This window comes from Lactuca virosa, chromosome 2 (genome assembly GCF_052849685.1).
Source record: "Lactuca virosa cultivar CGN04683 chromosome 2, Lactuca_virosa_CGN04683_v6, whole genome shotgun sequence".
NCBI lineage: Eukaryota > Viridiplantae > Streptophyta > Magnoliopsida > Asterales > Asteraceae > Lactuca > Lactuca virosa.
The window spans coordinates 201,506,986-201,579,074 of record NC_136427.1 but is presented as its reverse complement, the minus strand read 5'-3'; the positions used below and the strand labels follow the sequence as shown (position 1 = coordinate 201,579,074).

Sequence of the window (72,089 nt, the reverse complement as noted above, 5' to 3'; positions counted from 1 at the left end):
TAAGTGAACTTAGCAATCAAGTCAGATTAGTTTTCTTCTTCCTTGATGAACATGTACGCTCAGAACAGCCAATCTATGACTTCAACATACCATTGTAATTGACTTACAAACTTTGCCTTGACCTGTTCAGGAGCTTCGGATCTGGATGCTCGACTGATGAACTTCTTGAGGGCTTTTGTTGGATCTAGGTGTTTATCAAGGACTCGGAAAAAGTCCTTTTTGTTTGTCTTCTTTGTCTTGTATACAAACCCTAGAACCGGATCATCAATAGGACCTTCAGCTAGAAGTTCAGCTTCCGGAAGCACATACTCGATCTTGGCAACAAAGTCTTCAGTTCCGTACAAGTGAGCCAACTCATAGTCGCATCGACAAAATTCCATGACATAATCCTTGAGAAAGCCTAAGGATGCGAGGTAAGCACCCATGCTTATTTCATCTCTTTGAATACTCCAGAGATGAGCAGCAATGGTAAGGACATCGTTCGGATTCATAGTAGGAAAGCTGCATCGATGATGGTGCGGTATGCAGGTTTGTTCCGGATGATGTGATATAGGAACATTGGGCAGTTGAGTTCATACTTCACCAAGATCTTTCTTCCGAACCCAGAGATATTTGTTATTATCTTCCTTGTCCACACTTCCTTTTGAGGTTGTGCATTCTTGGAGTAGAAAGTTTTCAATCTTTCACGCTCTATCCGGATGATTATCTTCGGATCATCATTTGGGTGGAGAGGAGGAAATTTGGTGTAGAATTTGTTGTATGGTGAGAGAGGCAGATCAAGTTGTTCCGAATCAGTTGTTGGGATATCGTAGTACATGAAGGGCACAATGTCCGAATCACGGCATTCCTTCACGGCATAGAGGAGAGATATTGCGCATCGGATCAAGATTGTCTTTGAGAGCTTGGATTCGGATGCTTTCCTCTAAGGCTTTGTTGATTTCCTCCTGAGACCATCCAAATTTTTGCTTTGGTGGAGGTCCGAATTCCGTGATGGGCTTCTTGCCTTTGTCTTTGTTTTTGTTGAGAACCGAGATTACATGCATCATGTTCTCATCAACAGTGAACTTTGGAGAAGAGGATGGAAGAGGTTCTTCCGGAATGTCGTCTGGAGTCCGGAGGGGAGAACCTTCATTGATCGGAGCAATTTTGGGAGCCGGAATTGGTGGCAGCATGGATGAAGTGGCCCGGAAAGCATCAACCGTTAGCTTGGTCTTAGCTTTGGCCATTTGAACACTTCTTTGAAGTACATCCGGCAGAGAGGATGGCCATGATACTACCGACCAAATCCTCTGCTCTTCCTCCGTGAGCACTTTAGCAGGAAATATTTTAGGAGCAGGGATTCCAATGACAGCATTGGTGACAAAATCCTCTTTCTCTTCATCACTTTCATCATTGTTTCCTAGAAGTCCGAAAAGAACTTGGACTTCATCATCAGAATTGTCATCTTCATCTCGGAGTTGGAATTTCGAGGTAGTCTTCCAAGGTTGACTTGGACCTTCTCCCGCTCTTGCACGGGTAGGCCTGACAACCGGAGTAAGTCTAAGTGACTCCTTCACTTCAGAAATTTTTTCAAACCCCTTCTGAAATATGGTGTTGATTTGAAAGGTAAGAGCATCGTAGGCTTCAGCAGCGGGAGCTTGGGATTTTAGATGATCGAATAAGCCACCAAGTACCGAAAGCATCTCATCGAATTTGTGGTTCGGAACATCGAAAATGTTCCAACAGGCTCTTAGCAGCTTGAGAAGAACTTGCTACATGATGAGGTTCATCTCATCCTTCTTCCGGATCTCCTTTTCCAGGTGCTGGATCTGCTTCTCATGACGAATATGTGTTTGCTTAATGAGTTCATTGGAAGAATTCAACATATCGTCATGAACCTTCCACATCTTTGTTATCGTGTCAAGGTAGTGATCGACACTTTCATCATACTTCTTCACAATTTCCTCTATGGTATGTTTGAGCATTAAGGAGATGAGTTGATTCAGCTGGGCTTCACGTTCAGCCAAAGTAGGTCCGGAATTGTTGACTTCGGACAAAGATTTAAGAATGACATCAAGCTTCGAATCCAGTCCGGAGACTTTCTCATAAAGCTTGGAGTTAAGCCCTACTACAAAAGTTTCAAGAGAGTTGACCTTCTTCATGGTGTCTGACACATTGGTTTGAATATCAAGAGAGATAAAACAGATCAATGTGGTCTCCTGCTGAGGATCCATTGTCTGAACTAGAATGTTGAGGCTTGTGCTTCTGAGACTCAGGATTGGTTGGAGTAACCGAAGGACCAGGGTTGTTGGTAGCTGCATCATCATGAAGTTTTTGAGTCGATTCTGATTCATTGTCTTTAGTGGAGGAGGAGGATCCGAAATCAAAAGCAGGCTTGGATGAAGATGGATTGAAGTGAAGTTGAACAGAAGAAAACACATTTGTATCAGCAACATGTGCATCATCTTTGGTTAGCAGCACTTCTTCAGAAATTTCATCATCCGAAGCTGAATGATTGGAAGCATGGGGTGGAGTCTTGGGAGTTTCTCCGGAGGTAAACTCTAGATCAACTATTTCGTCTGAAGGAGAGACATAAGGCAAATTGCTTTGGATGGCTCGCTTCTTCATTGCAATTAATGTGGACTCCACCTGTGATCTAGTGAGCTCCGGATGCTGAGAATGTGCCCTGTTCACAAAGTCTTACCATAAAGGATCATTAACACCTGGTCGTCCTGTACCCTTACCGGATATCATACTAGTTGAGGCACCTGTGGTTGGAGGGACAACTCCAGCCTCAGAATGCTTGGGGTCCGGAACAGGGGTTCCGGAGTGTGTGCGTGTAGATGAAGTAGGGATAGCAAATGTGACACGTGGGTTTGTTCCAGGGGGGACAAGGAACTTTGTTCAACATCGGCATCACCTTTTTGAGAAGGTGAGGGTGGATTATGTGCAGACTCCCCATGAGTGTGTGCATGTATTTTTGAAACATCGAGGGGTACCTCGTATGAGTGGGTTGGAAGGGTGTTCGGAAGTCCAGATTCAGCCTAAATGCCATGAGTTCCTTCCTGTGGAGAGGAGGAACTAACTTTGGTTCTCTTTTTAGGCTTGGACTTTGAAGGAGAAGTCTTCCTTTTGGCAGACTTTTTAATTTTTCCTCCGGATGTAGTGGGATTGGCCTCTTCCAGAGTTGGCTCAACAGAGACAGGGGCAGGTTGTGTTGGGTCGAACACAACCAAAGTCTCTATATGATGTTTCAAGTAAATTGAATCGGAAGGTAATAAGGCCAACATATGGTCCGGAAGACGTCTAACGGGACCAAAGGAAGATTGGTCCGGAACTCTATAGTGCTTAACAGTTTTGAAGGACAGATATAACTCTTTCGGAATTGTAGCAATTGGGATTGGTCCGAACCGTTCCTTGTAGAGTTCTTGAATCGTCAGGGCCCAAAACATAGGGCTTGAGATTTCATTGCTCTTCCTTTTGACAGCGAATTTTTGAAAATCCTTCCATAACACTTCCGGAAGATCGACTGCATTGTTGCGTCCGGAGTAGATTTTGTATACCACATACAACCAGTCCTTGCTCAGGGTGTCCGTACCACCATGCTTTCCGGACAACCCTCGAATGATAAAGTGCATCAACACGGTCCAAAGACCTGAAACTGCCGACTTCTTGAAGTCCTTGGCCCTGTAATCTTGATTTTACCCAATATGATTCAGGAATTTTGAAATTCTTCAATGGTTGGTTCCTGAACCTTGAACCCTTCAGGGTTCTCATCGACACCAATAGCCTTGAGGAATATGGATTTGTGGATGGGCACGATTCTATTACCTGTGATCTTTGTTTCGAGAACAACATTGTCGATCTCGATTCGTGTAAAAGCGGTGTGTAAGAGACTGAGTGGTAGAGGAGGATCTGGGATTTTGGTGAGTGGAATGGATATGGGATGATTTGCAATGAACTCTATCATCACTCTAACGGGTTCATCAAAATCTAGAGGGTTCATTGAGAAGAGCTGTGTGGTGTCTCTAAGAAAAGGCTCAGATGAATGTGAGGATGATGATTCTTTGGAAGATTTCTTCTTGGTGACAGATTTCTTGGGTGTTGAGGCAGTTGTAGTAGGCTTTTGGGAAGAAGATTGGGACGCCATTGTTGGAAGATTATGATAGCTTGAAGAACACAAAGAACACATAGAATTTGGGAGTTTTGAAGAGTTTGAGCACATAAAGAGGCAAATGGGGGTTTAAGAAGGTTTATATAGGTGATGGAAACGGGTCGGGTCAGAAAAGGTAATGATGAGGATCCAAAATGGAAATAGGTCGCATTTAATGTGTTGCCGTTTTGGGGGTGAGTTGACTAATGATGATGAAAGATTTCTATGGAATGAAGTGAGGAATAGAAACCGTCAAACGGCGATGGGATGTTTGCTTTAAAGGGCGTGCAAACGTTGCACGGATTTCAAGGAACACGATAAGCATCTTTTAAAAGTAACCGTTTGAAAAAGTATCACCTTAAAAACCTTTGGACTTCCGAAAGATTGATTCCAGATAGTTTGAGATCCGGAGGGTAAAGAGGTGAATTCCGGATCATGGTGTTTTGAGAGAAGGGTCCGGAATTTAAACAATCCGGAGTAAAACTTTGAAGTTCCGGAGTCAAACACATTTGAATTCCGGGGTAGAATTGTTTAAAGAAATTCCGGAGTAAGTAATTTTTAATGATTTCCGAAAAGGTTTTGCGAAATGAGTCCGGAGCAAAATGAGAAATTCAGAAAGAATTATTTTGATATTCCGGAGTGAAATAAAAAAAATTCGGAACAAGATTTGAAAAAGTTCCGGAACAAGATTTTGAAAAATATCAGGAGCGGGATTTAGACAAATTCTGAAGTATGAAATACCTTTCCGGATTTGAATTCCAGGATGTCCTTATGAAGTAAATTCCAAGGTGAAAATTTAACCATTGACTATGTGAACTGTGGTCATCATATGATAGGATGAACTGAACAACTTAAAACTCAAGTGGTGGTTAGAGATAAAGACAAGTAAAATGATCCTATGTATTCCGAGAGAAAATAGTTCCGAGATAAAAAGAGTTTTGAGTTCAGAACCAGTTTTCTAACTGATGTTACCATCAGAGAGCAAGTCTCTTGAAAGAACCGAGGATCAGGCATCATCATACTCATTTTGTTCAGAAAACCATTGAACTTGGTTTCGTCTAATGCCTTAGTAAAGACATCAACAATTTCATTGTCAAATGGAACAAAGATGAGTACAATATTGCCATTTAAAACATGATCTTTTATGAAATGGTATCGTATGTCAATGTGCTTCGTCATGGAGTGCTGAATTGGATTGTGCGAAATCGCAATGGCACTTTGAGAATCACAATAGATAGGAATGCATTGAAAGCGATAACCATAATCCAAGAGTTGAGATTTCATCCATAGTACTTGAGAGGTACAACTGGAAGCAGCAATGTATTCTGCTTCGGCTGTAGAGAGTATGGTGCAGTTCTGTTTCTTGGATGACCAACTAACCAATCGACCACCTAAAAATTGACAGCCACCTGATGTGCTTTTCCTATCCAATTGTAGAACACCATAGTTATTACCTTTAAGGTATCGGAAAATTTGCTTCACAGCCAAAAGATGAGACATCTTTGGGTTTACTTGAAATCTAGCACACAAACATGTAGAAAACATGATGTCCGGACGACTTGCTGTGAGATAGAGCAGGGATCCAATCATTCCTCTACACTTCTTTTCATCAACTGCTACACCTGAAGGGTCGGCAAAGATCTTGTTTCTGAAACCCATTGGTACCTTGGCTGAGGCACAGGTGTCCATTGAGTACTTTTTGAGGATTTCTGAAATGTACTTCTCTTGGTGAATGAAAATTCCTCTATTAGTCTGTTTGACTTGAAGACCAAGGAAGAAGCTTAATTCCCGATTCATGCTCATTTGAAATCTACTGACCATTAACTTAGCAAAGTCAGCAACCATTGAAGAGTCGGTGGATCTGAAAATGATGTCGTCAACATAAATTTGGACCAACATGAGATGCTTTCCATTTGACCTTCGGAATAGAGCGAGATATAGAATTCCTCGTTGAAAACCTGAACGCTTGAGAAAATCGGTGAGGGTGGCGTACCATGCGCGATGGGCTTCCTTAAGTCCGTAGACAACTTTCCGGAGTTTGTAGCAGTGGTTTGGATATGAAAGATTAACAAAACCGGGAGGCTGTTGAAGATATACTTTAGCGTCAAGTTCACCATTTAGAAAAACACTTTTGACATCCATCTGGTAAACCTTGAAGCCTTTGTGAGCAGCATAAGCAAGAAATATTATGATAGCTTCAAGACGTGCAACAGGAGCAAAGGTCTCATCATAATCAAGGCCTTCAATCCGTGTAAATCCTTTAGCCACCAATCTTGTTTCGTTTCGAATGAAAACTCTTGCATCATCTAAATTGTTGCAAAACACCCATCTAGTACCGACAATGGGATGGTTCTGAGGGGGAGGAACGAGAGTCCAGACTTCATTTCTATCAAATTCTGCCAATTCTTCTTGCATGGCTGTAATCCAATCAGCATGTTCGAGTGCTTCTTTGATGGATTTGGGTTCAACCGTTGATATAAATGCCGAGAAATGACATTCATTTTGAATATTTGTGGCAGAGCGTGTTTGTACACCAGCGTTCGGATTTCCGATTACTTGGTTCGGAGGATGATCCTTGGTCCAAACATGTAGCCTTGGAAGTTCTTGCGCAACAGACGATCCAATATCAACAATGGGGTTGAGTTGCTCCCCCTGAATATTTTGAACATGTGGATGATGCTCCCCCTGAACTTCTGAACCGGATAGGTTGACATCATCTTCAGGTGGGAATTCAAAGAATTTTGCATCATCATCGATGTTGATAGGATTGGAATCATCAAAATCAGCAGCCGCATCTTGAAATCCATCCACATTTGATTTAAGGGAAGAGTGACCATTCTCCCCCTCAACCTTAGAAGGTTGAAATGGTTCGGAATCAAATGGATGAAGACTTGGTGTTGGACCGGACATATTTTGAGAAACCGGGGCTTCAGAATAGTTGATCTTGTTCGAGATTCTGAATCAAAAGCCGTTTCTGAAGGTCCGAACAAGGTCTCAAAGTCAACTTCAAGGATTGTTTGTTGGTTCGGACATCCTGGCACTGGAGCATCGGAATCCATGATGTGAGTTGTAACATGGGTTGGGCCAGAATTCCGAACGAAGTTGTCATCAAAGGTAACATCAAAGCTTTCTTCCAGAACACGAGTTCTTCGATTAAGAACTCTGTAAGCCTTTGATTTAGAAGAGTATCCAAGGAAGATGGCCTCATCAGCTTTAGGCTGGAACTTGGTAAGCTAATCACGGTTGTTCTTGATGAAGCATCGACATCCAAAGACATGAAGAAAAGAGATGTCGGGCTTCCGACCATTCATGGCTTCATATGGTGTCATGTTGAGTCGACGATTGATGATGATTCTATTCTGAGTAAAGCAAGTCGTAGAGACAGCTTCAGCCCAAAGATAGAGTGGAAGATTTGCAAAATTGAGCATTGATCGAGCAGCTTCAACAAGCATTTTGTTGCGTCTTTCAACAACACCGTTCTGTTGTGGGGTGTAAGGAGCATAGAAGTTGTGATCAATTCCTTTTTCAGTGAGGAATTTCTCAATGGTTCCATTAGTGAAGTCCGAACTATTATCACTTCTGATTCTTCTAACCGGAAGTTTGATGAGGACTTCTATTCCTTTGATGAAATTGATGAGTTCAGTGGCTGTTTCGGATTTTAGCCTAAGGAAGAAGACCCAAGTGAACCTTGTAAAGTCATCAACAATCACAAGGATGTATTTCTTGTGATGAAGACTCTCTACGGTTGAGGGTCCACATAAGTCAGTGTGAAGAAGTTCCAATGGTTCAGAGATTGATTGTTCAATGATGACAGGATGACCCTTCTTCGACTGCTTACCACACTCACAGGCTGCACACAAATGATCATTTTCACTTGAGGAACAGTAGTCCTCTCACCATTTCACCAGACACAAGATCATTCATGTAGCGAAAGTTTAGATGAGTAAGTCTTCGGTGCCATAACAGCTGACGTCAGGAACAACTTTTGAAAGAAGACACGGTTGAGGTTTGCCAATGATCATGTTGATGTCGAGTGGGTACATGTTCTTGTTGCGATTGGACTTAATCAAGCATTCTTTTCTGTCTTCGGATATTACGTAGCTATGTTTCTTGCAAAATTCAACATGCCGATTAGAGTCAGTGAGTTGAGCAACACTTATCAGATTGTGCTTCAGGTCAGCTATGTAAGCTACATTTGAAATAGAGAAGTTTCCATTGGTGAGGATTCCATAACCATGAATTTGAGAGTTGGAGTTGTTGCCATATGTCACGTAACCAGCATTTGGAGAAAGTTTGAGATCTCGCAGAAAGTTTTTCTGCCCCGTCATGTGCATGGAGTAAGCATTATCAATATACCATATTGTCTCTTGCTTGAAGCACAAAGTTCCTGCAAAAATTAGTGAGATGTGGAGTTTTTAGTCTCCAAGTTAGGTTTTGGGACAAAGGCACAGGTCTTAGGTTTTGGTAGTGAATTTTAAGCAACACATGGTTTGGAAGATTTGTTCCGAGATTCCTTAGGAAACAAACAAAATGGCGTGGTTTCTTCATCTATCTAGTAGTCATATTCAATGACAGGAGAGTTCGGAACAACTTTCTTCGGACTTTTAACTTCCAGAGTAGTGGAAACTGCATTGTTTACCGGAGTGATTGTTTCATCAATACTAGTTTTAACTTTCCATATAAGGTTTTGTTTTGAGGATTTTGAAAGATTTATTTTCTTAACACCTTTTAGTTGGATTGATGGCACATTTGATTTTGAAAGACAAGGTTTGAAAATTGTGCCATCGGATTTTGCAATGAAAACAGATGAAACAGTCTGAGGAGAGATGTTTCGAACAGATGTGGTGCTTACACTAGACTTTTCTCGAGTGGGACTGACCATTTTCTTTTGTTCTACAGGATTTGAAAGATTTGAAGGCCTCTTAAGGATCTTAGTAGGAGTGAAAGAGTTTTGACAATAGGTTGAGGAAAGTGAATTCAGAGATACACTCTTTTTGGAGTTCTCTAGGAATCTGGAATTTTGTCTTAACTGAACTTCCTTTTTAAAAGCATTTTTGGCTTCTTGTTTAGGACTAATAACATCTTTTCGGTTCAAAAAAGGTTTCTTTCTTTGGTCAGATGCTGACTTGGAAGTTTGACCATTTGAAGGATTGCCAAACTTTGGCTTGATGGGTACCAAGGATGTTTTGGAGATAACCAAGGAGTTTGATTCACAAGAATCAGAGGAGACATGACTTGTAGTTTCACAGTTATCATCTAAGGGTGCCCATGCAAACTCAGAAGTAACATGTTCAGTTTCCACTGGAGGAATTTCCTCAACAACACAGTTGTTAGGAGGATTGTGTTTTGGAACATGATCTATACAATTTGAAACACTATGATGAAATTTCGTGGTCCGATTCAGGTCCAGGTTTGTCAGAGGAGAAAGTAGTGTGGAATCAGGACACTTGACAACTATGGGTTTAAAGTCAGGAATCAAAGAAGCAAACTGTTCGGAATTCTCAGGAAAGGGTGATAAAGGAGAAACAGGAGTATCCGAATGTTTATGATTTGGAACATCTCCCATAAAAGTCAGGTTTTGTAACTCCTTCAATGGACTAACTATTGGTTTTGGAAACTCACTTCTGAGACCAGGAGCTTTAGACCAATGATGATGAAAGTTATGTGACATCCTTTGATTTGCTTCGAGCAAGTCAATAGAATTATGCAAAGCATCAATTTTGGCATTAAGACGTTTGTTATCTGAAATCAAAACATTTCTTTCTGAATAAGTGATTTCACATTTGTCTTTGAGAATGATACATTCATCTTGAGACATTACATGTTCACGCTCTAAAGACTCTATTTTTAATTTCTTATCCTCGAAACGTAACTTAAGACGACTCAATTCACAGTCCTTCTTCTCACTGGCTTCTATGGCGGATTCATAGGCTCTAAAGATGGTGTTCATATCTATTTGGATCTGGGTCAGATAAGATTCACAAAGAGTCATATAAATATTATTATCAGTAATCATAGATGTTACCTGCTGAACGATGCTTCGACCTGGTGGATCGTTGGTGGCCATGTAGCAGTAGTTTGGTTCAACAACATTTTCTTCATCTTCATCTTCTGACCCTGAGGACCAATAGTCGTCATCACACTCAATGGTTTGTCTTGCCATCAAACACATGTTTATTCCAGCAATCATATCATCATCATCTCTGGATGACCAATATCCTTCCACATCTTTAGACACAGTTGTGACAAATGCCTTCTCACTTTCAGCAAATTCTTGTGCTTTTCGGGCGTAGTAAGCCGAATCTTTGATTTTTGGTTTTTGCGGAATATCAGCCAAACAAGCTTTTGAAAAATGATTTGCATGTCCACACTTATGACACATAATTTTGGATTTGTCTTTTTTTCGGAATCTGCTAAGGTTCAGGAGTGGAATTGGGTTTAGAGATGTTAGGTTTGTAGGCTGGTGGGTTTTCAGAGGTGATTTGCTGTTGCGGAGCAGAGTATGATTGAGGATTGTTTTGATGAGGAGCGTGAAAGCAATTGTGATAAGGTTTATAAGAAGGATTAAATTGACGTTTGTATTTCGTAGAGAGTAATGCGAGCTCCTGCTGAAAACGTAGTTAAGAGTCTATGGCTTCGGAATCAAGAGCACCATCATAGTTTTGAGTGGATAGAATAGGTCTGGAGGATTGAATAGGTGGAACAACGGGTTTAAGAGGGTCTGAGATATATGGGTTCAGAACAGATGGTTCAAAAGAACTGACCAGAGCAAAAGGGCCTCCGGAGAGTTCTCTTAATGTATGAGCAACGTTTGATTCATGACCTTGTAGTTCATCAAATAGTTGGTAGATCTTCAACTTCTTTAGAGATCCATTGCTTTGAAGACAGGATTTCACATTTCCCCATCCTTTACCATGGCTATTTATGAACTTGATATTGTACTCCAAAGGAGTTCGGACAATCCCATGAGCAGTCATATTGTTGACTACAATTCGGTATCGGTTGGAGGCTGAGGCAACTGATTCACCAGGAGTTGTTGTAAAGGTGTCAAGCTCGTTTACAACAGATGTCAGACGCTTGTCTTTCATATTTTCAAAACATTCGATCAAGTCTTGAAGAGTGTCCCAAATCTCTTTGGCAGATTTACACAGCTTGATGTGTTCAAAGAGAGATGGTGGAACACCAAATACCATTTTAGAGAATGCCACTTGATCCGCATGTAGCTTCTCAATGTCGTCAGCAGTGAGAGGAGCTGGGCGTTGTTCATCTTGACCCATGAGTTGAGCATCAACATCTCTAACTGTTGTTCTAACTGGAACATGAGGACCTTCTTTGACGGATTTCCAGATAGCTTCACCTTTCTCTTTAGCCAGTAAAAATCTTTCCATTCTAACTTTCCAATGATCATATTCTTCAACAACTAGCAGTGGGGCACGAGTAGGGCAACCCACACTATTTTCTATTTGCATTGAATACATTTGTTGAGGATTAGAAGCAGCCATTGAAGTTAAGATATCTTAAAGCAAAAGTGGTATATAGAAGAACTTTTATCCTGAACACAGAAATGGCTGAAATACCAAGGTAGTTTTAAACCAACTATAATCTGATCTTATGGATTCAAAGGACAACCACTCAAGCTCTGATACCAATTGTGATAAAAAGGATGATCTAATGCGCAGGGACAAGGTTTGAAAACTCAAACCTTGAATAAATGCTTAAGATCAATGTCTGCTTACTAAAAGGTATTCCAGTCAATTCTGGTAAAACCAGTCAAGTCTGAGTTAATGCTTTCAACAAAGTGTTCAAGACATAAATGAAGAGAGAAGATAATGATCAAGGTAAAGGTAATAAATGAAGAACAAGAAGAATGTTTGAGAGAATAACTTGAAAGATGAAGTATCTAGAATATTGCTATATTTGAGTGAATGATCCGTCGTTTGATTTAACATTGAAAGCTCCTATAAATAGGAGAACAAGGTACATGGTACCAACTGATTACATACATAGGACTGGATAAAAGAGTTACATCTGACACTCTGAATATCAGTGTTTGACAAAAGAGACTAAGTCCTATGACAAGTTAAATCAAGATAAACGACAAATATGATAAATGCACAAAGACAAAACGTTGATTCGGATAAACAAACATTCCGGACACATAGTCCATTCCAGAATGCCTTCACTGATCCTCTCATCCGGAGCATATCTTCAAGCCCGGATACAAAAGTAGTTCCGGAGCACAGCTTCAATTCCGGACACCAACTAATTCATTTCGAAACTCTGACTAACTTCAGATTGGGATTGCTAGAGGTTCACTTTCAGGTTCCAACATCGACTTCACTCAGAATCTAGAAAATGTGAAACCGTCATCCAACTCGTCGAGTTGACTATGAAACTCGTCGAGTTCCTTCAGCTCTTTTCTCATTCAGACGCTCTTAAGCTAAACCAAGGCTCCAAACTGTAGATCTAGCCTCCTAGGGTGTAGTTACCACGTAAAGTTGCCAAATCTACCTGCATGCATGGCTTCAAGAAGCTAAAACACTCAAAATTAGCCTTAGGAAGAGGTTTAGGGCATGGAGAAGGGCCAAAGCTTCATAAAGCTTGAGGCTTTATATCCATGAGGGCCTAGAGGAGTCTAGATCTGAAGTTACAACTTCAAATTGTGCTTAAAACCAGAAATGCTTCAAGAAAAAGCTAGAAATGACCCTAAACTCTTGGATGAAGAGATCCAACAAGAAAATGATCAAGGTAATGACTTTTTACCTTCAAATGAATGCCAAAACGATGTAGATGTTGGATCTATAAGCCCCTTCTCTTTCTAAGCTTCTAAATCTTCAAATCTCTTCAAGAAATGCACCAAACACACACTTTTAGCCTCACACACACACACACACACTTAAAATAGGGGTTAGATCGATTAGGGTTTGCTTCTGGACATGAAAAGGTGGTAAGGAGGCTAGAAGGAGGATGTACAGTCTCTACTCGTCGAGTTTGGGTCCTCCAAATCGTCGAGTAGGTGCCATAAACCACACGTCCTGATCAGTCTCTACACGACGAGTTGGGGCAGCCAAATCGTCGAGTAGGTCTATAATTATGAATATAAAAGCTTTAAAATTTATACCTGGGAGTCGGGATGTTACAGACGTGGCTGTCGCCTGACGGCAAAAACCTTAATTTTCTGGGTTGCTCCTTATTTAATGGAATGAAGAGGCTAGGGTTAGCTCATCCTCAACCTTCATCAACCTCCTCAAGCCTTGAAGAAACGCTAATATTTTCCCTCAATTGTTGATGCTCTTTTTGGTGCTCTTGGAAGCCTTTCAACATGGTGATGACATGTGGCAGAGCAGGAGGTTCAGGATCTGGATCTGGTTCGGGCTCGGGCACTGAACCAATTGACGAAGGATTGCACGATTTAATCACGTCTGAGGTTACGAGAGGCATCCTTGATGCGACCCCGATGATGTTCGGGCCGATCAAGGAGGGTATCATTGAGTTGATGGAGGATCGTCTCCGGATCTTTATAGACGATCTAGCTGATGGTCAGTACGGAGCCCACACTCTCTCATTCATAGATTTTAGGGGATGTAGTGCGCCAGAGTTCTTTGGGGTGAAGGATCCCAATGCCACCAGATGATGGATAGCGAACATGAAGTGTGCTCAGATGACTAACTTCTGCCCCGAGGGGTCAAAGGTGAGGTTCGCGATAAGCTATCTGAGGGAGTGAGCCTGGGATTGGTGGGAGGAGGTTGGTTATGCTCTGGGTGCCCCAATCATTGAGGTCATTACCTGGTCAGTTTTCGTGACCCGGTTCCAAGCGGAGTTTGCATCGAATGTTGAGATGCAACAACTGGCGAGGGAGTTCCTGGATATGCGACAGAAGACTAACACTGTGGCGGAGATCACCACCAAGTTCTGATAGAGAGCTTTATTGGTACCCCAGTATGTTGCAGACGAGGAGATGAGGAAGACTCGGTATCATGACATGCTACGATCAGATATCGGGGAGTCTGTTAGCTTTTCAGCCTGTCCAACATTAGATGACATGATATCTACGTCACGGGAACGGGAAATTGATTTAGACACATCGGGAAGAGGAAGGCAAAGTAGGTGTAGACGACTGGGGTGTCAGCAAAGAAACCCAAGGGTTTTGATTCTAGATCGAGGGGCTAGCAGGGTCGGGGCCGCTGTGGCAAGTGCGACAAGATGCATGACGAAACTTGCACGATGGGTGGTTCGGGTTACTATAAGTGCGGCAAGATGGGGCACTTGACCAGGGATTGCATTGCCGCCACCACCACCACCCACGTCTCAGGTCTTATTTGGTTTCATTGCAATCAGAGGGGCCACAAGAAGGCCAATTGCCCGAGTTTGACTGGAGAAGCGGTAGCGGAACCCACTCTGGTGATGTTGAGGATCACTAATGGTCGGGAGGGCTAGCAGGTTGCCCCTGTAGTGAAGAAAAGGCTTTTCAGCTGACGGCCGAAGAGGCACTTGCGGCTCCTGACGTTATTACGAGCATGTTTTTCAATTTATTTATGTGCTTTCATTATTGTTTATGCTTATGTTTCATATTGTAATGTTTAGGGGCGTTCTTAGTGAACAGATTTCCTGCTCTGTTTATTTTTGATTCGGGTGCTACCCGATCGTTTGTATCTCTTGCACTCAACAAGAGATTTGGTGATGCTCTTGGGGAGTTGGATTATCTGTTGGAAGTAGAGATCGCCGATGATCATTCAGTGAAAGTATCAAGGGTTCATCGGGGTAGTACTTGTGATCTATTCCAAGAGCGATACTTGATTGATTTGGTTCCTATCCCTTTGTGCGAGACAAGGTCATTATGGGGATGGATTGTTTGATCCCTAATGGAACAATGATTGATTGTGGGAACCCGTAAGTGCGGGTTCGAACCCCAAGTGAATGATAACTAGTTATTCATGGCGAGGGTGCTCAGACAGGATCGACCATTTGTTCAGCTGCGAGAGCTAGAAGAGAAAATTGATTGTTGGAGTACTAATATATTAATTATTTCAATAAAAAATAAAAATTAAATAAAAACCAACATTAAACCTGAAAAATAAATGATAAAAATAAAAATGACAATTAGGGACCAAACTTACATCTTTTTACAATATAAGAAACTGTATAAAACAATTTTTGAAAATAAAATTGAATATACCTTTTGCCGTAACTAACAAAAAAATATTGATTATTTTCTAATTTTTTATTATCAACTGAAATAGCAATGTTTACTTTGACTTGATTATACTATGTTTTTGATATATTTACGAGCTAGATGACACGTGTAATCAACAAAGATTTATCGACAAAAACAGGAGGACAAGGGAGGCAAGAGCAAATAGATGAAATCCTTTATATTACGTAACTGCTTACGTCACTCCTTCCGGAAATGTGTTTTTGCCATTTTGGCAAGAAATGAAGTCATATATATATATATATATATATATATATATATATATATATATATATATATATATATATATATCCTTTCTAATAAATAAATGTTTTTTTTCATTTGTCACACTCTTATTCAATTTGCCAAATGTCATTTTGAATTAATTCTTTTTCTACATATCATTTTATGAGTTTTTTTATTTTATTAAATTACATATAATATTTTAATGTAATAATTGCAATAAATTTAGTATTAAATGGATATTAATTTCATTAATAAACTTACATTTTAAGTTTAAAATTCCTAAAATTAAAGTTTATTAGTTCTTTTTCTTTATTTAAATTATTTGTGTAAATTTAAAAGATAAAAAAAATCAGTTTTAATAATTCATTATTTTTCTTATTTTCTTATAAATTTAAAGTTCTCAAATATTTAAATTTTTTATAATTATTTATTTTTTAAAATTAACCTATGTAATACATGGGTCTCAAATATATATATATATATATATATATATATATATATATATATATATATATATATATATATATATACCCACACCTCTGTAATAGCTGGAGTCTTCCTTCCTTTATCATATTTTTGGAAAGTGAACAAACATGGATGCAGTAACAAACACAGTGGCAATCTCATGTGTTATTGCAGTTGTACTATGCGCATGGCAGTTGGTAAATATTTTGTGGGTGAGACCAAAAAAGCTTGAGATGCACCTGAGGAATCAAGGTTTCAAAGGAAACAAATACAGATTGTTGTATGGGGACATGAAAGAGCTTTCTATGATGTTCCAAGAATCAAGATCTAAGCCTATAAGTCTCGATGACGATGATGGTGTTCTCGCACGTGTTACGGCTTTCTCCCTTCATTCTCTGCAAAAACATGGTTAGTTTCTTCAATTCATTAAATACAGTATGAAAGAAAAAGATGAAACTTTTGCAAATTGTTCATGTTATCATTGAAATTTGGATTGATGTTCATGATCTTTTGAGTATAGTGGGAGTGTCAATTATCTTATATAAACCAAACTAGTGATAGTTTTGGGTTTTCTTTCTCTGTTCATACGTTGGTACTTTGAAGCTTTAAGGGAATTAATGTCTAAGATATTTTATTTTGTTTTGGTTATCCTACCTATATGGGGCTGATAATTAAACATAATATTAAGATTTGATAGATAATTAAAGTGTTTTATTTTTAATTAAGATCATAATTTTTTTTCGTGAAATATATCTCTAGTTCTTGTTATGGGTCGTTATCAATTCTTTATACTACAGAACTATGTATGGTGTATGTATGGTCTATATATCTAACACAATAAGTCAATAAAGATAACAAGTGGCACGATTCTATGTTGATGAGTGATGACTGATGTTACACCGCCCAAATTAATAATGTTACAAGTAAAGAGGCCACATCACCATTTCTTCACTAATTTTGGAACTTATAGATTTACAAATCATGATAATATTAAAATTTAAACTTCTTATTAAACTAGCTGGCTTTACAATTTGCATAGACCATCAATTAGTTTAGATAAAATTTTGTATTTTTGCATACAATTAAGTGTGAACAGTATTCTTTTAATAGCTACAAGCGTGAATACTTGTATGACTTTTAAATTTCTCACACTTATGAATGTGAGCCTTTTACAGTTCACACACTTGTAAGTTGTAAGTCGAACAACATGTTGTGTTCCAGCCTCCAAAGCCTCCAAAGCTATAGTAGCCATCATTGTTGACAAAATGAAACCTACGGGACAAGTTTTTCTTCCCACCCTATGATGAACACAATTAATAGACGCAACTACAATGATGGCTGCCAAGACTATAAATAGAGACTTCATTCTTCAGTTGTATGCATCCCAAATACAGAGACACAAATGGTATAAAACTTAGAGTGAGAGTGTTAGTGAGAGGGTTGGTCTTTTGTAATAGTTGAGTGTGAGAGTTGCTCCTCCTATTGTAATTCTATTTTAGTGTTTAATAGAAGAGTTTTCCAACCCCAACAACTGGTATCAGAGCTTGGTTCGGTGTCCAGGGAATACTTTACGAATTTCTCTGTTTTTTCGTCAAAATTTTTTTTGTCTCAAAATCCGTTTTTGAGTACACCGTTGGAAAGGGCTTGTTTCAAGGATTCCGAAAATATATTTTTCGTAATTTTTTGACCACCAGAAGGCCTTCAAATCGTTGGTCAAAGTTGGTCAAATCTCGCCGGAAAAGTCGCCGGAAAAACCAGGTGGCCGGAGAAGACTGCCGGGGAAGAAGGAGTGACGTCATCAGTGAGGTCATCATTGACCAGAATTTCAGGAAGTTGCTGTTTAGCCCCTGAAGTTCCAGAAAATTGCAGAAAGGTCCCTCTGTTTCTGAAAAACTGCAGTTCGGTCCCTGTTCTTCTGAAAACATCTGTTTTGGTCCCTGGAGTTCTGAAAAGTTTCAGAAAAGTCCCTGGTTGGCAGAAATATTTCAGATTGGCCCCTGTAAGTTCCGAAAATTACAGTTTAGCCCCTATAGTTCTGAAAAGTTACAAATTAGCACATAACTTTTCAAGAAAGTATATTTTGAGCCCGAAAAATTCTACCCCACCATTTTTGACGCTTCCGAATCCAACCGAGAGCTTGGTTTTATCTAATTTTTCCACGAAATATTTGTAAAATAAATTTGCAATTATTTTCGATGGAATCTACAAGTACGATTACGATGGTTCGACTTACGCCCACAAATTACAACATGTGGAAGCCAAGGATGGAAGATTTGCTTAATCTGAAAGATTTAGCAGAGCCTATAGAAAAGCAAGGCGTCAAACCCAACACGAAGACAGACGAAGTTTGGACGAGAATAAACAGGAAAACGGTGGCACAAATTCGACAGTGGATCGACCACAGTGTTTTTCATCATGTCTCTCAAGAGACAGACGCGTACAAACTTTGGGAGAAGCTCGAGAATATGTATCAGGCAAAGACGGCACGCAACAAGACCTTGCTGATGAGGCGCCTTGTAAACCACAAGTTACGAAGTGGTACGTCCATAACCGAGCATACGAGTCAGTTCCAGGATCTCGTAAACCAGCTCGGTGCTGCTGATTGGGTTCTCAAAGACGAGGAACAAGCCATATTGCTCTTGAGTTCTCTACCAGATAATTAGGAGACGCTTGTTGTGACTCTCAGCAATTCTGCCCCCGGTGGTAAAGTGACAATGGAGATGGTCACAGATGCCCTAATGAACGAGGAAGCCAGAAGGAAAGAAGCTGGTACAGACCAGTCTTTTGCCCTCGTGTCAGAAAACAAAGAAAGAGGCGGAGGCAGAACTGGAGGCTGAGGTCGAGGTAGAGGCAGAGGTAGACATGGTCAAAGTAGAGGAAGATCCCAAGATCGTGGGAAATCACGAGATCGAGGGAAATCGCGAGAGCGAGGTAAATCTTCAAATACATGGTTCGAAGGCTATTGCAATCATTGTAATTATTATGGCCACAAAAGGAGTGATTGCCGAAGGTTCTTACGAGAGCAGCCTGAGACAAGCCAGAATCCAAGCAGGGAGAATGGTGAAACCATGGTCACCATAACACAAGACGTTGCCCTTGTTACATACGAGGAGGAAGCATGCCTACATGTTGAAACTCATGATGATGAGTGGGTGATTGATAGCGCTGCATCATATCATTCGACTCCAAACCGGGATTTATTCAGTACTTATAAACCCGAAGACCATGGTACCATGAAGATGGGAAACACCAGTTTCTCAAGCATTGCTGGTATTGGTGATGTGCATTTAAAGACCAATGTTGGATGTACATTGGTGTTGAAAGATGTTCGGCATGTCCCAGAGCTGAGAATGAATCTTATCTCAGTTGGAGCTCTTGACGTCCAAGGATATGATAATCAATTCAAAAATGGCACCTGGAAGTTGTTGAAAGGTGTTATGGTTGTTGCAAGGGGAAAACTTGATGGTACTCTTTATAAAAGTCATGCAAAGTTGCTTCAACCAAGTCTCAATGTTGTTAAAGAAGAGACATCACCAAACTTGTGGCATAGAAGACTAGGCCACATGAGCGAGAAGGGATTGACGACTCTTGCAAAGAAGGAGTCCATTTCAATGGCAAAAGATGTTGCCTTGGATCCTTGTAAATACTGCCTATTCGGGAAACAACACAGAGTTCTGAGTTGCTGAGCCTTTAGCTCCACAAGAAAGAACCGCTCTGAGTTGCTGAGCCTTGTCCACTCCGACGTATGTGGACCCATTGAAGTAGAATCTCTTGGTGGAAGCCGGTATTTTGTGACATTCATTGACGATGCGTCACGAAAGGTATGGGCATACTGTTTGAGAACGAAGGACCAAGTATTGGAGCGCTTCAAAGCTTTTCATGCAATGGTGGAAAGACAAACAGGCAAGAAGCTAAAATGTCTCCGATCAGATAATGGAGGCGAATACTATTCCCGTGAGTTCTCTAAATACTGCACGGAACATGGTATCAGACATGAAAAGATTGTCCCACGAACCCCACAACACAATGGTGTAGCAGAACGGATGAATCGCACCATTGTTGAGAAAGTTCGATGCATGATCAGCATGACTAAACTCCCAAAGCCATTCTGGGGTGAAGCTGTATTGACATCTTGCTATCTAATAAATAGGTCACCTTCCGCTCCATTGAATTTTGAAGTTCCGGAGAAGATATGGACGGGTAAAGACATATCATATTCTCACTTGAGAGTATTTGGGTGCAAAGCGTTTGCACATGTATCAAGTGAATTGCGGAAGAAATTGGACCTCAAATCCACTGCATGCATCTTTATTGGATATGGAGATGAAGAGTTCGGGTACAGGCTATGGGACCCAGAACTAAATAAGGTTATTCGAAGCAGAGATGTGGTTTTTTATGAAAACCAGTATTATGATTTCAAGGCACCGGTTAACAAGCAACAAAGCTCCAACGTTTCAGATATAATATCTAAAAATAAAGAAGATGTTTCCGCTGAAGAAGTGGATGAAGAAGTCGATGATGCATATCAAGAAGGTGTTGATGAGGGGGAGCTTCCACCCCTGGATAATTCAGATCCACTGCCAGAAGTTGCAAATGAAGGAACTCAATTTCGACGATCCGAACGAGTCCGTGCTCCATCAAGAAGATATCCGACTTCAAACTACATCCTTCTTACTAGTGAGGGGGAGCCAGAGAGCTTTCAAGAAGCTCAATCTCATATTGACAAAGCAAATTGGCAGAAGGCCATGGAAGAAGAAATGAATTATTTGCAGAAGAATCAAACATATGAGTTGGTGAAACTCCCCAAAGGAAAGAAAGCCTTGAAAAACAAGTGGGTTTTCAAACTGAAGAAAGACGGAAAGGGAAATACTATGAAGTATAAGGCAGACATGTTGACAAAGGTGGTGACACAAGAGAAACACAGACTATGTGCTGACATAGTTGGGATGAGGATTGTTGGACGGAGACTGGAGGGGGAGATTTGTTGTGTTCCAGCCTCCAAAGCCTCCAAAGCTATAGTAGCCATCATTGTTGACAAAATGAAACCTACGGGACAAGTTTTTCTTCCCACCCTATGATGAACACAATTAATAGACGCAACTACAATGGTGGCTGCCAAGACTATAAATAGAGACTTCATTCTTCAATTGTATGCATCCCAAATACAGAGACACAAATGGTATAAAACTTAGAGTGAGAGTGTTAGTGAGAGGGTTGGTCTTTTGTAATAGTTGAGTGTGAGAGTTGCTCCTCCTATTGTAATTCTATTTTAGTGTTTAATAGAAGAGTTTTCCAACCCCAACACAACATGATGAAGATCATGCACTTTTTTTAATCCCTCAAAGAAAAAGTTATGTGCAAACTGCATGCTTTTTTTTATACTTAATTTTGTTTTTTTCTTTTTAATTGGTTAGATAATTGTAAAATAAATGTATATTTTTGCCAAATGTTGTATAAAATAGGTAATTAAATAAGCATTAAGTTTTTTTTTTTTTTTTTTTTTGGTAACAACCAAAATATTTACTTAAGATATTGACTTTGGTCATGGGACTAGGCTTGGTCATGAGAACCAATCTTTGATTATCAAATAGGAGGTGCTAATTTCTTGTGTGGTAATTTCACATAAAAAATTAAATTGATATAAATTCTTGAAACTCTCCACGCTTCAAAGGGTCCAACCGACAGTCACCCCAAAACCTACCCTACCATAAATCTACTATAATGAATCGAAATCCGTTCTGGCACACCGCACATGTCAATCTCTCATAAGTTTTGATATTTGTCATTTTGTGGTATTTTCAAATAAGTAATATCCACATGTTAATTTTTTTTTTTCAATTTTTAAAACTAAAAAGCGACATAGTTTTTTTCTATCTATGCATATAGTGTATTAAATGTAATGAATGTGAAAAATAAATTGCAATAAATACGTTTTTTTCTTTCCATATTAAATTAATTTTAATCAACCAGTATAAAGTACGTGTCTCACATCTAGTCTTTGTAATGTTAGACTTAGTGAAAAAATCATAAGGATCTTCAAAGACATTTGAATTCATCCCATTATACTATTCTATCCTATTAGCTCTGAAGTACGAAAGATTCTTTGCCTTTCTACACTGCATTTTGGTGCATTCTTCTTTCTTTCTTGGTCTTCCTTTCTGCTTAATCGCAATGATATCTACCCCTTGACCTAATAAGGAGGTGTGGTCTCATGATTGTATCATGCCATTCATCGTGTAGGGGATCAACGTTGCCTAATATAAGTGCGCAATCCCCAACTCCTAATTTGTATCAAATCATAGTTAATTATGGATACTCTAATTGGTCTAACAAAATAACAAAATAAACAAATGGTCTGGAGATAGTAAAATCACCAATAGTTGGAACAATTAACCATTATGGATGCTCTAATTAGCCTAACAAAATAAATAATCTTGTGATGTCCGATTTTATGAGGGATGAACAATGGCATATTTACATGGCTCCAAGAGGCGTGCATGGAGCACACTTGGCATGAATATCCAACCCAAATCTTGTATATAAATGATATAAAAATATTAAATTTTTACTGAATAGGGGTAAGAAGATATATTATACTTTAATATTTAACAGATAAAAAATCTTTTGAGAATAAATGCATATTAATTTTTTTTATTAGGTGAAACCTTTTGAACTTTTTTGAAAAAAATAAATTATAAAGTTAATAAATAATTATAGATATATTAAAAATAAATAAATAATAAACTGTTATTCGATTTTTTTGGATTATTTGGTTCTTATTTTATAAACCAAAATCAATCTAAATAACAATTCGGTTTTGGTGAAATCCAATTCAAAAATCCGAATACGCGAACGAAATAGTCCAATTAAAATTGTCCAATTGGACGATTCGGTTTTATCCAAATACTAGTAAACAACCATACTATGGACACCCCTTGACTTTAAGGTTCTCATTCCAATCAAACATTCAAACATTTAATATAAAAACTGAATTGGTAATTGATTTTGGGAATAAAGTTAGCTTCTTTTTAGCAGTTGCAGTGATAAGATATAGAGTATTAGTTTTTATGTAAGTTATAATTGGAATTATTCCTTGTGCAGGTAAAAATTACATCACATGGATGGGATGGAAACCAAGAGTGACTATTATGGACCCTGAGCTCATTAAAGATGTATTTGTAAAATTAAATGACTTTAAAAAACCGAGATCTAATCCAATGGCTAGGTTAATAGCAACGGGATTAGTGACATACGAAGGCGATCAGTGGGCTAAACATAGGAAACTAATCAATCCAGCTTTCCATATGGAGAAGCTAAAGGTACTTTGGTAACTACAGTTTATTTTTCTAATGGATAATTACTAAGATGACCAAATTGGGTGAGACCCGATCTTACACTTTTTGAGCAAATATCACAAAACGATTAGTCCTTTCTCAAAATGAATCAAACTCATTTATTTGCCAAATAATGATCTCATTTTGAAAAATAATCACAATCTTTATTAGTTTTTCTAGTAGGGACCATTCATAAAGACGTTTGGAAAAAAAGACATTTTGCTTCATCCATTTTGGTCATTTTAGTGATCATAAACCCTTTTTTAAGTTGTGCTATTAAATTTGTATGCCTTATCAATGTTACCTATATTATGTATCCAGAATATGGTACCAGCTTTCCAGTTAAGTGGTGGTGAAATGCTTGGAAAATGGGAGAAGTTGGTTTCATCAAAGGGGTCATGTGAGATCGATATTTGGCCTGACCTTCAAGCTTTAACGAGTGACGTTATATCAAGAACCGCATTTGGGAGTAATTATGAAGAAGGAATTAAGATATTTGAGCTCATAAGAGAACAAGGTGTACTTACAATGGAGGCACTACAATCACTTTACATCCCCGGATCTAGGTAAAGCTAGCTGTTTATATATTATGATTTAAGGAGTGGTCACCACCACAAAATACCTAAAAAATTGGTGTTTGTGTGTGTGTGTTTGGGAAATTACATCATATTTGCAAAATGACATGCTTTGTGAAATGATGATGTCTTTTTACAAAAAAAAAAAAAAAACGAATAGCAAATTCCTTTAAGGCTTTTTGTGATTGGGATAATTAATAATGAAAGAATTTGGCAATATGCAAATTCCATAGTGAGAAATGAGAGGGTGTTTTGTGTTATATGTTGAAAAATGTGGACAATTTTTTATTATGCACCTCCAAGGTTATTTTTGAGATTACCCATAATAGAAAAGTAAATCTAAGTAAACTTAATTGTTTATACTACGATTTATGCATAGGTTTTTTCCAACAAGGAGGAACATACAGATGAATGTTATTGATATAAAAGTAAAACATTCTATAAGAGGTATCATTAACAACAAGCTCAAGGCGATGAAGGCTGGAGAAGGTAACAATGGTGATTTGTTAGGAATAATGCTTGAATCTAATATTAAAGAGGTTGAGCAACACCAAAACAAGAATCATGGAATGACTATTGATGAAGTTATTGAAGAGTGTAAGCTTTTTTACTTTGCTGGACAAGAGACAACGTCAAGCTTGCTTGTATGGACGATGATCTTATTAAGTAAGCATCAAGAATGGCAGTCGCGTGCTAGAGAAGAGGTTTTAAATGTCTTCGGGGACAAAAATATGGATTTAGATGGGCTAAATCACCTCAAAGTTGTAAGTACTTTTATCCCTTGGTTACTTCTAGAATTTCCGATGGTTGGCTCGACATGTTTGATTTTAAACTTGTTGATATTTGCAACATAACCCAAGCTATTTAATTAAAATTGTTAAATATAAATGGGTCAACCGACCTGTTTGAATTTCAAAGATTACATAAAATAAATATAGTTTAAAATTAGCTGAATAAATTACAAGCTCAAATAAATGTTCCAACGAAAATTACAACTTAATATTATAGATAACATTCTAAATTTGCAACTTTTAAGCAGCCTCATTTTATTTTTTGGCTTGTTTTTGTAGTGTTTTTGTTTATAAGATTAGCATAATATAAAATTAAAATAATATATACCCAAACAATTTGATGACTTGGTATATATCAAAAATTCCGGCACTTACTCAACAACCTATTTTATCAAAGATGTTCTTTAGGTTGAACATGTTTAATTAAAATGATTGAAAATTTAAATCCAATCCGCTAACAACTATAGTTAATTCTCATAATTATATATGGTAGTTTTGTGTCTCTAAAGTATAATGTTTTTTTTCACATAGGTAAATATGATTTTCCATGAAGTACTGAGGCTATACCCTCCTGTTGTTGGACTAGCCCGTAGAGTTGACAAAGAGATCACATTGGGAGGATTTTCGCTACCATCTGGGATTCTGATCGGATTACCCATCATGCTAATTCACTATGATGAGGAATGTTGGGGTAGTGATGCCAAGAAATTTAATCCAGATAGGTTTTCTGAAGGAATCTCAAAGGCAACAAAAAATCAAGTCATTTTCCTTCCCTTTGGTTGGGGACCTAGAATCTGTGTTGGACAAAACTTTGCATTGTTGGAAGCTAAAATTGCCCTCGCAATGATCTTACAAAAGTTCTCTTTCGAACTTTCACCATCCTATGTCCATGCTCCTCATACTGTTCTCACCCTTCAACCCCAACATGGCGCTCATTTGATTATGCATAAACTTTAACAATAGAAGATTGTGATTTTGAGTTCAATACTATTCGCCTATGTATTATTACACCCTAATATTGTATGAAAGAGATATATGCAACATATTTTGTATATTAAAAAACTATTATATATAGTTGCAGAGTACATCTATGAATTGTTATATATATGGCGGAAGCATGCATTAATCCAATCGCATGTATCTTTTTCGATAAGCAATAATCACTATAAAATAACCGAGGTTTTCAGAAATGATCATATTAGTGGACTGATATGCTGCTGAAACAGTATAACGGCCGAAACAGTTTAGGCTAATACGCACCTGCCAAATTTTAGCAATTAGAAACAAACGAAATATCTGTCTAATACATTTTACTCTCCATCAACTTTTGAGATAAAAATCTAAACAACCAAAGAGGGGTGGATTGTAACAGATTGGCGAATGATATTTAGTGGACAACTTTTGCGACAGAATAGAAAAGGATAGTTTAGCGAGAAGAGTATTTAGAGCATTTAATATTGACGGATTTGAGTTTATAAAGGACTCCACTCTATAATCCCTTTGCTAGTTTAATTTTTCTTTTTAATTCTAAAATTAAACAATATCTGCAATTAATTTTCTATAACGCAAGAATATCCTACGGAAGTTGTCTCTCAACCTAATATTGGGGATGCTCACCATCTTATATTTCTTTTACCTCATTTGTATGAGACTAGGATAATATTTTTTCTATATCATCCATAAATCAAGATAGGGCCTGAGCACATGCAGGGTGTGTGACCGCATTGGGCCCATGTTGTCAAGTGGTCCAGATTTTTAATCTGTTGTTGTTCCGTCACTATCCCGTCCTTAATTCATCACTAATATGTCGTTTATCCATCTAAACCATCACTATTTTTCTCTCTATTCATCGCTAATGTCATATCTGTTGTTAATCCGAAATTTTATAGGTCATTTTTAATTTTTGAATAGGACCTTCAAAATCAACTATGTATCAAGTCATTTTTAATTTTTGAATAGGACCTTCCATATCTCTCTTTTTTCTTTTAATTTTAATTTTAATTTTTAATTTTTAATTTTTAATTTTTTACTTTTTAATGATTGTAGTTTATTTTTGTATATGACACGTGTAATTAACAGCGTGTAATGGACAAAAAAAAAAAAAAGAGTGTGATGGACAAAAAAAGGAAGTCAACATGGAAGATTCAACAAGAAAAGAGGAAAATGATAACGTCCTCTAAATTATCTATATTATTTTGTCATTGCGTATGTCACTCCATCCAGATATTAAAAGTTACGTTCTTGGGCAGGAAACAAAGTCATAGAAGTGGTCAATGTTTGTGTACGGACCTTGAGTCAATTTCCCTTTCAACTTGTCCACTGATAAATGCAAACATGTTTGATTTCAATATAAAGAGCCTTCATTGATCATATTCTGGGAACTAGTGGGAAGTGAATAAACATAATGGATGCAGTGACAGACACAGTGGCAATCTCATGTGCTATCGCAGTTGTACTATGCGCATGGCAGTTGGTAAACATTTTGTGGGTGAGACCAAAAAAGCTGGAAAAGCACCTGCGGAATCAAGGTTTCAATGGAAACAAATACAGATTTTTGTATGGGGACATGAAAGAGTTTTCTTTGATGGTCAAAGAATCCAAATCTAAGCCTTTAAGTCTGGATGACGATGATGGAGCTCTATTACGCGTTGTGCCATTCACCCATCACTGTTTGCAAAAATATGGTTAGTTTCGTCTTTTCTTTATGTTGTTTTCTTACATGATTCTTTAGAAAGACCAAGAAACCCCATACAATGGTAAAACTTTTTCAATCTGTTCATGTTGTTAGTTAAATTTGGATTTATATTCATAGAGGGAAAGTGACAGTGGTTTAAAGATCGATGCGTGTTAATCCCGAATTTATGGGCTTTTGACATCGATTAATTTAGCAGTTCATTTTAAGTGGTTTTCCAAAGTCAAGGTTACATTTAAAGACAATTTAGCTTATTTTTTGTGACACTTTCAGATCAATTGGCATTGGTTTTGTAATTATGTGTTAAAAGTTCTGGGATTTTCACCAATAAATATCAAAATATGGATCTTCGTGACAATATAGGATCACATACGTAATTTAGGGCTTTTGAATATAGGATCACATGGTTTTAAAAAAATCCCTGTTATTAGAAAAGCCAAAGGGGGGGGGGGGGGGGGGGGGGGGGGGGGGGGGAGGGGTCATCTTTTTGGTTGGGCAACGATGTAATAACTTAGGGTATTTCTATATAAAAAAGATTAATAAAAAACGATGTTTTTGCCAAGAATGGTCTATAATTGAGCTTTTTTCAATAAATCATAATCTACCATAATAGAAAAAAATCATTTTTTCAATGTTTCATTCGTTTATTTTGTCAATGTTCGTTATTTTAAATTAAATTTTTTTATATGTCATTTTATGGGTTTTTTTTTTCATTATATTAAATTATACATGATATTTAAATGTAATAATTGTAATAAGTATAATAATAAATAGATATTAATTTCATTAGTAGTTGCAATTATATGATATTTAAATTTACATGCAAGTGTATAATCAAAATTATCGTTTTTTGTAGGTAAAAATTTCATCACATGGATGGGCTGGAAACCAAGAGTGATTATTATGGACCCTGATCTCATCAAAGATGTATTTGTAAAGTTAAATGACTTTCATAAGCTGGAACCTTCTCCAATGACAAAGTTTATAGCAACAGGATTAGTGACATACGAAGGGAACCAATGGGCTAAACATAGGAAATTAATCAACCCAGCCTTCCATATGGAGAAGCTAAAGGTACTTTGATAACTACACTTTATTTTGTAAATTGTCTTATTAAATTATTACCTATTATTTGGCTTTGTCACTAATGTAAACTCTTTATCTTATTTGCTAACTTCTTGATGGTTTTTATTAATATCTGGTTTCCTGTTAAAAAAATCTAATGATACAAATGTTTTGTAACCAGAATATGGTACCAGCTTTCCAGTTAAGTGGTAGCCAAATGCTTGGGAAGTGGGAGAAGTTGGTTTCATCAAAGGGGTCATGTGAGCTCGATATTTGGCCTGACCTTCAAGCTTTAACAAGTGATGTGATATCAAGAACAGCATTTGGAAGTAATTATGAAGAAGGTCTTCAGATATTTGAACTCATAAGAGAACAAAGTGTACTTGTACAGGAGGCAGTGATGTCAGTTTACATTCCTGGATCTAGGTAAGTTACATTTCCAAAAAAAGGATATGCTTAATCAATAAGAAACAAAAAGACTGTGCATTGACCAAATGGCCATAGTTTGAACAAATATCCTAAAATAATTACATGCTTAGCAAAATTCATTTTTATGAGGGTGGACAGTCATTTTTTAGAAATGACATCATTGTTTTACTACATGATTTCATTTTGCAAAAAAAAAATGTTGTTGGTATATTCACTTTGGAACAATTTCGATAAAAAGCCCAATATTTTGGCTATTTTTGTTATCGACCCAAATAAATAAATCCATGCAAAGCTAATTCTTTCTCTCTATGATTTCTATGTAGGTTTTTTCCAACCAAGAGGAACAGAAGGATGAATTCTATAGACAGAAAAGTAAAACATTCTATAAGAGGTATCATAAACAACAAGCTCAAGGCAATGGAGGCTGGAGAAGGTAACAATAGTGATTTGTTGGGAATAATGCTTGAATCTAATATCAGAGAGGTTAATGAACACCAAAACAAGAATCATGGAATGACTATTGATGAAGTTATTGAAGAGTGTAAGCTTTTTTACTTTGCTGGACAAGAGACAACATCGGGCTTGCTTGTATGGACAATGATTTTATTAAGTAAGCATCAAGAATGGCAGTCACGTGCGAGGGAAGAGGTTTTGAATGTTCTTGGGGACAAAAATGTGGATTTAGAACGGCTAAATCACCTAAAAGTTGTAAGTTCTTATATCACTTTGTTAATTCTAGATCTAGCAAGAGTTAAGTTAAATAGGTTGAGATTTTGAATCCAACCCAACTTGTTAATTAAAAAACAAAGTTAAAATTTTCAAACCAATTTTGATATATTAAAAATCGGGTTGTTCTTGGGTTGTCCCCTTTGTTTTTCCCAACATCTTAAATATATGTGTTGGACAAAGATTGACTCATTTTATTTTAAAATTTACATTATATTAAAAGTTTAAACTTAGTTGAATAAGTTACAAACCCAATTCATTGTCCCAAGTTAAAAAGAAGCACAACTACATCTACAACTTAATTACTTTAATAACATTCTAAATTTGTAAGATTAAATATAATTTAAAAAGTAAAGTGTTTTACCGATCGATATGAGGTCAAAATTTTCAACCCTGATCCAACCAATTCAATTCTCATAATTATGTAATCTTATGTCCTTAAATCATCACTTTTTTTCTTTCTAGGTAAATATGATTTTCCATGAAGTATTGAGGCTATATCCACCAATCGTTGGGCTATTTCGTAGAGTTGACAAAGACATCACACTGGGAGGATTTTCACTACCATCTGGAACTCATATTGAATTACCCATCATGAATATTCACTACGATGAGAAAATGTGGGGTGCTGATGCCAAGAAATTTAATCCAGATAGATTTTCTGAAGGAATCTCAAAGGCAACAAAAAACCAAGTCATTTACCTTCCCTTTGGTTGGGGACCTCGAATATGTGTTGGACAAAACTTTGCTTTGATTGAAGCTAAAATTGCCCTCGCCATGATCTTACAGAGGTTCTCTTTCGAGCTTTCACCATCATATATCCATGCTCCTCATAAGCTTCTCACCCTTCAACCCCAGTATGGTGCGCATTTGATTATGCATAAACTGTAGCATTCTTTCCATTATTTTGGCTTGAATATTGTTATTTTGTTTGCATGCATGCCTATATTGTATTATTCAAATAATTTTGTATGGAGGGGCACGATATTTGCAATATATATTTTATGTTATAGCAATTATGGTTGCAAATGACATATATATATTTTTATATTGTGAATGTATACATTGCTCCAATTGTGTCTGTATTTTTCGACTTCACAATAATGAATAATGAAGAGACAAAACATACAACTACAAAAGTACGCTTCAATGGTGGATTGAAGTGAAAAATCCGTCTCTAGAATTTCTTGCTAATATGTTGTTATGATGATTATGTTACAGAATCTTCTATCATGAATGGTCTATGAATAATCTGTTAGTGTTTAAGTTTGAAACAGAAGAAATGGATGAACTCATTGTATTGAATCTAACTGCCACGATAAGAAAAGACAGAAATACCCTTGACTTTAACTAACTTCACATAATCATTGTTAACTATGCCATTTTTAAGCCTCTTTGGTTGCATATGAGAGTTTTAAGTTGCACGTTGCGTCAGGAGTTTCAACAATACTTCTTTTGAAATAATATTTTCCTTTGAAGTGTAAGCTCCTCTCAATTTGTGATATTTTTTTATAATGTGGAATGCTAAAATACCCAATAAATAAGAGTACATTAGTATTTTTTTACATGGATAAGACACATTAGTATTTTTTACATGGATAAGACACTGATTCTTTTTAAGTTAAAAGAAAATAAACCAAAGACATACCGGAAGCAATTTTGATCACCTATAAAATATCTTTTTAGGATGTTTGCATAGTTTCGTTCACCACATTTCTATACCACAACAAACACTTCTATAACGATTGGATTTCCATAACTTATGTTTAGAGTCACTTTGTTTTCTTTTCTTTTGAGGTGAAAAATTCTCGCTGCGGTTATTCATTTAAGAAATATAAATTCAAACCAACTAAATTTAAAAAAATAAAAAATAAAGTAAATGAATAACAATATTATATTTGAAAAAAAATGTAAGAACACAAACAAACGTAATAAATTAAAGTATGTTGTTATTTCACACTTTTAGAGTCACTTTGTTTTCTTTTCTTTTGAGGTGAAAAATTCTCACTGCGGTTATTCATTTAAGAAAAATAAATTCAAACCAACCAAATTTTAAAAAAAAAAAGTAAATAAATAACAATATTATATATTAGAAAAAATGAAAGAACACAAACAAACGTAATAAATTAAAGTATGTTGTTATTTCACACTTTTAGCCACCAAGTTAAGGCAATATACTTTGAAACGGTAGTCCAAATAAGAAGAGTTTTCAAAGTACAGTGACGTAACTGGAAAGATGAAAATACATTAAATGTTTCGTCCATTCCTCAAGGATTTGATCATTTTAGGCTTTTAGCCCAAAATACATAGAAAATACTTTAATTTCCAGTAAGAGCTTGAGAAACCAAAGAAATGTATTTAGAAAGAAAATGAATTTGAGGAACCAAAGTAATATACAAACAAAATAATACCTCCATTTTCCATATCATTACACCGGGGGCAATCATTGGGAAGTGTCCATGTCTAACCAAAAATAAAAACAAAAAAACAAAAAAAAATCTCACAAAGACCAAAAAGTTGTAACATGCTGTAAGTGAAATAAATCTATAAAATGAATAAAAGTTACAAACTAAAATATGGTAAATATTTTGTTTTCATATTATTTTAACCAAAAATAAAGACGTAAAATGGTTCTCTAGAAACGGTTTTAAACATATTCTCTAACAATGATTTCATAAAATCAATTCGTTGGCTAACAACCGTAAAAACGAAAAAGACAATAGCAACATTGCATGAAGGGAAGTTGACTAGTTAGGGTAATTATCATTTCATTTAATTCACATCTGGTTTTTTTTTTGTATACATGTAGGCAACAGACTTATTGGATGGGTCTAGTTCACCAGGCTGAGGGAGGGCCACAACATGTATGGAATCAGGATATGGTAGGTTGTGGGAGACCGAGTATGAGGAAGATTACAGTTGGTCCGATAGCGTTCTGTTTAGCATTAGGTTAGTGTCGAGATGGTTGAGTAGTTATTGTCTGTAAGGCTTCCGGTCGGAATGTCGCGAGGGGCGACTGTATAGAAGTCTTTTGGCTCAACAACCGGGTTGGAGCCCGGTATTTCAGATGACTGGCTGACGAAATGGGACCAGGGAGGTCTCAGTGGATTTTGGAAAGCTTCCAGAAGACAGCATGTTGTTTCGGGTAGTTTCAGTGTTTCGGGCAGTTTCAATGTTTCAGGCATTTTCAGTGTTTTGGGTGGTTTGTGTGTTTCGGACAGTGTTAGTGATTTGGGTTTTATTCAATGTTGAGGATTCGTTCTTCACTAGGCTTGAAGGGTTATCCTAATGATGGTTTTAGTATATCGGGATAGGCCGTTGTATGATCAGAATTGGAAGGGTTATGATTGGTTTGTTATTCGTTAAGAGAGGGAAAGGGTTGTTTCAGCACAGACGGTCTGTCAGGAAGTCAGGTCATTGTAGACTTCAGGTCTCAGAAGGTTTGGGTGTTATTGTCGGGATAAAAGTTTCGACTTAAGGTTTCGGTTGCCTTGGAAAGGTTATTTTTATTCGCAGAATTTCTGATCATGATCATCACGTTTATTGTTTTGATATGAGTATTAATAAGGAGCGATTTCGAGGACGAAATCTAATTTAAATGGGGGAGAGTTGTAACATCCGGAATCTAGAAGGTCAATTATGGAAATAAAAACCTCATTATAAAGGCCAACTCGTCGAGTTTGGGGGAGGAAACTCGACGCGTTGGAAGTATTGGTCACGCGTGTTTTGAAGACCAACTCGACGGGTTGGAGAGGACCAACTCGATGAGTTGGACATGGTTTGGGAAACCCTAATTTTGGGATTTTGCACCCTATTTAAACAGCTTAAACCACATATGTTGGCCTCATTTCCAGCCACCATTTTCCTAAACCCTAGCCTCGAAACCCTAAGGCATTTTTGAGTGTTGTGAGCCATTTTGAGTGCTTTGGTGGTGTGCTTGAATCCATTGGAAGGAAGGGAAGCTTGGTGAGAGTTGGTGATACAAGAAGGAGCTGCTAGATCTCGAATATTTGCTTCATTTTCGGCACTTTTATGGTAAAAAGTCTATATCTTGCTTTGCTAATTCATAGATCTCCTTCTTAGGGTTCTTTTGCATGTTTTGGTCCAAATGGAGTGGTTGTTGGGAGTTGGACGTCCCATTTGGACAAACCCTTTTAGATCTATGGTTCTATGGAGCTCTTGTCGCATAAAGGTGCCAACTTTATGGTCTTAAGGTCTCTATGCATCCATTAAGCCCTTATTATGGTCTCTTTTAAGCTTATAAGTTCCCTCTAGCCTTGCATGTGAGTAAAGTTGAAGACTTTGTGTGACATTTTTGTCTTTAAGGTCCATATCTGTGTTCATGGGTCTTATCTTGAAGATATGGTGGTTTTTGGATTAAGACATAAGCCTTTTTGGATTAGGGTTTGAGCTTAATGCCTTGGGGGTGGTTCTTAATGGGTAAAGTTGGAAAATTTACCCTTCTAGACGTATTTTCAGTCTAGATCTGGAAGATAGGGCTTCAGTTTGAAGAATAGTGGCTTAATGCATTAAGTGGGTTGGCTGATCAAAGAAATCGACAAGTTCTTAAGGGAACTCGATGAGTTGGGTTGGGTTTGTCCTGATTTTGTTGAAAAAGGAGGAACTCGACGAGTTAAAATGTAACTCGGCGAGTTGGATCGAAATATCACGATTCTATGCTTAATGGAAACTCGGCGAGTTATGGGATAACTCGACGAGTTGAGTCAACTCGGAGCGTTGACTTTGGCTTTTGACTCATGCTTTGACCAAGTTTGTCCCAAGGGGTGTTTTTGGTAACCTGGATTGTACTTGAGGGAAATATGGGCTTAGGATAAGACCCATATGGGATCAGGCCTAATTTGGAAAATTGGGCCATTAGTTGGCCTTTATGGATCCTATAGTTTTGGGCCTTGTTGGTTTTGGGCTTAGGCCTTGGTTGTGAGTCTTGATGGGCCAGGGGTAAAATGGTCATCATTTTACCCTAAGTTTGGATTATGGATCATGGTTTGGATTTCAGTTGCTAATTGGATGTTATTTGGGTATTGATAGTTTGAGAAGTCGTCAAGTCAGCAACTAAGGTTTCATGCAGTGAGCTTCAGCATTCGAGGTGAGTCTCCCCACTGTTCTATGGGTCGAAGGCACCAATATCGGCCCATTTGGTTTATGTATTGTAGGAGGACCCGGGGGTTAGCCCTGGGCATTATGTATGAAAGACTAGGAGGCAGCTCCTGGCACACTGTATGCTAATTAGTTAAGCATAGTAGATTGTATGCTAGTTGTCTTTGTGATGCTTGCATGGAAGACCTGGAGGTGGCTCCTGGCACTTGTATGTAAGATCCAGGGTTGTAGCCCCTGGCTTGGCAAGAAAGACCACGAGGTGGTCCGTGGCATAATAGAAAGACTATATGCGGTACACAACACTTTTATTGATTATGTTATATGAATGATATGTATGGCTCGCGGTTATGTATGAATCATATGGATTGTTGGATATGTATGGTATGTGGTATTTGAGGAACTCACTAAGTTTTGTGCTTACGGTTTTCAGGTTTGTTTAAGGTACTCTAGTTTTCAAATGAAAGAGCTCGGGACGATCGCAGCGCATATACCCGTGTTTTCCGCAATTCGTGATCTTTGGGATTGGACTCTGATAATTGTTTTAATTAAAATGTTTTTCAATGTTTTGAACAAAGTTACGATAGTGTTTTGATTATATTAAAAATGAAATTTTTACCTTGGATTTTTGGGTCGTTACAAGTTGGTATCAAAGCCTTGGTTTGAGGGATTCAGACATACTCTCGGGTATGCCTGAACACAAACTGAGGGTTTGGTGAAAATTTTTATAAATAAATATTTAAATAAAAAGGAATTCCTAATCAAGAAAGGGGCGTGATGCATGCAATCGACCGAGCTCAAGTAAGTGGTTGTCAAATTACCAATACATGTTTATTATGTGATATGATATGATTATGTGATCGCATGCTAGATTAGAGCTAAGGATCTGCTCAGTATTATATGATAGGAGAGATGCCTTTTATGTGCCTGATTGTATGAGCTTTAGTAATGCATGCTAGTTTGTATATTTGATAAGTAGATGTAATTGTTGGGTTTTGAGCATTCTAACACTACCTAAGTGTACATGCAACCCTATTAAACCTTGGATCTATGTTTGTCTAAGATACATGCAAAATATTATTTTCCAAGGTTTATAACCTATCTAGCATGGCATGGGGTACTTTTAAACATAAAAGAACTAGATGAGTTACATACCTTTTGTTGATTGTTGATTCCTTGGAGTTTGAGAGCCAAGCACCAATAATGTGAATGCCTCAAATGGAAATCACAAATCACCACAAACTTGGAAAATGTATGAGAGAGTATACTAACTCTTGATTTTGGCCACCACACTTACACACACATTAGTGTATTTTTCATGCAACATAAGCTTGTTTATATAGTGTGCATGGTTAGGGTGAAACCCTAATAACCCATGTCTTTTCCTCTTCCAAGGATCCATGGGTTAAAAGCTCCATGGATCATCCATGGACTTCCATATAAGCTTAGCCCATTAACAAATGAGTATTAGCCCACACCATATAAATATAATAGCCCATGATTTAATTAGTCTTCCTTTTAATCACTAAATTAATTCATAATTAATTCAAGATTAAAACTAATTAAATAACATGACTTTATATTAATATATTATAACTTATAATATATTAATAAATCGTAAGTATACAATTCTCATAAAATTATCCATAAACAGTTTGGGTGAAGTGCAACCCAAATGGACCATGCCGGGTCGGGTCAAGTATATACCAAATAAGTTATGGACTTAGACACCTTATCCAACAGTAATTGCATGTTTAGAGTATGCTGGTTAGATTTTCCGTTGCCTGAATGTTGCTTGCTTTGTGCTTTGTGGGACTCTTTGCGTGGTGATTTGACTACTAAGTGAGTATGCTAAGTCACATGAGGCACAGGTTAAATAATATTAGAGTGATGGATTTGATCCTATTACGCAGCTCTTGTTTGAGTCCAACTGTTCTAGTGTTGAGTCTTTTACTCGAAGGATTATCTGATATCTGTTGTATATAGCTATATTCATGAGGAAGTCGGTTGACATTGGTGGGAGTCCTTCAGCAGCTGAGGGCTGGGTGAGGTCGAGAACCTAGGGGAGCCTAGGATATGCTTAAGGGAGTATAGTGGTGCATTTTAGTGAGTTTTGGGCGCATTAGTTTGAGGAAGTGACTTAGAGGATTCGGGAGAATTACTGAGGAAAGTATGGATAGGTGTGGAAAGGAGTATTGGGCCTGTACTACTGAAAGCACAGGATCCATACTCGAATCGGTGAGAGTCTCGGAGAATCTAAGAAGCTGATGGGAGGAGGATTCTGTTGGATTAGTGTCTAAGCCCATAACTATTTTGGTATGTACTTGACCCGATTGCGAGCATGGTCCTTTTGGGTTGCCTTCACCAAACAAACTTGATAGGATGATTTATGGAGAAAGATAATAATTATGATTTATTAATATATTATATGAATAATATATTAAGAGAGAAATCATATTATTTAATTAATAATAGTCAAGAATTAATCAGAATTAATTTTGTGGCTAAAAGACATTAATTAAATAAAGGGGACTAGAACTGTCAATTGTGTGATAGTTGGATATTGGGCTAATGGACTCCATAGAGGATGGAGTGGACGAAATCTATGGGGAAACCCATTAGAATTCGTCCAAGGCCTCTAAAGGAGGAGTCTATGGGCTGCTTAGGGCCTAAGCAGTCAGATTAGGGTTTCCTAGTTCAAAACCCTAATAGCCTCACATATTTAAAGACCCCTAGGGCACCAAAAACGTGGTTAAGCATTCCTTAGGGTTCTTGGATGTTTTTTGGTGCCTCCTTCTCTTCTCCTAAGTCATCCTCTTGCTCTTGGTGTTTGTGAGCCATTAAAGGTGTGACACTTGTGACACTAAGCTTTCAGAAGCCAATTAAAGAATGAATAGATTGTTATTACTACATAACAATCAAAGGTAAGATCTAAACTCTATTCTTATGTTAATGTTGATTATCACATGCTAGATTTAGGGTTTATGGCTTTGGATGATTATTGCATGTTCATTAGACAAATTAGATCCAAAGCATTAGGGATTGCATGTACACCATAGGAATGTTGTAGTGCTCAAAACCCATCAGTGGTATCAGAGCCTAGGCTGTTTGTTTGATGTATTTGATGCTTAATTGTTCATTGCTTGCTTGACAAATCATTTTTTGGACTTTCTGTCTGATGAACTCGACGAGTTCCATTGTGAACTCGACGAGTTTAGCTGTCAGACAGAAAGATTTGCGGGGTTTTGACCTGTTTTGGCTGAGGATAATTACCATAAACGTTTTTTATTGATAAAATCTGATTTTTATTGATTTGTGGTGATTATCATTGCCAAAATAGAAGATAATTGTCGATTAATTAGATAATCACTGCCTTATATGATAAACTTGATTTATTTGAATTATTTGATTGGATTATCTTGCCATAAAATTAAATTAGGTCAAATTTAGATAATTACCAATTATTTGATTAATTTAATTATTTGTAATCTGATCTTGATAGTTTTGAAAAATTTCAAACTTGCCCTCGAGTTTTGAAATTAAATTTTTTTGATTAAAAGTCTAATTTGAAATATTTAAATTCTAAACCCTAATGTTTTGAAATGTTTCAAAACTTGCCCTCAAGTTTTGGAATTTAAATTTTTGATTAAAAGTTTAATTTTTTTTGAAATTTTAAATTCTAAAACCCTAGTTTTGAAAAAGTTCAAATTACACCCTTATGGTTTTATTAAGTTAATTAATAGTATAATTAAAAGAGAGCTAATAAATCCATAATCATATGGTTTATATTTGATTAAAAATGTAATTTATTAAATTAAACCACCTAGTATTTTAAAAGTGTAAAATACACCCTATACTATATATAACATTAAAAGTCTAATATTATATATGTATAACTTAAACTGCTAGTCTTACCGTTAGTAGGCCTCATTCACGAAGCCAATCTATAAGGGGGGTATAAGGTTATGGCCTATAAAATGACCGTTTAATGGGTGTCCACTCTCACCCACCGCTTCCTTGATTGGTGGAGGGTCGTTAGCCGAACGGGTAGGATAGGGCAAATCCTTTCCATTAAAAGTATAATGAATAATAAAGTAACTGAATGTTATACAAAATTCCCAATATTAGTTACTTTAGGCAAAAGTGAATTGATGCAATTCCATGAAATTACACTTTGTACCCTTGCTAGGATGTTAGTGGAGCGTGTGTGGTTAACCGGCACACTAATTGAGTTCTAAGCAAAGGTGGCAAAGGGTGACTCGATGTTTGTCATAGTTCGATGGAGTGTGTGTGGTTAACTGGCACATCAAATAGGTGACTGTAACATTGGGGTCACCATGTATATTTTCATGGTTATTCACACCCTGTTTTGTGATCCTCGGCATCCCAGTCACAAATCGAGGGGCATATCGAGATTTAAACATGCCATTGAAAAGTTCAATGAATCTCAAAGGATCTAGGAGTTTTCGATACATTTAAAACTTAATCTCTTTTTCGTTTTTCATGGTGGAAAATTAGTGAATCGTCATTCACTTACCTTCAAATGTTCTGCGAGTTGGATTACGACATCCTTCTTCCGATTTGTAGGATATTGTGTTGGGTCGTAGCCTTAATATCTCATTTGGGTGTTTTATTAAGGACTCAATCAACTAAACTTGAATTTTCTCCTGTTTCATAGATGTCAAAGTCTGAAAACTATGGTCTTCCTAAATCCGTTGATAAAAGTTTTCCACGTAAAGATGATGTTCCACGATTATATTATGGAAATGGAAATCATGCTTCACTTCCTCCACCTTCTCCAATAATTCTCCCTGACCCACGTGTTCGAAGACTTGAAAAGTTCAAGGTCACTCAAGCCCTATTGGCAATAAGACACAAAGATGGAAAGTCTGTGCACACGTCTTAAAGATGAAGTCACACATTGACATATTAAGGATGTTGGGTGTCGATGTCTCAAGGAAGTTGGTTGATGACTTGGTTCTTCAGTCACTTCCCGAATCATATGGTAAGTTCGTTAGAGAGTACTATATGATGGACCGCGACATGACCCTTATTGATTTAACTTATTTGCTTATTACTGCTAAATCAGAAATGATTTGGCGCACTGGTTGAGCAAATTTGTCTGATAAATCAATATCCCAACCTTCTATGGGTAATGGCAACATTGGAAGTCCGGAAACGTTTCTCTACGCAAGAGAAAGGCTGAGTCTAAGATAGTCCTGTGTACCATTCCATAAGAATCCATGTGTTTCTACTGCCAAAAGAAGGGGCATTGGTTACGATGCTGCCCTCACTACCTAAGAGATCTAAGAGATGGGAGAGTCAAGATGTATGACTCTGCTTTAGGCAATATCCACTATCTAACTCTATTAAGTTCCTATTTGGAGATTCTTAATACATGATGTGATAAGATTACATTTTGATGTTTTGTAGAATCGACGAAAAGAAAGGAAGCTTAAAGGAAGGAGCAAGCCGAGTCTGATCGCGAACAAATGGATTACGATCGCATGGATTCGATGATCGGATTTTTTGAGATGCTACTTAGAGTTATGGTAGATTGCTTAGGAATATGTAATAGCATAGTTTTCATTTTCATTGTACGGATATATTTTTTCCACAATAAAATAAATTTTGATTTTATCTTATTTATATTTCCTTGCAATGGCAATTGTGAAAATTGATGTTTTGTGTGTTTCTATTATAAGCAATATTAAGTGGATGTGATTCTTAGTTATGTTATTTATGGTATGTACTTGACCCGATTGCGAGCATGGTCCTTTTGGGTTGCCTTCACCAAACAAACTTGATAGGATGATTTATGGAGAAAGATAATAATTATGATTTATTAATATATTATATGAATAATATATTAAGAGAGACATCATATTATTTAATTAATAATAGTCAAGAATTAATCAAAATTAATTTTGTGGCTAAAAGACATTAATTAAATAAAGGGGACTAGAACTGTCAATTGTGTGATAGTTGGATATTGGGCTAATGGACTCCATAGAGGATGGAGTGGACGAAATCTATGGGGAAACCCATTAGAATTCGTCCAAGGCCTCTAAAGGAGGAGTCAATGGGCTGCTTAGGGCCTAAGCAGTCAGATTAGGGTTTCCTAGTTCAAAACCCTAATAGCCTCACATATTTAAAGACCCCTAGGGCACCAAAAACGTGGTTAAGCATTCCTTAGGGTTCTTGGATGTTATTTGGTGCCTCCTTCTCTTCTCCTAAGCCATCCTCTTGCTCTTGGTGTTTGTGAACCATTAGAGGTGTGACACTTGTGACACTAAGCTTTCAAAAGCCAATTAAAGAAGGAATAAATTGTTATTACTACATAAAAATCAAAGGTAAGATCTAAACCCTATTCTTATGTTAATGACAATTATCACATGCTAGATTTAGGGTTTATGGCTTTGGATGATTATTGCATGTTCATTAGACAAACTAGATCCAAAGCTTTAGGGATTGCATGTACACCATAGGAATGTTGTAGTGCTCAAAACCCATCAGATTCTTGGGTATATTCTGATTGTTGGCTGGTTGTATTTCAGTTTGGAGATGAACTCTCAGGGAGGTGGTTCAGGATCGGTTTCTGGTTCGGGATCTGGCTCAGGTGCGGGTGTTGAGTCGATTATTGAGCAATTGCGGGAGTTCATTTCATCTGATATTTCTCGCTGTGCTTCGGAGATATTGGATGAGCGCTTGGGCGTGTTCCGTGCGGAGGTTATGGCTATCATTAGAGCTCGCAATCCGTGTTTCCAGGAGTTCCGTGCTTGTGGATCTCCTGCATTCCATGGGGATAGGGACCCCATTGTTAGTAGGAGATGGTTAGAGGATATGGATAACGCGTTCAGGACGATTTTCTGCCCCGAGGAGGCGAAGGTCAGATATGCTTCCTGCCTGTTAAAGGATCGGGCACGTGATTGGTGGGAAAAGATTGGTAGTAAGTTGGGTGATGATGTGGTGGATGCCATATCATGGGATGATTTCTCCACCAGGTTCCGAGCGGAGTTTGCTCCGGAAATTGAGGTGCAACAGTTGTCGCGAGAGTTTCTGGATCTTCGCCAGACTACTGAGACTGTGGCAAAGATCACTGCTGAGTTCTGGGAGAGGGCTTTATTAGTACCGCAATATGCAGTAGATGAGGAGATGAAGAAAGTGAGGTATCACGATATGTTGCGAGATGATATCAGGGAGTTCGTGAGTATTTCGGGGTGCGAGACCCTGAATGATATGATTTCTAAAGCCCGAGAGTAAGAGATTAATTTGGAGAACATTGGTAGGAGGGGGTCAGATCAGGTGCAGACATTAGAGGGTCCCGGGAAGAGACCCAAAACTTCTGATCAGCGTTTGAGAGGCCAGCAAGGCCGGAGTCAGTGCAGCAGGTGCGGGAAACTGCACGATGGAGTCTGTCGTTCCAGGGGTTTGGGTTGCTACAAGTGTGGCAGGGTTCGTCACGTCAGCAGGGATTGTCCTCAGGGGGAAAAGCCTGTTATGTTTTCTCTGTGATCAGGTGGGCCACAATAAGGCCGACTATCCGATGTTGAAGGGAAGAGCAGTGAGCGCGCCTACACCGGCTACGTTGAGGATCACCGATAGACGAGAAGGTAGGGCGGGAGCCCCAGCGGAGAAGAGTTAAGTTTTGCATTGTCAGACAAGGGAGGTCAGGACTCCAGCAGGCAGAGCAGGCAGCCAGGCAGTATTGCAAGTATGTATCTTTTTCCTTCCTTCGGGCTATTTATATCAGTATTTATGGTTGTTGGAATCTTGCATCAGTTTGGGTAAGCATATATTCGATTCATTTCTTTGCTCATGTTTGGGTTATATATTCAAATATTGTCATATGCCATTTGCATACCGGGAATTATTGGTGGTTAGCGAAAGGTTGTTTTTCCTTGTTGCAGGATTGGAGTGTTCAACATTATCTTGGGTTGTGGTCGAGGATCGATTCAGGGGTATTATGTGATAGGTTTGCGGTCCGGGTTCAGCGGGGTGGTTGTCCAGCATCATCAGGGTTTAGTGATTTCAGCCATTGTGCTTGGGTTGGTTTTTGGAAGCGCCAAGGGAAGTGGTCTATTGCTGAGGTTTGGTCTGAGCATCGGTTAATTGGACTTCAAGATTTGAGGGCGGTATCCTTTCAAGGCATCGGGGGTTATCATTTTCTCTAGGATTCGGAAAGTGTTCATCTGGTATTTAGAGGTTGTGTGGTCTTTTGGGGTTTGACTAGTGATGGAACACTAGCACGGGTAAGCGCAGGTTTCCAGCAGTATGGTTATTGGAGGTTAAAAAGGATTGGGAATCCTTCAATTCTCATGTGTGGTGAAGACTTAGTCGAATGTAAGTGGGGGATTTTTGCAACCCCCAGGGTGCCGGCCGGCCAAGTGGTTGTCTGGATTGAGGATTGTGTGAGTTGGAAGTTCGGGAAACTTTCCAACATTAGGTTCGCGTTTTCTGGGTGTCAGCTAGCAGGATTCGGGAGGGGGAACTAGGATTGGGTTCCAGTCAAGATTCGATTTCGGTTTGGGAGTTTAGTTATGTGTGTGCTTAAATCCGGGAAACGTTCGGATCGTTAGATTAGCGGGAGTGTTGTAAGACTATGAGGTGACCCATAACATTCACTACTTAGCAGTTAGCGGAAGTGTTGTAAGACTGCGGGGTGGCCCATAGCATTCACTAGTTAGCAGTTAGCGGAAGTGTTGTAAGACTGTGGGGCGACCCATAACATTCACTAGTTTGCAGATAGTGTAGGCATGATGTAAGACTGTGGGGTGGCCCGTAGCATTCACTGTTCCTTGTGCAGCGGTGAGGGCGTGGCAAATTGTGATTTGCACGCGATTTTCTTCGGATGGTTTACGCCAGGATGGGTCAGTTCGCCAGGCTGAGGGAGGGCCACAACATGTCTGAAATCAGGATATGGTAGGTCGTGGGAGACCGCGTATGAGGAAGACTACAATTGGTCCTGTAGCGTTCTGCTTAGCATCGGGTTAGTGTGAGATGGTTGAGTAGTTATTGTTTGTAAGGCTTCCAATCAGAATTTCGCGAGGGGCGACTGTATAGAAGTCATTTGGCTCAGCAACCGGGCTGGAACCCGGTATTTCAGATGACTGGATGACAAAATGGGATCAGGGAGGTCTCAGTGGATTTTGGAAAGCTGCCAGAAGACAGCCTGTTGTTTCGGGTAGTTTCAGTGTTTTGGGCAGTTTCAGTGTTCCGGGAAGTTTCAGTGTTTCGGGCATTTTCAGTGTTTTGGGCGGTTTCTGTGGTTCGGGCAGTGTTAGTGATTTGGGTTTTATTCAATGTTGATGATTCGTTCTTCACTGGGCTTGAAGGATTATCCTAATGATGGTTTTAATAGATCGGGATAGGCCATTGTATGATCAGAATTGGAAGGGTTATGATTGGTTTGCTATTTGTTAAGAGAGGGAAAGGGTTGTTTCAGCACGGGCGATCTATCGGGAAGTCAGGTCATTGTAGATTTCGGGTCACAGAAGGTTTGGGTGTTATTGTCGGGATAAAAGTTTCGGCTTAAGGTTTCGATTGCCTTGGAAAGGTTATTTTATGCCCAGAATTTCCGATCATGATCATCAGGTTGATTGTTTTAATATGATTATTAATAAGGAGCGATTTCGAGGACGAAATCTAATTTAAGTGGAGGAGAGTTGTAACATCTGGAATCTAGAAGGTCAATTATGGAAATAAAAACCTCATTCTAAAGGCCAACTCGTCGAGTTTGGGGGAGGAAACTCGACGTGTTGGAAGTATTGGTCACGCGTGTTTTGAAGACCAACTCGACAAGTTGGAGAGGACCAACTCGACGAATTGGACTTGGTTTGGGAAACCCTAATTTTAGGGTTTTGCACCCTATTTAAACAACTTAAACCCAATATGTTGGCCTCATTTTCATCCACCATTGTCCTAAACCCTAGCCTGGAAGCTCTCATAGATTGTGTTTGTAGACATCAATTTCACTGTCGATTGAGACTTGTAGAAGAGATAGTTAAAGATGAGCTTCGTTGATGGCGATTGTGAAATCAAATCAAAATCCAGCATGAAAATCAAATCAAAATCCAACATGAAAATCATAACAGAATCCAACGTCATTCATCCATAGCATCAGAAAACTTAACATCTACATCTATGATAATCGATATAGATTTCATGAAGAAAAAAAAGGATAACAACCGGCTATTTTCAGATTCAAGAAAAAAACACAAGTTTATTCTCATCTACACCCGATCTACAAAAAAAAAAAAAAAAAAAACAACTTAAAACAAGATTTCAGAAAGAAACACAACAGAAAACATCATCTATATTTGATTTTAGGGTAAAAAAAGAAAAAAAAAACTTACCCAAACTGAAGATCGACATCGCTACAACCACTTGGAGATAGGCGTCGTAGGTGAAACTAGCGGAGGCGGCAATGTCATTGCAGATCGGGGCAAGGTAGATTGATTGTTGAAGATCAGAGAGGGTAGAGGCAGAAATGGGGTGTTGTGTCGACGAGTAGAAAGAAAAAAGAAAGCGGCTTGTGTTTAATAGTTTAAATTTGTTCTCAAATTTAGAATTGGTTCTCATATATATATATATATATATATATATATATATATATATATATATATATATATATATATATATATATATATATATATATATATATATATATATATATATATAAAAAAGCCCTTTTAACCGGTTCATTGGCAACATAGACGTGATAAAGGTTAAAACTGAAAATTGGTGGTAATTTTTTTTAACACAGGGTCCTTTGTGTTCTTTTCTTAACATTTTATGGATTTAAGATTTTAGCGTAAGAAACATTTTGCTTCTGCTTCCGATTTTGTGGTGGGTCAGATACCCCAAGCTAAATGAATTGTGCTTCTCCTTACTTTTGACTTTTTCTCTTCTTCCTCTTTCACTGTCAGGAGGTTATGCTCCATTAAAAAAACAATTACATTCTTTTGACAAAGTATTTCATCTTCACTATGTCAAGTTTGCATTTTTATTTTTCTCAATAGTATTTTGTTTTTGGTGTGGTTGTTACTTTAGTTAGGCATTAGCGAGTGTTAGTGATTCCCTTTCTTCAATCGTAATGCTAACCTTTGAAAATGGAGTTAGGAAAATGATATCGGAAAACATGTTAATCAACTTTGAAATATCCATCAAATAAAGTAAGAAGACCGGTCACGCAACTGATGAGGTGAGGTGAGTAAAATTTAAACAATGTTTTGAGACCTAAAAAGTATTATTTAGTTTTACATTGTTCTTGAACTTCTTTTTGTATGTTTTAACTCTTATAGAAAATGGAAATTTTGTTGGATGAGTGGGTGGTCCCTATTCCAAGCAAAATGACTTTATTAGCATTTGTTTCTTCTCTTAAATTTTAGTAGACGATTATTGCAGTTTTATATAATTTTATTGTGATAAGAGGTTCCCACAAACTATAGTATTCGATATGTCCTTTACTTATGAGGTGTTCCTGTAAACTACATGAAATTCATATTATAAGTTAGAAATGATCAAAATGCAATTGCTTTCGGCAAATGGAAATCAAGTATTTTGTCTTTTAAGTTTTTTGCTTTTTTCTTTTTCTTTCTGTTATCCGGACTATCCACACTGAATAAACCGTAAATGATCATTTTACCCTTAAACGATTTAGTAAATTTTATAGGCTTATGTTGAAGAGGAAGGGCATTGATGTGGAGGTAATCTACTAATCCCTTTTTATCTTTTCTAGATAATTTAGTTGGTATATAAAGAATTTTGATGACCTTGATGCCCAAATGATCCATTTGTAAGTTCTCCCCACACTACATATAAGTATTCTTATATCCCTGATGTCTTTACAAAATTATATTTGTTATCTGGTTTTGATGGGACAGGAGTTTGGGATTAGGAATTGATGCATTAAAACTACAGATGGAAATTCAAAAGCAAGTACATGAACAGCTCGAGGTATGCCAATCAAATAATATCCAAAAAATATATATGTTTTTTCCCTCAAAATTTAATACCGAAAGTGATCAATTGGCTGAAAGTTATTATTATTATTATTATTATTATTATTATTATTATTTGTCTACAATTTTCAGATCCGAAGAAACTTACAATTACGAATAGAAGAACAAGGAAAGTGTTAGTAGAAATAATTTAAATCTGTAATAAACATGTTTTTGTTTATGAAAATTGTTTTGGATAGCATTATTACCCATTCAACCAATTTACACATATAATAAAAATAAAAGGAACAACCCCTTAACAAAGAAAGTAACAGCTAAGTAACAGCTCTCCGTTCCTATAAAACGTCCGACAAAAAAAGCCGAACATCGGAAAAAGCGTAAGGAATAAAGTTAGTGGCATCTTGGATGTTTAATTTCAAACTTTTTACCAAAATGCCTTTTTGTATTTTGTTTGAGTAGCTTGTTGTATCGAATCAAGTGAACGCCAAGTATTCAATGCTTCATTCCATTTAGCCCCTACACTTGGTAACGTCTAAATCTCAAATGTATATCTTTGCTCTCATAATTATAAAACTGCCCTCATATGTTATAATAAATGGAGTGTTGAAACTTAGTTTTATCTACATGTGATGGTCACATTCCTCAACAAATCACATAATTTTACATTGTAATGGAAATATTGGCTGGATTTTCTTCGAATTCTACTGTAATAACTGCTTCTTTTTTTTTTTTTCTTTTAACTTTCTACTGTTATTGCCTTTAAGAATTTTTTTTTTTTGCTTTAAACGCAGAACCATTCAAACTCATGCCAATGGCATGGATGACCTTCGTCTAGTTGTATTTAAAAGTCTGTACCATTGTCATACTATGATTATCCACTTGGTACAATACTATGAACCATATATATCGACTATCATATATATTGCCTACTAACTTTTTGATTAGGTTGGTAGTATACTAGTATGTTGGTTGATTTTCATTATTATATATTTGAGTCTTATATGAAAGGATAAATAATACAAAATAAAAACATATTTTCTTCTTGTTACTTATATAAAAATAAAATCATATTTCTTCTTTTATAACAAATGAGAAAATATATATCACTGCATATGTCACTTCTTCTATTACGTTACGATTAAGGAAAAAACTCATCCTAGTAGTCAATGCGTGGATACGGTCCATGTCTCCATGAGTCGACTTCCCTTTGATTCCAATATAGATGTTTAATTTATTGAGCCAAAATTACACAAATGGTCCATGCAGTTTATAACAGATCACAAATTTAGTCATTATTAAATTTGTGTCAAACTTAATAACGATGGTTTCCAAAAACTTATGCGAATAGTCCTTTTTGCTCACATTATTGCTTTTCGGTCGTTAAGCCCTATCACATACGTTATATGTGAGGGTAATTTGGTCTTATCAAGTTAGTTTATATTAAGTTTGTGGCCATTAGTAAATCATAAAGACTATTCATATAATTTTGGTCTATATTTTCTTTTGTTAAACTATAAGGACTACTTACTTTTCCCCTTTGACATGTTCTACCTCTCTAATTTTTAAGTTGTCACATAGAACTTTATAAAATATCATTTTCATCTCCTTATTTTCTCTACTAATTTTTTACGCGTTTATTTTTATATATGTATCGGTATAAACTCAAGATGGTTAACATTTGGATGTATATTTAAAAATTTTATTCGTTAGTTTTTTTTAAAAAAAACGTTACATGTTTTTTATTTACGTATCGGTATAAATTCAAGTTTATCTATGTTGCGACGCAAATTTTTTTTATGTTTATTTGTGCTTATTTTTATATACATTTCCTACGTATGAGTTATATCAAATATAACACATCTTGATTATTTGAACTTCCTTTCGTTATCTTAAAAAATCTTATTTACTTATTTTTAAAATATTATGTAACAACCATGTACGATCTGTGGACTTTCTTTTTCTATGTTTCAAACTTTTGTAACTCGATGTTTTAATATGTATTAAAATAAATAATGTTTAATACTTTACAAGTGAAAAAGTTTGGGTGTATTTGGTGTGAAAATTTGGGTGTCACAAGTTGGTACCAGAGCAATTGTTCAAGTGAACTAGATCTTGGAGTGTAGGATTCTAAACTTGAACTATGGGGGAATTCATGATATTGACCTCACATGAGACAATATGGTGGAATGAAATTTCATGAATGTTAGACATGTACTCGTTTTAATCAAGTACATGATGTGTATTGTGAAGTAAGAAAGAAAGTTCATATTAATGTGGACTATATTGTTTAAATTTGTTTTGAAGATGACTAATACTGAGAATACTCGAGGAAGTGGTCATGCAGGGAAAAACATTTGAAAAACTATCATTAGAGATGCTCTAAGAGCGTCTCTAATGCTTGAGTCTTTTAAAACAGTTACGTTTTGTTTGTTTTTTCAAAAGAAAAAGGTTTGTAGTCTACAAACCACATTTGCATACATCGCCAGTAAAAAATATGGACCAAACATCCACAATTTGTAAGAAAAATAATGTTTGTTTTTTAACTTTTATGTATTATTGTATTAACTTTTATTTTTCACAACCATTTATTTATTTATTGTGATATTATATTATGATTAATGTGTCTGCTTAAATTATTTTGTATTTTAATGACAATCAGATAATTATATCATTTTTTAAACAGTGTGTTGTAATATAAAAAAAGTAAAATGGTATGAATTAACGAATGTATTTGATATTTATTGTATTTCATTGTAGTTAAAATGGTAAAACATTACAAAAAGAAGGCATTCCAAAAAAAATTTATTGAACATTTAGTCGTTGTTGATGCTTTATAATGAGTAATTTGATTTGAAGTGCACAACATAATGTAACTCAAATGCAAATATAATTAAGCTACTGTCACAACTAGCACTTTAGCTAGGAAATTTTATACTCATGTAAACATCATTTATTGTGATACATGTAATTCTTGTTTGACATCATGCACTATACTCGATCAATGACAACTAACCTAATCAAGATTCACAAATAAAGTTCAAAACTCTATGTAAAACATTTCGGAAAGTCAATTGGGAGTTGAAAACCCTAAAAATCCCGATTCAAGTTTTTTATGGACTAGGATTTTCTTAAATTGGCTCTAAATGGACCCAATTCATAAATCTATAACATTTTGGACCATTTAGGTCTAAAATGATTCATTCTAACCCTAATAGGCCTTATTGGGCCATAAATGAATTAGTTAGCCCTAATGCGCCATAAACCCATTCCTTTATACCATATTGGGTCGTGAACCATCCTAAGGGCCCAATGGGCCGAAAAATATTATTCAGCCTATGAAATTCGAACTAAGCCTAGAATGGGCCCAAAATATCTCATTCTTATTTCCTTGGCCCAAATCTCGGCCCAATATATATATATATATATATATATATATATATATATATATATATATATATATATATATATATATATATATATATATATATATATATATATATGTAACATCCGATTTCCAGGTATATTATTTTCATTATTTAATTTGAAAATCTTGGAGAGACTCGACGAGTTGACGACTCAACTTGTCGAGTAAGGTCGTGACTTGTGACGTGTATTAATGAATGGACTTGACGAGTCTGTGAGCCGACTCGCCGAGTCAGCACTGTTGAGGGAAACCCTACTTTAGCGGGCATGTGGCCTATATAAAGGCACTTATAGCCTCCCTTTGGCGGCCACACTTCCTTGAGAAACCCTAAACAACCTTGGAGCTCATAGAGTGAGAGAGAGAGAGAGAGAGAAAGAGAGAGAGAGAGAGAGAGAGAGAGAGAGCTAACTTTGAGATCTTTGGTGCATTTGTGGAAGGGAGAAGAGAGTTTTCAAGCAAGGAGTAAAGGAGGGGCATTGGATCTGCTAATACTCGTCCAGGAGCTTCTGTTAAAGGTATCAAGTTCGAACCTTTCCTTCTGATTAAGCAGATGACATTTTTGGGAGATTAGGGCTCCTTTTTGTGTATATTTTGGGACTTGAAAGGTTTGGGGTTCATGAGGAAGCTTGAACTCCAGATCTGGACTTTAGGAGACCCTTAACATCTAAAGGTTCAAGCTTTATTCTGATTTGGTGAAGTCCTTGTGAGAAAAACCTTTGTTAAGGCATGATCTTGGCATTTCTTGCCCAAAATGCCATGCATGGACGTAAAGTCTATAACTTTACGTGATATTTAAGTCCTGAGAATGTGGATCTGGAGTTTGAGGAAATGTTCTGCCTTAAAATCGTCTGAATTCAAGCTGAGTCTTAATAGACTCGCCGAGTTGATGAGCCGACTCGGCGAGTCGCTTAGGGTTTGTCCCGATGCGTTGAATCGCGCTCTAACTCGACGAGTTAGGGGTTAACTTGACGTGCTGGACCTTCCTGAGGTTACTGAGAAACGATGGGACTCGACGAGTCGCACGAGTGCACTCGGCGAGTCTGGTCAATTTTGGACTGTTGACTAGAGTTTGACTTCTGTTGACTGTAAGGTCTGGTAAAATGAGTAGTAAAAGTCAGGGAGGGGTAAAATGGTCTTTTACCCATTTAAGGGGCTAAGAATGTAAGAGAGATCAATGAATAGTGTATTTGAGTGTGAGAGGAGTATTGATTAGAAATATTATCCATGTGATAGGCGGAGGCTAGATAGAGGATTTCGAGCACGAGATTTTACTAGCTAGCTTACGAGGTGAGTCTTCTCACTATACCTTACCCCGAGTGGTAATTATGTGTAACCGGAAGGTCTTATGTGTTTATAAGTGTTATGAGATATATGTTCTATGTGATATGTATATGTTTGCATGGTTTGTGTGACATCCCCATTTTCACGGCCAGAAAAGACCGATTTTGTTTATGCTTTATAAAAATCAGAGTACTTCTTTTAATAAAAATCTTGCGGAATTTGTTCCCAGAAAAACATGATAAATACGTTATCAAAGCATTTCCGAAGAAATTTATTTTTATTCATTTTAAAACATTTGGGATGTCATCGTCAATACAGAAACATAAACATAAACAAAACTTACATTCATTTACACTAGTGATCTACATCTCTTTTAAATCTCTCAGTGTAAAGTAACTTCATATCGACACCTGTGATACAAATAAACTGAGTGGGTCAGGTTGGGAAACCTGGTGAGTACATAGGGTTTTCAACCCACAATAATATAATTATTATGTTTAATCATCAAACAATTAACCCAATTACCCATCCCCATTATCTTATTTACTCTTAAGGATCTACCCTAAGAATCTACTATCTCTTGTTCATTCATTCCTAAGGATCATCCTAAGGAATCGGCACGAAGTCCATCATCACCGGGGTTTAGGCACTAAGTCTGCATAGTCGTCAGGGTTTATACAACAGGCACTAAGTCTGCATAGTCGCTAGGGTTTAGGCACTAAGTCTGCATAGTCGTCAGGGTTTATACAACAGGCACTAAGTCCGCATAGTCGCTAGGGTTTTGGCACTAAGTCTGCATAGTCGCCAGGGTTTATACAACAGGCACTAAGTCCGCATAGTCACCAGGGTTTTGGCACTAAGTCTTCATAGTCGCCAGGGTTTATACAACAGGCACTAAGTCCACATAGTCGCCAGGGTTTTGGCACCAAGTCTGCATGATCGCCAAGGTTTAGGCACCAAGTCTGCATGATTGCCAGGGTTTAGAGTACACCGGGTGAACACATCGTTCACAACACCTACAGGTTGCGAGCCTGCTAGTGTTCCACTGGACTGTCTAGAATAGTCTGTGGTTGTCATCCATACTCTCTCTGCTAGATGACGGGGCCATCATTTGGGAAAGGCTTCTCACATCGTCCACCTCTCACACTCACCTCGTGGTCTATAACACCTCTCAACTCATCATCCAACTCATATTTCATCTACCTATGTTTTACCCAACATATTATGTAGATATAAATACATATATAGTTTAAATCATATAAAACTTGTATAAAATCGTTCATCCAGCATAGATAGCAAGTATACAGATAATATGCACACATAGCACGTAGTTTATATAAAATACTTCATATCTATGTGTAAGATGAAAGGGACTATGCACTCACTTGATAAGGTGGTGACTCGGTACTCGGACAACGCTTCGTTTACTTTAAAATAAATTCCTTCGACGAAACCTAGTATTATTACCAGTAGATTTTAGTCTAATATTTACCGTGACTAATTATTAGTCTTATTAGGATTATTATTATTATTATTATTATTATTATTATTATATAAACGTTTAAACAATACTTTCCAACCACTATGTACAGACAGGGGCCAGACATAAAACGCCGGAGGGCATGACCATTTTGGCATATAGCACTTCTAAAATCCAATAACCCTATGCGGCCCTTTAAACCAGATTCTCCGTATCACGAGTAGTTAAAAAGATATTATAACGACACTTATATAAGTCATAATAATAGCTCAAATATTTATTATAAGTTCATAATAACAATACTAATTTTTAATATAAGCTATATTAAAATAGGTAAGCATAACTTACTTACAAGGGGGTTTTAGCTAGGAGTCGGGCTCTGCAGGGGCAGAACTTCGTCGCTGAATCTTTCTAAGAAAGATTCGTGCAGCGCTTCAGCGCTCACCTTACTATACTAAAACTACAGAAAGAGAAGTCGAATCACGAGGGACCGAAATGCTCGGGGGATAAGAAGAGAAAGACTCTTGAATCAAGAGAATGGTGCCAGAAATATGAGAGCCCAAGCCTCTTATTTATAGTAATTGAATTTACAAAAACTACCCTCCATAATTACTTAATGACCTTATAGTTATATAAACGACTAAACACCCCTTCATAATACTATTTTAAATAGATTTAACGATATTTGTGATGGGTTTCGAGCAATACAACATTCCTATGGTGTACATGCAAACCCTAATAGCTTTTGGATCTAGTTTGTCTAATGAACATGCAATTGAATATCCAAAGCTATAAACCCTAGATCTATCAAAAAAGAACTGAAATAAGGGTTTAGTAATTACCTTTGATTGTTATATAGTAATAACAATCAATTCCTTGCTTTGATTGGCTTCAGAAAGCTTAGTGCCTCAAGTGTTGCACCTCTAATGGAGTCACAAACACCACTAAGCAATTGGATGAAGGAGAGAAGAGAGAGGAGGCACCAAAAACGGCTGGAAACCCGTAATCCAAGTGTTAGCCACGTTTTTGGTGCCCAAGGGTTCCTTATATACTTAGGCTATTAGGGTTATCCAACAAGGAAACCCTAATTTGACTGCTTAAGCCCTAAGCAGCCCATGGACCCCTTCTGGAACATGCCTTGGGCGATTTCTAATGGGCTTCCCCATAGAATTCGTCCAACCTATTATTCCAAGGTGATCCATAGCCCAATTGCAATTATCCTATAATTACAATTCCAGTCCCCTAAGTTTAATTAATCTCTTTTAGCCACAGAATTAATTCTTTATTAATTCTTGACTAATATTAATTAAACAATATGATTTCTCCTTTAATATATTATTCTTATAATATATTAATAAATCATAATTAAACCTTTCTCTCCTTAATTCATCCTACATATTGTTATGGTGAAGGCAACCCAAAAGGACCATGCTCATAATCGGGTCAAGTACATACCAAAATAGTTATGAACTTAGACACTAATCCAACAATTTGTACTAAACTAATGTCGAAAGTACTCAACACTAGTCTTATAATAACCGCATCGTCGATACCTTTCTAAAGATATATACATTTGTATATATATGTGTACATATATATGATTTATACTTTATTTTAATACGTAAATATGCTATTATAATTTGTAACTCGTTCATACGAACTCCATTTTTGACATTCTTTATATCCACGCGTTGGTATTTACGAGTACTACAACTTTCATTTAGACGCCGTCATCTAATTCTCATTCTATCTCAGATTTACAAAACTGTATCGAATTTATCGCGCTCGAAGAGTAGGGACCAAGTTTTGTCCATATCTTTAAAATACGAGCTCTAATCTCGGCATTATTTATATCCACGCGTAGGTAAAAACAAGATCTACAACTTTCATTTAGACTCCGTCGGCTAATTCTCGACCGATCTTAAATTTAACAGTAAGAGGAGATTATATTGTTAAATGTCCGCGTAAAATTCATAACTTCTACATACGGACTCCGTTTTCGTCTGTCTTTTTACCGTTGAGTTCCTATTAATGAGATATTCAACTCTCATTTAGGTCGCGTAGGCCAAAAACCGCTCGAACTAAAATTCGAGTTTCGGGCCGTGCACTGCTATGCCAAATCTTATAAAATTCATAACTTCCTCATACGAAGTCAGATTTGGGCGTTCTTTTTTTGTATATTCTCGGTTTAACGTATACTACAAATTTTGTTTAGATCACTAAGGCTAAAAAGTCTTCTACCGTAAATTCACTATTTACGTCTCCCGGTGCCGTGCCGGTTTTGCCGTAAAACTTCGACGAGCCATAACTTCTTTGTGATAACTCGGATTCCAGCGTTCTTTATATGTACGGAACCCTTGTAACATATATTAAAACTTGGTTAAGAGTAATCCTTATAAATAATCTTCTATTAAAAAGTCATTTTTGACGCTTATCGTCTCTAAATTGACTAGCCCGAATCTACGGGCGTTACAGTTTGGACCGGAAGGTCAGCAGGGTTTGGACTGGAAGGTCAACAGGGTTTGGACCGGAAGGTCATCATCGGTAGGACCGGATGGTCTACCAGTAAGACACATTGAATGGAAGGTCTCTTATAGCTATAGCCTCCAGTGGCTAATTATATGTATGTGGTATTTTGGGGAATTTTTACTAAGCATGCGTGCTTACTGTGTTATGTGATATGTGTTTCAGGTACTTCAGAGGACCGCGGGAAGACACTGACATGATTGTACACAGGCACACAATTGAGATAGAGTTATCTTGTGGATCCGGGATTTGACTTAATGTTTTGAAAAATTTGTTAACTGATACTTGGTGTTTTAAAAATATAGTGTGTGTTTCATGAAATTAAAAATGAAAAGTTTGGTTTGAAATTTCGTGTCGTTACAAGTTGGTATCAGAGCCGTGGTTTGAGGGATTCGGATACACCTTCGGGTATGTCTGGACTCAAACTGAGGATTTGAGAAAAGTTTTCAAAAGGAAACGATTTTTCTAAAATGAGTAAGAGATTTTAAGAAAAAACGGAGACGAGCAGTGTGTACAATCAGCCAGCGCCCGAACGGTGATTTCCCAAAATACCCTTATTTTATGTATTATGAGATGATATGAGATATGTTATGCATGCTAGAGATAGGCTAGATATTTCATGATTTAGGACTAGAGTGGCCTGATTTGTGATGCCTTAGCCTAGGGGTTCTGCTATTTGTGGTTTGCTTGAGTGCGAGTATGTAGCAGAAGAGAGCTTACGATAGATTTACTATGAGAGTAGTTGACGTTGTCGATGTATAGAGTACTTGCGAACTGGAATCCCAGGAGGAAAACTTGGGGTGAACACAGATTCGGTGTGGAAGGTAGTATTGGGCCCGTACTACTGAAAACATCGGGTCAGTGAGCAGTCCAAGTAAGAATCCTTAGGATGCTAAGGAGCAAGTAGGGGCGAGTGATCGAGTGTGAGTATACTCGATCGAGTCTCTGATGATTTTATGTTGTGTTTCAGAGACATCATGGTGGGTACGCGCCACAACCCAGGAGGCAGTGGTACCAGTGGTACTAGTGACGAGGAGATTCGCAGGATGATCCACTAGGAGGTGGCCGCAGCCATTCGAGCAGAGATAACAGAGATGTTTAGGTCTATTAAGACCACCCTGATTGAGACGTTTGATGAGAGATATGCTGCTCTTACCGAGTCGGCTGCTGCTGCCAGGCCACAGGGAGGTGACTCGTTACTGTACTAGGAGTTCAGCAACACGAAACCACCAGAGTTTGATGGGACTCAGGATCCGATTTTTGCGATAAAATGGATCTCTGATATCGAGGGATGTTTCTACACTTGTTCCTGTCCGGAGCATTTGAGGGTAAAGTTCGCACTGAACCAACTTCGCTTGGGAGCGAAGGACTGGTGGAAGTTTGTGACAGCTGATTTCACTCCTGCATAGCTTACCGCGGTGACTTGGGAGAGGTTCACCATGATGTTTCGAGATAACTATGTTCCCCCGGTGGAGAGGAAACGGTTGGCCCAGGAGTTCTTGTCCATCAAGCAGGGGACTGAGTCTGTGACGGTGATTACGAGGATGTTTCATGAGAGGGCATTGTTTTGCCCTGAGCATGTGTCTACTGAGCAGGCACGTATGAGTCGGTACTTGAGCATATTGAGGAGGGATATTCGTGAGTTCGTGGCAAACTCGTCATACCGGACATTTTCTGAGCTCCAGGAAAATGCCCGGAAGAGGGAGATTGAGCTAGAGACTCAGGCCAAGGAAGAGGCAGAGTCTCAGAGGAGGGATAGGCGACCGACACAGTCTCAGCCGGCAGCCAAGCGGGCAAAGCCCACTGATTCAAGATCTGGAGGCCAGAAGGGCCGCACTTGTGGGAAGTGCGACAAGGGACATGAGGGGATCTGTCGAGCAGGCGCTTGCTACAAATGTGGCAAGGAGGGGCATATAGCCAAGGATTTCCCCAAGGGGTTCATGGTCTGTTTTCACTGAAACCAGACTGGCCACTGAAAGGCCGAGTGCCCGCAGCTGTTACAGGGATCAGCACATGGATCTGCCCCAGCTACTGCACGAGCTACTGAGAGTCGGCCAGCAAAGGCCGAGGTACCAAGGGCTCGCGGGAGAGCCTTCCAGCTGACAGCGGAGGAGGTCCGCGCAGCACCTGATGTTGTGGCTGGTATGTATTCTTTTACTTATTCTATTGTTGAGATACGTTGTGCTTATATTGTGATATGCGTAGGTACTTTTCTTGTGAGTAATGTACCTGCTTTAGTGTTATTTGACTCGGGTGCGAGTCGATCTTTCGTGTCGTTAGCATTTAGCCATCACATCAGCATCCGATGGGAGGCATTGAGTAGACCTCTGCGAGTTTCCATAGCCGACGAGCGCGCGGTTTTTTCTACTGATGTGATTCGGGGATGTATACTTGAGATTTTCGGTGTTGAGTTCCCGATAGATCTGGTACCATTTGCGATGGGGGATGTCTGTGTTATTGTGTGCATAGACTGGTTGAGTCGATTTGGAGCGGTGATCGACTGTGAGCGTCAGTTGGTGACCATACGAGACCCTAGTGGGGGAGTGCTGACAGTATATGGTGAAGGTACCCGATATGGGTTGGCATTTTGTTCGGCCGCCAGGGCGAGACAGAGTCTATAGCAGGGCTGTAGGGGTTTTGTAGCGTATATGATGGATACACGAGTTACTGCTGAGAGACTGAGTTCTATTGTTGAGGTTCCGATAGTGAGTGAGTTTCTGGATGTTTTTCCCGAGGATTTACCGGGTGTTCCTCCCGAGAGACAGGTAGAGTTTCGGATCGATTTGGTTCCGGGAGTGGCGCCTATTGCCAAGGCCCCTTATCGTCTTGCGCCACCAGAGATGTAGGAGTTATCCTCACAGCTTCAGGAGCTGTTGGGGAAGGGATTCATCCGACCAAGTAGCTCGCCGTAGGGAGCGTCGATCCTTTTTGTCAAGAAAAAGGATGGTTCACACCGGATGTGCATTGATTACCGGGAGTTGAACAAGTTGACGGTCAAGAACCGTTATCCACTTCCGAGGATCGACGATCTGTTCGATCAGTTTCAGGGTGCATCTTGGTTTTACAAGATCAATTTGAGGTCTGGATATCATCAGATGAGATTCCGCGAGGAGGATATCTAGAAGACGGCTTTTAGGACTCGTTATGGGCACTACGAGTTCGTGGTGATGCCTTTCGGACTCACCAACGCACCGGCAGCGTTCATGAATCTCATGAACCGGGTGTGTAGGCCCATGTTGGATCGTTCGGTGATTGTGTTCATCGACGATATTTTGGTGTATTCGAGGTCTAGAGAGCAGCACGAGGAACATCTGAGAAAGATTCTGGGTATACTAAGATCGGAGAGGCTCTATGCCAAGTTCTCCAAGTGTGATTTCTAGTTACGAGAGGTCTAGTTTCTGGGACACCTCGTTAACCAGAATGGTATTTTGGTCGATCCGGCCAAGATTGAGGCAGTTATGAGATGGGAGGTGCCGAGATCCCCCACCGAGATCAGGAGTTTTCTGGGACTGGTCGGATACTATCGGAGATTTATCAGAGATTTCTCCAAGATTGTCGTCCTTCTCACCAGTTTGACCCGGAAGGGCATTGCGTTTACTTCGGGTCCCGAGCAGCAGACCTCATTTGATACCCTTCGCCAGAGATTGTGCGAGGCTCCCGTGTTGGCCCTTCCGGAGGGAATGGAGGATTTTGTGGTTTATTGTGATGCAACTATTATGGGCATGGGTTTAGTACTGGCGCAGAGAGGTCACGTGATAGCGTACGCATCGAGGCAGTTGAAGCCTCATGAGACGAGGTATCCCACCCACGATCTAGAGTTAGGGGCGGTGGTGTTCGCCCTCAAGATCTGGCGCCATTATTTGTACGGGGTTCGGTGTACCATATACACGGACCACAAGAGCCTGAAGTATCTTATGGATCAGCCCAACCTGAATATGCGTCAGAGGAGGTGGCTGGATGTAGTGAAAGACTATGATTGTGAGATCTTGTATCACCCGGGCAAGGCTAACGTGGTAGCCGACACCTTGAGACGCAGATCAGAGAGTGCCCCAATCCGAGATGTGTGTATGAGGATGACAGTGATGACTCCAGTTTTGGATACCATACAAGAGGCCCAAGTGGAGGCCATGAGACCGGAGAGCTGCAAGAGGGAGCGGGTGATTGGACAGGTATCCGAGTTTGTGACGGATAACCGAGGACTTATGACCTTCCAAGGGCGGATTTGGGTGCCCTATACAGGCGGAGCTCGGCATATACTGATGGAGGAGGCGCACAGATCAAGATTCTCGATTCATCCCGGGGCCACAAAGATGTATTTGGACCTGAAGAGAGATTACTGGTGGCCCTGTATGAAGAGGGATGTTGCTTGGATAATTGAGAGGTGCTTGACTTGCCGTCGGGTCAAGGCAGAGCACCAGCGACCACATGGTCCATTGCAGCCTCTGGAGATTCCCAGTGGAAGTGGGAACAGATTTCGATGAACTTTATCACCAAATTACCGAGGACTGTGTGTGGATTCGACGCGATTTGGGTAATTATGGACCGGCTGACGAAGAGTGCTCACTTCCTTGCTATAAGTGAGAGATCTTCCGCAGAGAGGCTGGCAGAGATTTATGTGAGAGAGGTGGTAGCACAGCATGGGGTGCCGATCTCTATTGTGTCAGATCGAGACGTGCGTTTCACTTCCAGGTTTTAGAAGAAATTTCATGAGGAATTGGGCACGCGCTTACATTTCGGTACTGCGTATCACCCACAGACAGACGGGCAGAGTGAGCGGACGATCCAGACGCTCGAGGACATGTTACGAGCATGTGTCATGGACTTCGGAGGAAGTTGGGACACCTACATACCGTTGGCCAAGTTTTCTTACAAAAATAGCTACCATTCGAGTATTGGTATGCCTCCCTTTGAGCTTCTTAATGGGAGGAGGTGTCGGACTCCCATCTGCTGGAGAGAAGTGGGTCAGAGGGTGATGGGTAGCACAGAGATAGTGCTGAAAATGACTAAGAAGATTCAACTAGTCAGGCAGAGATTGCTGACGGCCCAGAGTCGCCAAAAGAGTTATGCGGACAGGCGACGGTCCGAGCTGGAGTTTCAGGTCGGAGATTTCGTGCTCCTGAAGGTATCCCCATGGAAGGAGGTGATCCGGTTCAGGAAGCAGGGCAAGCTGGGCCCCCGATATATCGATCCGTTCAGAGTGACCGCCAGAGTGGTTAAGGTAGCATACCAGTTGGAGCTACCCGCAGAGTTGAGTCAGATTCATAACACCTTCCACGTGTCCCAACCGAGGAAGTGTGTGGCCGACGAGACGGCAATGGTACCGCTAGAGGACATTCAGGTGGATGCGAGCCTGAATTACATTGAGAGGCCGACCGCGATTCTAGATCGAAAGGTGAAGGTTCTGGGGAACAAAGAAGTGCCCCTGGTTCAGGTCCAGTGGCAGCATCGGAAGGGATCCGATTTGACTTGGGAGCCGAAGTCAGAGATGCGGGAGCAGCATCCTGAGCTATTTGCGGAGCATGACTTCGAGGGCGAAGTCTGATTGTAGTGGGGGAGAATTGTAACATCCAGTTTTCCAGGTATATTATTTTCATTATTTAATTTGAAAATATTGGAGAGACTCGACGAGTTGACGACTCAACTCGTCGAGTAGGGTCGTGACTTGTGACATGTATTAATGAATGGACTCGATGAGTCTGTGATCCGACTCGCCGAGTCAGAACTGTTGAGGGAAACCCTAATTTAACGGGCATGTGGCCTATATAAAGGCACTTATAGCCTCCCTTTGGCGGGCACACTTCCCTGAGAAACCCTAAACGACCTTGGAGCTCATTGAGTGTGTGTGTGTGTGTGAGAGAGAGAGAGAGAGAGAGAGAGAGAGAGCTAACTTTGAGATGTTTGGTGCATTTGTGGAAGGGAGAAGAGAGTTTTCAAGCAAGGAGTAAATGAGGGGCATTGTATCTGCTAATACTCGTCTAGGAGCTTCTGTTAAAGGTATCAAGTTCGAACCTTTCCATCTGATTAAGTAGATGGCATTTTTGGGAGATTAGGGCTCCTTTTTGTGTATATTTTGGAACTTGAAAGGTTTGGGGATTATGAGGAAGCTTGAACTCCAGATCTGGACTGTAGGAGACCCTTAACATCTAAAGTTTCAAGCTTTATTCTGATTTGGTGAAGTCCTTGTGAAAAAAACCTTTGTTAAGGCATGATCTTGGCATTTCTTGCCCAAAATGCCATGCATGGACGTAAAGTCTATGACTTTACGTGATATTTAAGCCTTGAGAATGTGGGTCTGGAGTTCGAGGAAATGTTCCGCCTTAAAATCATTTGAATGCAAGGTGAGTCTTAATAGACTCCCCGAGTTGATGAGCCGACTCGGCGAGTAGCTTAGGGTTTGTCCCGATGCGTTGAATCGCGCTCTAACTCGACGAGTTAGGGGTTAACTCGACGAGCTGGACTTTCCTGAGGTTACTGAGAAACGATGGGACTCGACAAGTCGCACGAGTGCACTCGGCAAGTCTGGTCAATTTTGGACTGTTGACTAGAGTTTTACTTCTGTTGACTGTAAGGTCTGGTCAAATGAGTAGTAAAAGTCAAGGAGGGGTAAAATGGTCTTTTACCCATTTAAGGGGCTAAGAGTGTAAGAGAGATCAACGAATAATGTATTTGAGTGTGAGGGAAGTATTGATTAGAAATATTATCCATGTGATAGGCCGAGGCTAGATAGAGGATTTCGAGCACGAGATTTTACTAGCTATCTTACGAGGTGAGTCTTCTCACTATACCTTACCCCGAGTGGTAATTATGTGTGACCGGAAGGTCTTATGTGTTTATAAGTGTTATGAGATATATGTTCTATGTTATATGTATATGTTTGCATGGTTTGGACCGGAAGGTCAGTAGGGTTTGGACCGGAAGGTCAACAGGGTTTGGACCGGAAGGTCATCATCGGTAGGACCGGAAGGTCTACCAAAGTTGTGGGACCGGAAGGCCCCACTGAGACACATTGACCGGAAGGTCTCTTATAACTATAGGCTCAAGTGGCTAATTATATGTATGTGGTATTTTGGGGAACTCACTAAGCATGCGTGCTTACTGTGTTATGTGATATGTGTTTCAGGTACTACAGAGGACCGCGGGAAGGCACCGGCATGATTGTACACACACACACAATTGAGATAGAGTTATCTTGTGGATCCGGGATTTGACATAATGTTTTGAAAACTTTGTTAACTGATACTTGGTGTTTTAAAAATATAATGTGTGTTTCATGAAATTAAAAATGAAAAGTTTGGTTTGAAATTTCGTGTCGTTACTATATATATATATATATATATATATATATATATATATATATATATATATATATATGTGTGTGTGTGTGTGTGTGTGTGTGTGTGTGTGTGTTAAAAAAAGATTAAGGCAGGATTCAGGAGAAGATGACAACTCACAATTACACACCATATATCTATAAACTCACATACATCCATAAAACCTATTACCCTCCATGCAAAAATCATTCTTTTTCCCTCATCTTATTACTCTCGGCTGAGAGCAAGAACGAACACACACACATCTTCAAACTTTTATTTCAAACACTCTCTAAGAACTCCTTCCTCCCCTCCATATTCTCTCAAAGTTTGTGGGTGTCTTCAAGAGAGATTTTCATTTTAAATCATCAATCCTTGGTAAGTCCTTATATATCCAAGTTCTACAACTTCATTTTTATGTTAGAACACTCCTTCTAAACAATTGTTTGTGATCATACTCTTAAAAACTTCCTAAGTTCGAAAATCACTCAAGAAAGCTTGCTAAAGCCCAATATCTCTCCATTTCTTCTTCAAAACCGAGAACAACAAGCAAAGATGAGTTCATACCCCCCTTGTTTTTGGTTTTATCTTGTTTTTGGGGGAGAGTACAAGGCACCATGTGTTAGATCTATGTATTTGTGCATCCTTATGTGTGTTTTTCTTGATTTAAGTTGTGATTATGTGATGAAACACTATAGATCTCGAAAATCTCTAACCAAAAGTAGTGGTTTTTTAAACTAAAAACACTTCATATAACTTACTATAAAGATGAATGTGATATACATGCAAAGATCCTTAAGGAACTTAACAATCTTGAAAAAGGGACCATTTTTGGCACATAAACAAAAAGTTGAGGTTTTTAGTTTATTTTCAACTTTTATAAGGGTCACAAGAGTCATTTTCTTTTAAAAATGGGTCTTTATGATATTTATGACTTTAAAGGGGCTAAAAGTAAAAATTTTCGCATAATGGGCCATAATATGGGCCATTACGGTTTCTTTGCTCCTAAAATGTAAAAATCTTGATTTTTATGGATAAAATTGTCATTTGATACAAATTTGAGCTAAAAATGTAAATTTATGGAATTAGGGGCTGAAAATGACACTTTAATAGAAACTTGACCAAAAATGTTATTTTTATAAAATTTGGCCGAAATCGTCATTTTTATGAAAAATAGGCCGAAAATGTAATTTTTGTAGAAATGGGTCGAAAACAGCAAAATTTATAAATTTGGGCAAAAAATATTCATTTAGATGTATTTGGGTCAAAAATGTTAAATTATATTTAGTTGGGCCGAAATTGTAAATATTTATGAATTTTGGGCCGAAAGTAAAATTTTAACCAAAATGGGCCACAAATGGTCATTATATTTGAATTAAGCCCATAAATTGAAGACTTTTAGTCTTAAGGGATTAAAAGTGTCAAATTTTCCAAAAATGTGACTAAAATGTATATTTTCGGTCTAGTGGGCCAAAAGTGTCACTATTACAAAAATTAGATATTTTTGTTGTCTTGGTAAACCTCGAGCTAAAATAATCAACGAAATAATAACGAATGGACGAAATACATCGATAACAATTTTATTGGGCCTAATACTCTCGTTACATGGCCAATGGGCCTTAAGGGCCCATTTAAGTGTATATTGGGGCTAATAGTTTCCATGACATGTTTATTGGGCCTTGCAGCCCATTTACATGTTAACTTGGGCCTGAACTATGGATCACATGTTTATTGGGCCTTAGTGGCCCATTTACATACCTATTGGGCCTCAATTACCCTTTACATGTTTATTGGGCCTTAGTGGTCCATTTACATGCTAATTGGGCTTGGACTGAAAATCACATGCTTAGTGGATCTTAGCTATACCTCTACATATTTATTGAACTTCATATATTCATATACATACTTTTGGATTTGAAAGCTTAAAACATACACGTTAACATTATACTTGGTGAAATACATTACTCGTAAACAAGTTGAGAATCTAGTGAGATTTGTTGGTTGATACCTTTGAGTGTATGATCGTAGCCTGTATTTATAACCAGAGTTTCCTGAAGGGAGAGCGGGAGTTTGTGTATAGATCTATACGGGGTGACCCCCCACGCCTTAGTTGTTCACTACAGCTAGACTAGGCCAGTCTAGGGCGACAAACCTTACATACATCAAAACCGGCGCCTGAAAAGGCCAAGACAGACGAATTAGTCATTATCAAGCATGGTTGTAACGGCCCACTTAGAGACTAACTTCATCAAAGAATTCGATATATTTATACAAATCTTGACTATACTAAAAACATACATCGATACTCGGTCTTGGGATTTTATGATTACGATACTTTTATAAGCAGAAAATATCGGATTTTCTGGGATAAATACATTTATACACTACCTTCTACTTACAACAGAAAATAAAAGATTTTAAATGGATTACATTTTTGTTTATCTATACATTCCAAAAGCAACAAACACACATGCATTAATACTTGATTTTGACACATTACTTTCAAACTATTTTACAGAAAATATCGGATTTTTTTGTGTTTTACGAACCATACAAAACTTTTCATTCAAACATGCTTATGAACTCACCAACATTATATATGTTGACGTTTTCAAAATAACTTGTATTCTCAGGGACTCGTTAAGCGGAAGAATCAACAAGAATATGAGAATTTGTTTTGTGTACTGTTAAACATCATACATTGAATGTTTTGGTCATGTAATTTAAAAGATTGTACTTGATGTAAATAATGGCAGTTGTATTATATTATGCATGGTGATGATGATGTTATGTTTCATTTATATTCACTGTAATGATATTTCAAGATGAAGTCACGCACAAGCCCCCGGACGTTTCCGCCGTCTGGTTCGGGGGTGTGACAGCTACTGATATATAATGACTAAAACGAGAATGATGTTTTTCAGGTTAGAAGATATTCGAAAAGTTAGACGACTCTAGTCCATATCTACACTAAAAAGAGGACACATATCTTTTTAGGTCAGTCATCTTCTAAAAAACAAACAGTCTACAAATGCTATATTTTCCACATGGTTTATGCGGCACGGATAAGAGAGACCTTATTCTATTTGTCAACTAGCATTTTCACTAAAAAAATTAACAGAAAAAAGAAAAAAAGAAATTTTTTTACCCTAGTGCATCTAAATCATGGTTGTCAAGATCGCGATCATGATCGTAGGATCGTACGATCCTACGATCCTAGATATGAAAAACGATCTGGATCGTAAACGGATCGTATTTGGGGTAGGATCGCAGGTAAGATCGTAAGATCGTAGGTAGGATCGTAGGATCGAGATCCGATCCGATCCTACCTTACCTTGAATTTTTTTTTTCAAATGAAATAATTTTTTACCATTTTATGTCTTTTACTCTTTCCCAATTTACCATTTATCATTTTGTGTTGTGAATTATGATTAATATTTTGAAGTTTTTATAACTTTTGAATGAAAAATTAAATGATTGAAATATTTTTCATGATTAAAAATTAAAAATTAAAATTAAATTTTATTTTGTAGGATCTTAGGATCCCGATCCCGATCATGCAAACCCAAAAACGATCCTACGTAGGATTCCGATCTTGACAACCTTGATCTAAATATGTATAAAATCTATTTATCTTTTAAGAATGACTTATAGAATAAAAAGCTTTTACTTAAGAGAATGACTTATAAAATAAAAATCTTTTACTTAGAAAATGTTTTGCTAGAAAGTCAAAAAATTTAAAATGACATATTCAAAAACTATTTTTTTTTTCAAAAAAGTTTTGTATTGAAGATAGTCTAAGAGCATGTGGTATGGGTCACCACAAGGCCGTTAAGGCTGATGTGGCAGCCCATAACGCTGTGGTAACATCAAAGACACCACCCTCTTCTTGTTGCATCTTGTTGTGGTGCTTCTTGTTGTCTCCATGACAAGAAGAATCGTAATCACCTATTGGCTACCAAATTATCTCTCTCTATCTCTCTCCTCTTAACATGGTGTTATAACACCATGAACACCACCCCTCATCTTGTTGCTTCTTGTTATAACATCATCAAAACGGACCCATCCCTAATGCTTTAAGAAAAAAGGAAAAGGATAATGTCCTATAAATGTCACTGCATATGTCACTTTTCTATTACGTTTTGAGCATGGAAAAAACTCAGGGTCATCGTATAGTGGTCAATGTGTGGATAAGGTCCATGAGTGCAACTTCCCTTTCAATAATTGCCATAGAAAATTCAAACATATTTGATTCCAATATACACGTTAAATTTATTTATTTTGTATTTATTACAAATTATAATTAAATATTTGATTAATACTCATAACGGTTTTTAAAAGTTTGTCAAAATTTTAACTTTATTAGAAGATGTAAACTTAAAGTTTACCTATATATAAAAGGATGGACCAAACAATAACTTGAGTCTTCTTTCACAGTATTCTGAAAAGTGAACAAACATGATCGATGCAGTGACAAACACAGTGGCAATCTCATGTGCTATAGTAGCTCTACTATGTGCATGGCAGTTGGTAAATATTTTGTGGGTGAGACCAAAGAAGCTGGAGAAGTACCTGAAGAATCAAGGTTTCAATGGAAACAAGTACAGATTTGTTTTTGGGGATATGAAAGAGTTTTCTTCGATGTTCCAAGAATCCAAATCTAAGCCTTTAAGCTTGGATGACGATGATGGAGTTCTTCCACGCGTTGTGGCTTTCACCCATCACTATTTGCAAAAACATGGTTAGTTTCTTCTTTTCTCTATATGGTCTTCCAACTCGATTCGTTAAAAAGAATAAGAATTAAGAAAAGGTTAAACATTATTTGGCATTGTGACATCGAATTCTGGGGTTTTCCTAAGTCAAGATTATATCTTACATGTTGCTTGGGGAGCAAAGATGTAATTTATGTTATTTTTACAAAAAGATGAATAATAAGAAATGGGACATGGACATAATCGGGATTATATATATTTTTTTGTTGTAGGTAAAAATTACATCATGTGGATGGGATGGAAACCAAGAGTGACTATTATGGACCCTGATGTCATCAAAGATGTATTTGCAAAGTTAAATGATTTTCAAAAGCCGCAATCTAATCCAATTGCTCAGTTAATAGCATCAGGATTAGTGAACTACGAAGGAGATCAATGGGCTAAACATAGGAAAATAATCAACCCAGCCTTCCATATGGAGAAGCTAAAGGTACTTTGATTATTTGGCTTTCTCACCTATGTAAATTGTTCTCTTCTTAGCTAGTTTTGGTTAGTTTTTATCGGTCACTAATGATTGATTAACCATTTTAATTCTAATAAAGTCAACGGATTATTATTTGTACATATATTTATGGCCCTTATACTCGTAGAAGGTTTTACCGGTCAAAACCTAGGATATAAAAAATCATTGTTTTTTAATTTTTCTATAAATTAAACTATTTTTCTATAAATAAAATATAATATTGATATTTGTATATTAAAAAAGTAAGGGAGTGACGATGATTGTTTTAAAAGATCTAATTGAGAATTCGTGCACTGTCTTTTTCATTCATAACGTAACTGATGTTCAATACAAAAGCAAACAGGATATATATATATATATATATATATATATATATATATATATATATCCTGAGATCCTAAAATTCAGTAAAAGATAATGAAAAACAAACAGATAAATATGAAACATCTATGCTTATCTATTCACTGGAATAATCTAGATTCCTTTACTCCCCCTCAAGCGGGAGCATGAAGATTCTGAATGCCCAGCTTGTCCGACAACGACTTCAAACGATCTGAACCAAGTGGCTTAGTGAGCAAGTCAACCAATTGGTCTTGAGTGCTTATCTTGACATGAACAATCTCTTTTGACAAAACACGTTCTCATACGAAATAGCAATCCATTTCGACATGCTTGGTGCGCTCATGAAACACCGGATTGTGAGCAATGTTGCGGGCGGACTCATTATCACACAAAAGAGGTGTTGGTGCATGGAAATCAACATCAAATTCTGCCAACAACCAACGGGTCCAAAGAATTTCACTCACAGTAGTAGCCATTGCACGATACTCGGCTTCAGCTGAGGATCGAGAAACAACTGATTGTTTCTTGGATTTCCATGAAATCGGTGCACCTCCCAAGAGCAATATGTACCCCGTCCCTGAACTTCGTGAAAAGGGACAATCCAACCAATCCGAATCGCTATATGCTATCAACTCAACATCCTCGGTCTTTGGTAACAACACACCTTGTCCCAACGTAGTTTTGAGATAACGAAGTACTCGCATAGCAGCATTCCAATGACTTTGTCTAGGGTCCGAGACAAATTGGCTAAGAACATTCACGTAATAAGTAATGTCAGGTCTGGTTGCTTGAAGATATAAGAGTCTCCCAACGAGACGTCTATACACACTAGCATCGACCCGATCTTCATCTTCTCCTTTATTTAATTTTAAATTTTGTTCCATTGGAAACCTGCTGGGTCGACATCCAAGAAAACCCGAATCTTCTAGGACATCAATGGTGTACTTTCGTTGACTAAGAACCAAACCTTCGTTTGTACGAGCCACTTCTATGCCCAAAAAATATTTCAAGGTTCTGAGATCCTTGATACTAAAACTCGCATCAAGTCTAGATTTGGTATGTTCTATCTTTTTCTTGTTGTTACCAACAATTATAACATCATCCACATAAATAAGGGTTGCCACAAAGGTGTCGCCATGCTTATGAACGAATAGTGAATGATCAGCTTGAGATTGTCGAAATTCTAGACTTTGGAGGGTTGTAGTAAATTTTTGATACCAATTTCTCGAGGCTTGTTTTAACCCATACAATGACTTTTTGAGCTTACAGACTCGTGTTTCGTTGTCTTTTCTAAAACCCTGCGGTATCTTTATGTAAATGTCTTCGTCCAAATCTCCATGCAAAAAGGCGTTGTTAACATCTAACTGGTGTATGATCCAGTCACGTTTGACAGCTATAGTGAGTAGACCACGCACGGTTACAAGCTTAACCACCGGGGCAAAGGTGTCATGAAAATCCACACCTTCCATTTGGGTGTAACCCTTAGCAACAAGACGGGCCTTTTAGCGTTCTATATCTCCATTTGGCTTGTACTTTATCTTATAGACCCACTTGGAATCTATAGCTCTTTTTCCGGAGGGCAACGATGTAAGTTACCAAGTGTTATTTTGTTCAAGAGCTTGGATCTCCTTTTGCATGGCTTCTTTCCATCGGTCATTTTTAATAGTCTGATGAAAGAACTTTGGCTCATCGTGGGTGGCGATGGCAGCTAAAAAGGACTTGTGAGCATTAGAAAATTTCTCATATGAGACATAATTAGTGAGAGGATGTACCGTGGAGGCGACTCGATTGGCAGCGGGTTGCGGATGACTTATCGAAGGAGGCAGTTGTACGTCATAATCTTTGAAGCGAACTAGCTGAGATCGAGTTCTAGTCTCTCTGTTGCTGTCAGTGTTGCTGGTTTCTTGGATCTCGTGATTGTCACTCTCCACGAGTTCGCTGTTTTCATCGATGGTAGTATTATCTAGCTCGAGAGTATCGTGATAATCTTGGGCTTCATCCCGGATGTGGCTGTCGACGATGAAAGGATGCTGAACCGGAGTCGTGGTGACCTCCTTATCAGTGAAGACAAAAAGGTCTTCATCTTCTTCATTTGTCTCCTTACTTTCTTGTATTCGTTTCATTGGAAATTCATGTTCTAGAAATCTTACATCTCTTGAGACTACTAACCTTCTGTACTCCAAGTCATAAATTTTGTAGCCCTTCGTCCCCTGTGGGTAACCAACAAAGATGCCTGGTCTACCTCGCGGCTCAAACTTGTCTCCACCGGTTTCTGTGCTTCGGTAGTAGGCCAAACATCCAAATACTCTCATGTGATCATAAGTGGGTGATTGATTAAAAAGAACTTCATAGGGAGTGACCCCATTGAGCACTTTCGAGGGAAGCCTGTTGATCACGTAAGTAGCGGTCAAAATACATTCTCCCCAAAAAGCCTTGGGAAGATTGCCCTGGAAACGAAGGGCTCGTGCCGTCTCAAGAAAATGTCTATGCTTGCGTTCAACCACCCCATTTTGTTGGGGTGTATATGGACAAGAAGTCTCCAAGACAATTCCCTCTTGTGCATAAAAGCTATGCATTTTATGAGAGACAAATTCTCCCCCGTTGTCACACCTTATACGTTTGATCTCCTTCCCAAACTGCGTTTTGACCATTTTGTGAAAATTTATGAGGTGTGTGTTAGCCTCATGCTTATGTCTGAGAAGGAATGTCCATACGGATCGACTAAAATCATCTACTATGGTCAAAAAATAATAAGCCTTTGAAAAAGACGGGGTTCTATACTTTCCCCACACATCACAATGTATAAGATCAAAACAATTTGTAGTCTTTATTTCACTAATGGGAAAAGGAAGCCTTGTGTGTTTAGCCTTAAAACAAGCATCACACACTTCAGCTTGAGCATTTCTAGAAACATTTTTAAGAAAGCCTAAACTAGAAATCTTCTTGGGTGATGGATGACCTAGCCTCTTGTGCCAAACCTCAAAGGTAGTAACGAAAGCTTTCCTCTCCATCGCCCCCATTCGATATAGTCCTCCAATGCAATTACCCGCACCAATCAAGTCCCTCGTCACTAACTTCTGCATCACAAAGAAATCAGGAAAGAAGGTTATAGCACAATGTAAGTTCTTGGCAAGCTTATTCACAGATAACAAATTATAATTGAAATTCGGAACATGCAGGACTCCATTAATCTTAAGGCCTCCTGGAAGGGTATGTTCACCCTCCCCCATAACAGGTATTTTGTCACCATTAGGAATGATGACGGGTGCCTCCTTCATGTAAGTGATTTTATTATCAAGAAGATCACTTCTATAGGTGATGTGATCGGTAGCACCCGAGTCAACGACCCATCCATCGTAAGGATTTTCTCTACCTGCCAAGTTAGCCTTCGGAATTGTCTCATTGAGTGACTCCTTGAAGTGTTCCACAAAGAGGTGATATTGCTCTTCGGTTAGCCCTGGTATAGGGCTAGGACCCATCTCCATGCAAGCTACCTTCGGCTTGGGTTTATCCTTCTTCCCGGGCCACCAGTCCGGATACCCTATCTTCTTGAAACACCCATCCTTATTGTGACCATCTTTCCCACAAAAGGTGCATTTTTCTGCCTTGTCATTACTTTGCTTGAATGTCTTTGGAATGGGCTTGCTAGCTGATTGAGTTCCTTGCCCTCGTGCGTTTTTCTTCCCCATTAAATTCACTTGAAAAGCCGCTGCTTCACCACCAACTCTTCTTGAACCTCCATAAATTGCTCGTTGTTGCTCATCTTC

General features: G+C 38.2%; 3 protein-coding genes across 3 annotated transcripts in view; all 3 read left to right on the top strand.

Moving 5' to 3' along the window:
- Positions 1-16,109: 16,109 nt before the first annotated feature.
- LOC145160019 (cytochrome P450 CYP72A219-like) lies at positions 16,110-25,777 on the top strand. The gene is made up of 5 exons (XM_079079077.1): positions 16,110-16,442; positions 23,136-23,353; positions 23,690-23,934; positions 24,323-24,707; positions 25,266-25,777. Exons 1-5 carry the CDS (start codon positions 16,163-16,165, stop codon positions 25,689-25,691), a joined length of 1,554 nt encoding a protein of 517 aa, XP_078935203.1. The 5' UTR covers positions 16,110-16,162; the 3' UTR covers positions 25,692-25,777.
- Positions 25,778-26,994: 1,217 nt separating this feature from the next.
- LOC145160018 (cytochrome P450 CYP72A219-like) lies at positions 26,995-30,785 on the top strand. Its single transcript, XM_079079076.1, has 5 exons — positions 26,995-27,418; positions 28,283-28,500; positions 28,673-28,917; positions 29,244-29,628; positions 30,112-30,785. Exons 1-5 carry the CDS (start codon positions 27,139-27,141, stop codon positions 30,535-30,537), a joined length of 1,554 nt encoding a protein of 517 aa, XP_078935202.1. The 5' UTR covers positions 26,995-27,138; the 3' UTR covers positions 30,538-30,785.
- Positions 30,786-67,125: 36,340 nt separating this feature from the next.
- Positions 67,126-72,089, top strand: part of LOC145160017 (cytochrome P450 CYP72A219-like) — a 12,967-nt gene continuing 8,003 nt past the window's right edge. The window contains exons 1-2 of the mRNA XM_079079074.1: positions 67,126-67,486; positions 67,730-67,947. Coding sequence (XP_078935200.1) covers positions 67,204-67,486; positions 67,730-67,947 — 501 coding nt within the window. The 5' untranslated portion in view covers positions 67,126-67,203. The remainder of the gene's footprint in view (positions 67,487-67,729; positions 67,948-72,089) is intronic.

Excerpts from the sequence above, each read along its gene's own strand:
- LOC145160019 (XM_079079077.1), top strand. The coding sequence starts at position 16,163 with ATGGATGCAGTAACAAACACAGTGGCAATCTCATGTGTTATTGCAGTT. Across the intron at positions 16,443-23,135 it reads TCATTCTCTGCAAAAACATG|GTAAAAATTACATCACATGG; the intron begins GTTAGTTTCTTC and ends TTCCTTGTGCAG. Across the intron at positions 24,708-25,265 it reads GGCTAAATCACCTCAAAGTT|GTAAATATGATTTTCCATGA; the intron begins GTAAGTACTTTT and ends TTTTTCACATAG.
- LOC145160018 (XM_079079076.1), top strand. The coding sequence starts at position 27,139 with ATGGATGCAGTGACAGACACAGTGGCAATCTCATGTGCTATCGCAGTT. Across the intron at positions 28,918-29,243 it reads GTTTACATTCCTGGATCTAG|GTTTTTTCCAACCAAGAGGA; the intron begins GTAAGTTACATT and ends ATTTCTATGTAG. Across the intron at positions 29,629-30,111 it reads GGCTAAATCACCTAAAAGTT|GTAAATATGATTTTCCATGA; the intron begins GTAAGTTCTTAT and ends TTTTCTTTCTAG.